The sequence below is a fragment of the Cajanus cajan genome, chromosome 4 (genome assembly GCF_000230855.2).
Source record: "Cajanus cajan strain Asha chromosome 4, NIPB_CcT2T_4, whole genome shotgun sequence".
NCBI lineage: Eukaryota > Viridiplantae > Streptophyta > Magnoliopsida > Fabales > Fabaceae > Cajanus > Cajanus cajan.
Genome location: NC_138520.1, coordinates 27,447,471 through 27,519,559, shown reverse-complemented (window position 1 = coordinate 27,519,559; position 72,089 = coordinate 27,447,471). Strand labels below are relative to the sequence as shown.

The following is a 72,089-nucleotide window of genomic DNA, read 5'->3' as shown; positions in this document are numbered from 1 at the left end:
CGGCAACGGACCATGCCTCTGACCTTGCCGAGGTGTTCGCCCAGATCAGAAAACACAACATGCGTCTCAACCCGGAGAAATGCGTCTTCGGTGTCCGGGGAGGAAGATTTCTTGGCTTCATGACCACCAGTAGAGGAATCGAAGCCAACCCCGAGAAGTGCGAGGCCATCATACACATGCAAAGCCCACAATCGGTAAAAGAGGTGCAACGCCTGGCCGGACGGCTGGTCTCACTGTCCCGGTTTATCCCTAAACTCGCGGAGAAGGCGCGACCAATTTTCACCCTGTTAAAGAAACCAAAAGGCTTCTCATGGACCGACCAGTGTGAAGCAGCGTTCCAAAGCTTCAAAAATTTTCTCACAACCCCGCCAATCTTGCAAAGGCCGGATCACAACACCGACCTCCTTCTTTACCTGGTAGTGGCAGAAGGCGCCATCAACGCCGTCATTGTACAAGAGCATCAGAAGGCTCAAACCCCAATCTACTTCATCAGTCGGGTCCTCCAAGATGCCGAAAGAAGGTACCAAATGGTCGAAAAGCTGGCGTTGGCACTGGTCACCGCAGCCCGGCGACTCCGACCCTACTTCTAAAGCCACCAGGTGGTAGTCAAAACTGACTACCCCATCAAACAAATCCTGCGGAAGCCTGAGCTTGCCGGGCGCATGATTGCCTGGTCAATAGAACTGTCAGAGTTCGGAATCCGGTACGAAAGCCGCGGACCTCTAAAAGCCCAATGTTTGGCCGACTTCGTAGCCGGGCTCACGCCGGCCACCACAGAAGAACCCCAAGCATGGACCCTCCATGTAGACGGATCCTCCAACTCCAAAGGAGGAGGTGCAGGCATCATCCTGGAAGGACCAAACCGAATCACCGTGGAACAATCCCTCAAGTTTGGATTTAAAGCAACTAATAACCAGGCGGAGTACGAAGCTCTCCTCGCCGGACTAAGATTAGCCTGGGACCTCGGAGCTCGAAGAGTAAGCTGCAACAGCGATTCCAAACTCATGGTAGAACAGCTTGGTGGAACGTACCAAGCAAAGGACGCCCTCCTACAGAGATACTTTCATACCGCAACCCAATAGATCTCGTCTTTCGATGAGTTCTCCATAAAACACGTACCGCGAGAGCAGAACACCAGAGCAGACCTACTATCAAAACTCGCCAGTACCAAAAAGCCCGGGCAACACCGAACCATTATCCAGGAAACCTTGCACTCACCCAGCCTGGATGATAAAACCGTCAATGTCAACGACAGCGAAGAGCTAGGATGGATGACAGACATATGGAACTACCTAAAAGATGGAGCCCTGCCTATAAATAAGGATGAGGCAAGGAAGGTGAGAATGTGATCAGCAAAATTCACCATCATCGACGGTGAATTATTCAAACGCGGAATTTCCATCCCACTGCTCAAATGTTTGACCATATCTCAAGCAGACTATGTTGTCAAGGAAATTCATCACGGAGTATGCGGAATGCACTCCGGAGCTCGCTCGATGCCAGCTAGGGTACTCCGGGCTGGGTACTACTAGCCCACCTTGAAGTCAGATTGCCAAAACTACATCCAGAAATACAAAGAGTGCCAGCAGTTTGGCAACGCGCATCGACAGCCCCCCGAGGCTCTTCACCACATGATGGCAGCATGACCTTTCTCCCAGTGGGGAATGGACATCCTTGGGCCTTTCCCCCCCGCGAAGGGTCAGTTAAAGTTCCTCCTGGTGGCAATCGACTACTTCACCAAGTGGATCGAGGCGTGCCCACTTGCCAAGATCACCACGGAAAACGTGCGAAAATTCACATGGAAAAACATCGTTTGCAGATTCAGAATTCCCCACACTATTGTCACTAACAACGGGCGGCAGTTCATCGCAGAAGAATTCGAAGTCTTCCTCCAAGAACTCGGAATTAAGCACTTGCCAACCTTGGTGGAGCACCCCCAAACCAACGGCCAGGCCGAAGCAGCCAATAAGGTCATCCTCCGGGAACTCAAGAAACGGCTAGGGAACGCAAAAGGGGAGTGGCCCGACATGCTTCCCGGCATCCTCTGGGCATACCACTGCACCCCACAGTCAACCACGCAAGAAACACCTTACCGACTAACTTATGGAGCCGACGCAATGATCCCGGTAGAGGTCGGACAAACATCCCACCGACGCCAAGTCTTCAACAATGAACAAAATAACCACGAGCTAGCAACAGACCTCGACCTGCTAGACGAGCTCCGAGACGAAGCCCAAATCCATGCAGAAGCTTGCAAACTCCGGGCCGCCCGGAGATATAACTCACGGGTGAAACCCCGGTCTTTCCGGGAAGGCGACCTGGTATGGCGGCTACTCGGAGAAGCACGAAAGGACACGTCGGATGGGAAGCTCGCACCCACTTGGGGTGGCCCATTCCGAGTCGCAGAAAACCTGGAAAACGGAGCCTACCGGCTAGAGGAACTCAGCGGGAAGCCTGTTCCACGAACTTGGAACGCTACCCACCTCAAATTTTACTTCAGTTAAACTTTGTACAAATACACGGTGCACTCTTTTTAACGAGGCACACGGCTTTCGTCAATAAAATGACTCGTTCCTTTTATATATTCAAAATCCCTTACGGTGCCGTTACCCGGTCATTCAAACAGAGGTCGAAAACGAACCTCACTTCATTCGAATAGAGGTCGAGAACGAACCTCACTTCATCCAAATAGAGGTCGAGAACGAACCTCATTTCATTCAAATCAAGGTCGAGAACGAACCTCATCTCATTCAAATAGAGGTCGAGAACGAACCTCATCTCATTCAAATAGAGGTCGAGAACGAACCTCATCTCATTCAAATAGAGGTCGAGAACGAACCTCATCTCATTCAAATAGAGGTCGAGAACTGTCGCCACCGGCCCGAAACGGGCTTTCGGCATTCGCGAAGGATGGTTGGACTCTCTTTTTTTTTCGTTTAAAAATATGGATTGCTAGAATGACTTATTCTCAAACTGAGACCTCGTCAAACGAGCAATTTTATTAAATGATTCACCAATCCATATTAATCCCAAGCGGGACCCTCCATGGATTAGTGGTTTTCGCAAAAGGAGGGTTCGTGGAGTCGCCACCAATGTTTTGCTCAAAACATTGGAAAAAGGGATAAGGCAATTGATTTTATAAATCAACTTTGGCCATTACAACCAGAGTTGGGTAAGGGAGTCGGTTACGTGTGGGGAAGGTGTTAGCACCCCACAACGCCCCTTTCGGGTTCCCTATGACAGATTATTTCTAAAATAATAGCGTAAAATTACTAAATTACCCCTATTTATTCTAAGCGATTATAAATTAACTATCTACATGATGACAGTTTAATATACACACAGAAAGCAGTAAAAGGAAGGACTTAAGAAGAAACCTTTGAAGCGTGCTTTTATATTCAAGTAAAACTGGGAAGCTTTTTGGCGTTCCCTCGCTCTACAAGCCTGCTCACTCCCTCCTATAAAATTTTAACTCTGGAAATCCGGAGGATTTCCCTTCGACTAGGTTCGAATCTCCAAGCTAAGTGCTCGGAATTCCAGAACTTCGTCGGATCGACTCCCAGAGAGATTTCTAGGGCAGAACACTGCTCAAAAACCCCAGAATACTCAAGGAGGGAGTCAAAACTGAGTGTAGAAGTGTCCTAGGACGTCCAAATGGCCCCATATTTATAGGAATGGAATTCAGTACGGCCCCCTGGGTTCAATACGGTCCGTATTGCAATTTTGCACTTCAGTACGGCCCGTATTGAATTCAGTACGGCCGTACTGAAGCGCCGACACTTGCCGACACTTCAATACGGCCGTATTGATTCAATACGGCCCGTATTGTAGTGCAAAACATGCAATACGGCCGTACTGAATGCAATACGGGCCGTATTGGTTGCAGTACAGGCCGTATTGGTTCAGTACGGGCCGTATTGGTTCAGTACGGGCCGTATTGTAGTACAAAATGTGCAGTACGGCCGTACTGAACTCCAAGGAGGCCGTATTGAGCTCTAAACCTCCCACTTTCTTATTTTTTGCTACTCTAAGACCTCTAAACCTACAAATAGTCATCCTATGGTCTTCTAGGAGTCCTTCTGGCTGACTTTCCTTTGATCTTTGAGAGTCTTCGAGTCTTATTTCCGTCCCGGACAATTTTAGGGGTCTACAGCTGCCCCCCCTTTACTTAGTCGGACGACCTTTTGGTATACCGGCTGACAAGTAAAGGAGTTGACCCAATTGTCCGGGTGATGTGCTAACCTTCTGACTTGTAATGTCTTCCGGTGAGAAATTGTTGAGTAGCCTCTCCAGGTGAGTGCATACCTCGGCGCTTCTGACATCCTCGGTAGCTGAGTTTACCCTCTCCAGGGTCAACTTCACTCGACGCCCGAGCCGGAAGTTGAACACTGACGTGCCTCTGGCGACGCTGGTGATTGAGTACTGTCTCTCCAGACCTAGCCTCACTCGACGCCCGAGCCGGAAGCTAGACACCAATGTGTTAACATCACACTGATGATTAAGTATTGCCTCTCCAGGCCCAACCTCACTCGCCGCCCGAGCCGGAAGTTGGACACCAACGCACTTCTGATGACGCTGATGGTTGAGTACCGTCTCTCCAGACTCTGAGTACCGTCTCTCCAGACTTTGCCACTCAACATGTGACAGGTGAGTACCGTCTCTCCAGACTTTGCCACTCAACATGTGGCAGGTGAGTACCGTCTCTCCAGACTTTGCCACTCAACATGTGGCAGGTGAGTACCGTCTCTCCAGACTTTGCCTCTCAACATGAGGCAGGTGAGTACCGTCTCTCCAGACTTTGCCACTCAACATGTGGCGGGTGAGTACCGTCTCTCCAGACTTTGCCTCTCAACATGAGGCTGCCTCTCAACATGAGGCGGTTGAGTTTACCCTCTCCAGGGTTGCCACTCATCATGTGGCTGCTTCTTAACATGAAGCGGTTGAATTGAGTTTGTCTTCACAGTCCACGATGCTGCGTCGACGGTTTGCTTTTCTGATTATGTGCCGCTGAGGGCTGGATAACGCAGGGATCCGTCTAGGGGATGTGCAGTCATTCATAGGTTCTTGTGCCCCAACTTGCTTTGCTTAGTTGGTACCCATGGGGAATTTCTGAATCCTTGGGGTGTAGACACAGATGCTCTCTCTTTGAGTTGAGCGATGCCTTATGTTTGGCTGACGTCCTTTGACGTTGGTGGAGTATCCCGGTTGTCCTTATTCGGGTAACTCTTTTTAATTTTTGGATTTTTTGCTGCCTCTGTGTAGGCTGTTATCCGCTGGGGATTCTGGATGTTGATTTTGTCTCCACATTCCACGATGCTGCTTTGACGATTGTTTTTTTGATTTTTGTGCCACTGAGGGCTGGATAACGCAGGGATCCGTCTAGGGGATGTGCAGTCATTCACAGGTTCCTGTGCCCCAACTTGCATTGCATTGTTGGTACCCTTGGGGAATTTCTGACTCCTTGGGGTATAGACACAGATGCTCTTTCTCTCCGAGTTGAGCGATGCCTTATGTTTGGCTGACGTCTTTTGACGTTGGTGGAGTATCCCGGTTTATCCTTATTCGGGTGACTCTTTTCAATTTTCTGATTTTGTAGCCTCTTTTCAATTTTCTGATTTTGTAGCCTCTTCTGTTAGGCATATCAGCTTGACGTTCAATGATTGGCTGAGAGCCAGATTCCACTTGGGGAATGATTATTGATTTTTTTTTTTTTTTTTTTTTTTTTTTTTTGATTTTTCTCCTTTTGCAGGGATGCCTCTTAAGTAGGCGACTGGGGATTTGGGGATCTTATGTATCCTAGAGTATTATTTAGGAAGCCTCTACAGGCTTAGCCTCACTCGACACTTGAGTTGGAGAGCTATCTTCACTGAGGAAGTTTAAGTCCTTTGACTTGGATATTCTGCTTGGGAGATCATACTTCCATTGGAGATTTTGACGATCTTGCTTGATAGCTCTTGCTGGGGATTTTGAATCCAAGAGCATGAGTTGAGGTTCCCTCTGGGGAGTATTATTTCTGCGAGCCTCTCCAGGCTCAATTATTCTATACAAACTGAGGAGTATTGTTTGTATCCTTTCCTTTTTTCATTTTCGGCTTTTGTTGACTGCTGTCATACACAAGCAATTTTCTATTTTTTTTTCTATTTTATGCAATTGCCTCATGATAAGGTCTTTGAATGTGCAACTAATGTGTGTGTGATGCACAAAAATGCAAGTTAGTTTTCAGAAAAAATGAATGGCTCTCCCTATCCTCCTCTTCTTGGAGGAACTTCTGTCATTGACGTGAGGGAATATTTTTTTGAGCCTTTTTACGCAGGAGATTACGGATTTTATAGGAATCCCTCCCATTTTCTTTTATTGACCGATTATTAAGGAATTTCATACAATTTTTTTTTAGAAATACCAATTTAGCGGCATAATCACATGGTCAAGAGAGAAAAGAAACAAATGGATATTTTATTGATATTCACAAATGTTTATACAGAAAGGTTTACAAAGGGATTTTCTGAAGAATGGCTGGCCAGGGTAGGCTGTACATTTTTGGCTTAAACAATTACATCTGTGATTGCTGCCCTTCCCGTTCCCTAGTTGCTTCGGGCGAGATGCCTGAACCAGGAGTGTAGATGCTGCAAGACGCTTGCTTCTAGAAGATTATCACTTGAAACGCCTTTTCGGTTTTCGATTCAAGTGATCGTTGCTTGCTTTACTTTTTGCATCTTATTCTTTTGCCCCTAATTTTTGCCTAGGACATGTCCTAGCGGGGATAATTTTGCCTTTGTTTTGCCTAGTACCCTTGTACTGGCGGGCTTTCCGTTTTGCCCTAACTTTTGCCTAGGATGCCCTTTTTGGGTTTTCATCCTAGCGGGCTGATGCAAGCAACGTCTTCAAGCATAATACTTCTTTACCACGTCAGCGTTGACCGGGTATCGAAGTTCTTCTCCGTCCATGTCTGTGAGAATCAATGCTCCTCCGGAGAAGGCTCGTTTCACTACGTATGGTCCTTCGTAATTTGGGGCCCACTTTCCGATTTTGTCCTTTTGAGCTGGTAGCAATTTCTTCATCACCAGCTCTCCCTCATGGTAGATTCGAGGATGGACTTTCTTGTCAAAAGCCTTTTTGATCTTCCTTTGGTAGGCTTGACCATGGCATATGGCGTTCAGTCGTTTTTCTTCGATAAGGTTCAATTGGTCGTATCGACTTTGAACCCATTCTGCCTCGGAAAGTTTTGCTTCCATGATTACTCTCAGAGAAGGTATCTCGACTTCAACCGGCAGAACTGCCTCCATTCCATAAACAAGGGAGAATGGAGTAGCTCCTGTGGATGTACGTACTGAAGTCCTATAACCATGGAGAGCGAAGGGTAGCATCTCATGCCAGTCTTTGAATGAGACAACCATCTTTTGTACTATCTTCTTGATATTCTTATTGGCTGCCTCGACTGCCCCATTCATCTTTGGTCGATATGGGGAAGAGTTATGGTGCTGAATTTTGAACTCTTTGCACAGTTCTTCCACCATCTTATTGTTCAGATTGGATCCATTATCAGTGATGATTTTGTCGGGAATACCGTATCTGCATATGATATTCTTTCTGATGAAGGATGTTACCACCTTTCGGGTCACATGAGCATACGATGCCGCTTCTACCCATTTGGTGAAATAGTCAATGGCCACAAGAATGAACCTATGTCCATTAGATGCCTTTGGCTCGATGGGTCCAATAACATCCATGCCCCACATTGCGAATGGCCATGGTGAAGCCAACACATTGAGTGGCGTTGGTGGGACATGAATGTTGTCGGCGTATGCTTGACACTTGTGGCATTTCCGGACATATTGGTAACAATCCTTTTCAATGGTCGACCAATAATATCCTGCTCTGAGGATTTTCTTAGCCATTGCAGGCCCGGGAATATGGGTACCGAAAACCCCCTCATGTATTTCTTTGATTACATTTTGAGCTTCGACTTGGTCTATGCACCTCAACAAGACCGAGTCATAATTTTTCTTGTAGAGGGTTTCGCCGACTAGCAAAAATCCCATGGCCCTTCTTCGGATATGCTTCTTGTCATTATCACTGGCCATATCAGGATATTCCCCTTTTGTCAAATATTGCTTGATGTCATGGAACCATGGATGATCATCAACTACTTCATCTATCAGAAGGCAAAACGCTTGCTTATCATGCCTCTGGATATTGATGATGGGCATTTCATGCTCATTATCCAAGGCGAACATTGATGATAGTGTAGCAAGAGCGTCGGCAAACTGATTTTCCTCCCTTGGAATGTATTCAAAGACGACACTTTGGAAGAATTGTATCAGGTCTTTGATATGCTCAACATATGGTATCAGCTTAGGATTTCGGACTTCCCATTCACCTCGCAGTTGGTGGATGACTAAAGCCGAATCTCCAAATACTTTGAGCTTTAGGATACCATTGTTGATTGCTGCTTGGATTCCTAACGCGCAAGCCTCGTATTCGGCCATGTTATTTGTACAGTCGAAGTTGAGTCTTGCCGTTAAGGGGATATGCTTTCCTTGTGGGGAAATTAACACTGTTCCGATCCCCTGTCCAAGCATGTTGGAGGCTCCATCAAAATACATGGTCCAAGTATCATCCTTAGGATCTTCATGTTGTAAATGCATTATATCCTCATCGGGGAAATTATCCTGAAGGGATTGATAGTCATTGGTCGGCCCGTGTGCTAGGTAATCAGCTAGGGTACTACCCTTGACGGCCTTTTGTGTGACATGTATGATGTCAAATTCTGATAATTGCACTTGCCATCGGGCAATCTTCCCAGTGATTATCGGTTTGTCGAACACGTACTTAATTGGGTCCATTTTGGAAACCAACCAAGTAGTATGCCTAATCATATACTGCCTGAGCCGTTGTGTTGCCCATGCTAACGCACAGCACGTCTTTTCTAGTGGCGTGTAGCGGGTTTCATAATCAAGGAACTTTTTGCTCAGGTAATAGATGGCTTGTTCTTTCTTCTTTGTTTCATCTTGTTGTCCTAGCACAGCTCCCATGGACTCATCAAGTACCGTTAGATAGAGGATTAATGGTCTTCCCTCGACAGGTGGTACCAACACTGGTGGATTGGCCAAGCACTGTTTGATCTTATCGAAAGCTTGTTGACAATTCTCATCCCAAGATTCGGAATGATTTTTGCGCAACAGCTTGAATATTGGCTTGCATGTGTCAGTCAACTGTGCAATGAACCTTGCGACATAATTCACCCTGCCAAGGAATCCTCTTATTTCTTTCTCAGTTTTAGGAGGAGGCATTTCCATTATTGCCTTTATTTTATCGGGGTCCACCTCTATGCCTTTTTTGCTGACAATGAACCCAAGAAGCTTACCCGACCGAACTCCGAAAGTACACTTAGCCGGATTTAGCTTAAGCTGATACTTGCGAAGCCGATTGAATAATTTTCTCAAATATTGAATATGGTTCATCTCGTCTTTCGACTTTGCGATCATGTCATCCACGTATACTTCAATTTCCTTGTGGATCATGTCGTGGAATAGTGTCACCATCGCTCGTTGGTAGGTGGCGCCCGCATTTTTAAGTCCAAAAGGCATTACCCTATAGCAAAAAGTGCCCCAGGGTGTGATGAAAGAAGTTTTCTCGCGGTCTTCCACATTCATCTTGATTTGATTATATCCCGAGTATCCATCCATAAAGGAATAGAGTGTGTTTGTAGCTGTATGGTCCACGAGCGTATCGATGTGTGGCAAGGGAAAATCGTCCTTTGGACTGGCACGATTTAAATCCCTATAGTCAACACAAACTCTAACCTTCCCATTCTTTTTGATGACTGGCACGATGTTAGCCAACCATTCGGGATACTGGGATACAACCAAGAATCCCGCGTCTAATTGTTTTTCTACCTCCTCCTTAATCTTTAAGGACCATTCGGGCTTGATTCGTCGAAGCTTTTGCTTAACGGGTCGAAACCCTTCTTTTAATGGCAACTTATGCTCGACGATGTTAGAGTCCAATCCGGGCATATCACGGTACGACCATGCAAATACGTCCTTGTATTCCCTTAATAATTGGATCAACTGTGTCCTTATTCCATCACTGATATGGGTCCCAATGTTGACCTCTTTCAATTCTTGACCCTGCCCCAAATTCACGGTCTCCAATTCTTCTTGATACGGTTGGAGTAGACGAGCTTCTTGATCTAGCAGTCTTTGCAGATCCGGAGAGATGGTCTCCTCATCACTGTCCAACTCAACCCATTCACCTTCGGCTTTCGGATCCCGATCGGAGCGAACAATCACAGACATAATTATTTATTGGTTCTGTTTAGGTTTAGAGTTTATTAATATTAATGAGAGAGAGAGAATAGAACAAAATGAGAGAATAATGTGTGAAAATGCCTCTTTATTGATATATAAAAAAAACTGTAAAACCCTTATTTGCATGAAAAAGTTCTCATGATCTCGGGTACTGATCATGAGTCCCAAAAAGAGAAAGAAAATTAAGGAGGGGTCCTATCGTGGCTTGCCCTTCTCTCTACTCCTGCTTTGGCATAGGGTTCTTGTTCACATCGGGCGCTGTCGAATCGAAAGTGACCCAACCAGCGTCAATAAGGCTTTGGACCTTGTGCTTGAGAGCTAGGCACCTTTCTGTTGAATGCCCTGGTGCTCCCGAATGGTATAGACATTTGTCTTGTGGTTTGTACCAATCGGGGTAAGGTGGGTCGATCTTTCTCGGTGGAACATAAGCTAGAAGTTTAGCTTCTACTAGCTTCGGCAGGAGATCGCTATAAGTGGTCGGAAGTTTGTCAAACTTCTTCACAGAGTTGTATTGCGATTTGCCAAACTTCGAAGTGGAAGAAGATGGAGAAATGGTTACAGCGTTGACTCCTCCCTCTTTCTTCTTCCCGAAGGCCTTCTTAGCTTCATATGGTTGGGAAGGCTGAGCCAGCTTCCCACTTTTGAGTCCTTGTTCCACTCTTTCCCCAATAGTGATGATGTCCGAGAAGAGTGTCGTTGTATTCCCTATCATTTTATCGTAATAGGGACCAGTCAACGAGTTGATGAATAAGGACACCGTCTCCTTATCCGACAGCGGGGGCTCTATCTGTGCCGCCAACTCCCTCCAACGTTGGGCGTACGCCTTGAAGGATTCATCGTTCTTTTTACTCAAGGCTTGAAGATCTGACCTATCAGGTGTTAGGTCGATGTTGTATTTGTAGCGCTTGAGAAAGGCGTCGGCCAACTGCCTCCATGTGTGTACCAGATTTCCATCTAGCTGCATATACCAGTTGAGCGCGGTATCAGCTAAGCTCTCTTGGAAGCAGTGGATCAAGAGCTTTTCATTTGTGGCATATGCAGCCATCTTGCGACAGTACATGGTGAGATGACTTTTAGGGCAAGTCGATCCCACGTATTTTGGGAAATCTGGCACTTTAAATTTGGGAGGGAATTGGATGTCCCTCACCAAGCACATGTCGGCGGCATCTTTGATGTCAAAATCATGCCCCTCCATAGCCCTTAGCCGATCCTCAAGAGCATGGAATTGTTCCTTTGAAACCTCGGGCTCTTTAATCATGATCCCCGCCCCAAGGGGTACAGTTCGTGGAGGTTCTTCTTCATGTTCCTCCTCCTCATGATGATGGGACTCATGGTCATTGTGGTGAGACCCATGTACATTATGATGACGCATGAGTTCCATCATTTGCGCCATTTGTTCTTTGAGCTGTGAGAGCTCGGTCGTGAGCTTCTTGTTTTGTTCCTCTAGCGCTTCCATTTTCTTGATTTTCTTTGCGCGTGTGAGGACAGAGAGATGACCAGCCACTTTCTAAAATGAATGTTTATTCTAATTAGCTTATTTATGATATGAATACACTCTTGATGTGAGCTTGATAATCTTTCATCTTTGAGGCGCTGCCTTTTTTAAGATGAAAGTTTATCACCCTCCTTAGGCTATTATCTCTCCACAACGGAGAATCCAATAGTGACGGGTCTCTTTCACTCACATCGAGAGAGTATTAGTGAACCTATAAATGATGATGAGGATGCATGAGATATTTTTGATAATGATGCCTATGCTCCTCACTTTTATTATATTTTCACACATTGGTTTTTCCTCTCATGTCATGACATTTTCATGCATGGGGATTATTTTTAGACCTTATCACGAGGTTATTTATTAATGCACAAACAATTGCACATAAGCATTTACACAAACAATTCACTCATCCACGAACAGTCACGAGCGAATCACGAGGTAGGGGTCTCCTGCAGAAAAGTGCATATTCAAGGAGGATCTAACTGTTCTCACTTGGTCAAAGGCCCCCAAGGTGCCCCCATTATAGGGACCCAATTCCTCTTGTCGTAAGTCGATGGAAAATTCCAACGCACTGTCGGACTTAAGTTCATGGTTATCACCTTGAGTGATGTTTTCCGACAACGGTCTGCGGGCACCTATAGACCCATTCGACAACCGGCCGTACTAACATCCACTCCCTATGGTTAATCACTCATGCCCCCGGGTATGGAGGGAACTGTTGTGTGCAAAGGTTTGTGTACAGTTTGTATTTCAAACAATTGCGAAAATTTAAACATACAACAGTTATTAAAAGCCAAATAGATAAAACATATTATCATACAAGCGAGGGGTAATGAAGTAATTTTAACTATTATTTGTTAAAAATAATCTGTCACTAAATGGGACTGACTCTCGAGGCTTCCCCAGTGGAGTCGCCATCTGTCGCCACCGGCCCGAAACGGGCTTTCGGCATTCGCGAAGGATGGTTGGACTCTCTTTTTTTTTCGTTTAAAAATATGGATTGCTAGAATGACTTATTCTCAAACTGAGACCTCGTCAAACGAGCAATTTTATTAAATGATTCACCAATCCATATTAATCCCAAGCGGGACCCTCCATGGATTAGTGGTTTTCGCAAAAGGAGGGTTCGTGGAGTCGCCACCAATGTTTTGCTCAAAACATTGGAAAAAGGGATAAGGCAATTGATTTTATAAATCAACTTTGGCCATTACAACCAGAGTTGGGTAAGGGAGTCGGTTACGTGTGGGGAAGGTGTTAGCACCCCACAACGCCCCTTTCGGGTTCCCTATGACAGATTATTTCTAAAATAATAGCGTAAAATTACTAAATTACCCCTATTTATTCTAAGCGATTATAAATTAACTATCTACATGATGACAGTTTAATATACACACAGAAAGCAGTAAAAGGAAGGACTTAAGAAGAAACCTTTGAAGCGTGCTTTTATATTCAAGTAAAACTGGGAAGCTTTTTGGCGTTCCCTCGCTCTACAAGCCTGCTCACTCCCTCCTATAAAATTTTAACTCTGGAAATCCGGAGGATTTCCCTTCGACTAGGTTCGAATCTCCAAGCTAAGTGCTCGGAATTCCAGAACTTCGTCGGATCGACTCCCAGAGAGATTTCTAGGGCAGAACACTGCTCAAAAACCCCAGAATACTCAAGGAGGGAGTCAAAACTGAGTGTAGAAGTGTCCTAGGACGTCCAAATGGCCCCATATTTATAGGAATGGAATTCAGTACGGCCCCCTGGGTTCAATACGGTCCGTATTGCAATTTTGCACTTCAGTACGGCCCGTATTGAATTCAGTACGGCCGTACTGAAGCGCCGACACTTGCCGACACTTCAATACGGCCGTATTGATTCAATACGGCCCGTATTGTAGTGCAAAACATGCAATACGGCCGTACTGAATGCAATACGGGCCGTATTGGTTGCAGTACAGGCCGTATTGGTTCAGTACGGGCCGTATTGGTTCAGTACGGGCCGTATTGTAGTACAAAATGTGCAGTACGGCCGTACTGAACTCCAAGGAGGCCGTATTGAGCTCTAAACCTCCCACTTTCTTATTTTTTGCTACTCTAAGACCTCTAAACCTACAAATAGTCATCCTATGGTCTTCTAGGAGTCCTTCTGGCTGACTTTCCTTTGATCTTTGAGAGTCTTCGAGTCTTATTTCCGTCCCGGACAATTTTAGGGGTCTACAAGAACGAACCTCATTTCATTCAAATAGAGGTCGAGAACAAACCTCATTTCATTCAAATAGAGGTCGAGAACGAACCTCACGGAGGTCGAACACGAACCTCACCTCACTCAAATAGAGGTCGCAAACGAACCCCATCTTACCCCGTCACGAGACCAAAAGAAACCTCATTGCTAACGGTTGCAAATAAACCTCACCACCAAAAACACAGGGCAAAAAGCCAGTCTGAACTTCGTCATAACAAAAATCAGGGTGGAAATAGCAACACCTAAACAAAACTTGCACAACTGAGAAGTATAATCCATAATCCATAAAGACAGTCAGAAACAGGAAATACAAAAATTATCCTATACAGAAGCATTGTCACTAGAACTCTCCTCGACGTCGTCCTCTCGGACCAACCGCCCGAAGCGGACAACCTTCTCTAAGTGCATCCCGGAAAGGTCGAACCCCGGCGCAAGGAGCCTAGCCTGCCGGGCCGCCTTAAGAAAGCCTCTCTTATGTTCCACCACGATTGAGTGCTCGGCTTCCTCGAGTCTCTTCCTCAAAGCGGCATTCTCGGCCTCTAGAGCCGAAAGACTCTCCCTCTGATGGACCACCTCCGCCTCCTTAGTACTGAGGACCACCTTGTCGCAAAGACGTTCCTCAGATACTGACGCCATTTCACCCTTCCAAAAGGATATCTCCTCCTCCAGAGAGCGAACCTGGCTAGCATAAGCCTCGTTAGAACGGAGGGCCGCCTCTAACGATCCCCGGGCCTCGGCAAGATCCCTCTGCGCCGCCTGAAGCTCGACCCCCTGCAGCTTCGCCTCGAGCAGAGTGGCGGCTAGAACTTTATTCTCCTCCATCAAGGGCTGCACCTGGCCCTTCAACCTTGATAACTCCTCCTGCTGCCGGGACCATTTGCGCTTCCAATAATCCACGATGGCCGTGCCCCTTTGCAAAAAGATCTGGGCAGCGTCAAAACTTGCCACGGGCCCGACGGATTCAAACATCGCCTGATCGGCCGCACTCAAGGAGCCCTGCGGAAAAAACTTCTCAGGCGTCAGCGAGGCGCTCCACCAAGAGTCGATCCCCTCTGACGCACTCAGGTGCTCCAACCGTGTTGGCGCACCCTCCTGCGCATAACGATACACAAGGTAGGGACGCTTGGGCGGCCCCCTCGTTGCAGGCGTAGGAGCCGGAGCCCCAGAACCAGAGCCCTCACCACGATGATCGGTTGAGGAGGAGGAGGCCACCGGCCCAACCGCTGGTCCAGTCGCCGGGACGTTACCCCCCACCACCGGTGACCTTTGACCATCAGAAACCCCTGCGGTGCTCCCCGCCTACAAAAAATATAGAAAAAATATATATATAAAAATTTCACCAACTGAACAAGAGACGCAACAATGTAGCAGATCACAGCCACACGCTGCCCACCTCAACAATAGGAGCGAGCCGCCCAACGGTCGGAATCTTCGCTTCAGAAGGCACACCAGCCTGGCCAACGACCCGGGAAGTCGACCCAACGACAGCCTCCACCTACGAGGAACGATCCCAACTCAGAAACACTAGGCAAAAGCATGCAAAGGAAAAACTAACAAGGTGACAAATAGTCCCTACCCCTCGACCAGCAGCCTGCACGGGCACTCCAGCAGAAGGGCAGAGGGGCTCGATATCCGGCTCCGCCACCCGAGCCCCCCCTCCAATAGAGAGGTCCCAGTTGAGCCCACCGCCTCGACAACGAAGGCCCCTGCAACGACCCCCTCCGCCTCGCGAAGGGCAGCGACTCCCCCGGTCTCCGCCGGGACCCTCTTCCTCTTCCGGTTTATCTTCAGGGGGGAGACCTCCTCCTCCCCCTGGCCCTCAGGACCCTCAAGCTCGGCCACATTGTAGCCATAGTGCTGCTTCCAGCCACACAACAGGTCCCTTCCCACAATACCTAAGTACAGAAATCAGAGCACATCAGCAGGCATTAAGCCCCAACAGCTAAACGAAAACAACAAGATACCCACCCTCCAAGTCTCTCTCCCTGTGCGCCGAACGCTCGAGCGACAGGATGAGCTTGCAGTCCAGCGGACGAGGTAGTGCCTTCAAAGCTTCAACAGCAGCCGTCTCCGACAGCGTTAACTTCGACGGTTCCACCCCATGAAACCCAACAGGGTCTTGGCACCAATAGAAAGGAAACCTTGGCAGCCCGCCAAAGTAGAATCCCCCGTCCTCCAAAGGGTTGACACCAGCAAGAGTAACCCGAAAAAACTCCTGCCTGTAATTTTTTTATGAAGGGGAATAGGGGGTAAACAGACCCCCCTCCTTACCTCCATTTAACGACAAGGTCCCGTACGTCGGACCACCCGCCTTCAACTGGTAAAAAGAAAGGAAGACCGGCAGGGATACCTCCATCCCTAGAACTCTACTCAAGATCTCGAACGCCCTCAAAAAGCCCCAGCTGTTGGGATGCAACTGACTGGGGGCCGCATTAATATAGTTCAAAAAATCACTTTCGAACTGCGTAAAGGGAAGGCAAACACCCAAATCTCTGAAAAAGCTCTCATATACATAAAATGAGGGGGGATCAGCATACCTTTTCATGTACACACCCTCGCCAGCCAAACAAGGCTCCAGTCGGACCATCCGAGAGACGGAGGGGTCACAAATCCTGTGCGTCTCCCACAGCGCATCGACCTCCGGTTGCGAATCAAAGACACTCGCAAACCTGGTCATTTCGTGTTTGACCCACTCATAACCAGGAATGCCCAGCTCTGAGTCTCCGGGCGGAGGCACCCCTTTTGCCTCGGCGGCGACCACCGCCTTGCCACGTACCCTACCCCTAGTGGAGGCAGAGGACTTGCCGCCATAACCGCCAGCCATCAAGAAAACACAAAGAAAACGGAAACGAGGAGCAACGCAAAGACGAGACGTGCGCAAGAAACCGATAGACAGAGAAAGAGTAAAGCGAAAAGGGCAAAGGCGCGAGAAAGGGAAAAGCCTCTCCCCGAAATTCAAAACCACCAGGCTACGTGTCGACCAAGGGGCACGCCTGACAAAACATTAAATGCAAGCCATCATCGCTTAACCGTCATTTCCTTTAGTGCGCCGACCGCACGTTCCAGAAATGAACAGCCGCGCCACGTGGCGAAGCTCCAGATAGCGTACGCACCAAGTCGCTCCCCCTCCAGCAAGCCCGGTCTTAACTCCTCAACCTACGGCTTTCGGAGCTCGGGGGCTAGTGTACTAATCGTACTTCGCACCCGGGCTCCTAACCCGGATTAGTGTTGCAAACAAGTAACCCCGGGCACGCGGTGCATGACGTCAGCCCGACATTTGAGCGAATCATACCTGACTCAGAGGATCTCGTCCCAGACCAGATCCGCCCTTCAATTATATCATATCATGATATATCTTATCTCAAGCCCAAAGGCCCAAGACAACCCTAACTGACACAACGGTATGTGCATTACATATATACGAGACTCATACTCATACAAACCCTAACTTTAGCATCGGAGTCTCTTTTGCAGGTACCTCCCCCATCTCGGAGCACCAATACACCCAGCGAAGGAGACTCATCAATCTTACCCGGCGGATCAGCTCTACAGCAGATTTCCGGTAAGAACAAATTTTAATAATTTAATTATTAAATTTAAAATTTTTAATTTATAAATTAAATTTATAAATTTTTAAAAAATTTAAAAATTATTTAATATTTTATTTTATTAATTTAAATCAATATATAAACTTAATTTATTAATTAAAAATTTTAAATTTAATGATTAAATATTAAAATTTGTGATATAATATGAATTATTAAACAAAATAAATTTTAATAAATTTATTCATAAAAAAAATTAATCTCTTTTCATATTTAATATAGATCTATTAATATATATATATATTAAAATAAAATTTTAACTCGGATCGAAAGATCGCATTAACTAAACCTAAAATATTATACCCAAGTTTTCTCTACGAATATTTACCGAGAAGATCCCCAAATTGAATGTTGAAGAAGACGACAAAAGGAGAATTAAAAGCATAGAAAAAGAAGAAACGTTGAAATGAAGAAATAGAGAAGTGAAGCAGAGTGTGAGAGAGAGAGAGAGAGATGGCAGGGCGAGGGAGGTATTGTTACAAGGATGTGCTTCCATTCACGGCGTTGGTCGCAGTAGAGTGCACCAACGTTGGTGTCAACGTTCTCTTCAAAGCAGCAACTGAGAAGGGGTTGAGTTATTATGCCTTCATCGCTTATTCATTTGCCTTCTCCACTCTCTTTCTCCTTTTGCCTCTGCCCTTCGTCTTCCGATGGTGCTCTCTCCTCTTTCACATTTACAACATTCAAATCAATTCTTCCATCATGTATCTCATTTTTCTTATTTATTCAGGTCAAGAGGGCTTCCTCCACTCAACCTCTCTCTCATCTTCGCAATTTTTCTCCTTGGAGTAATTGGGTAAGTAAGACCCAATATTGCAATCTATTCATTTCTATTGATGTTAATTTATTTTCCTTATCATTGATTGCATTGGGTGATTTGAGTTGACACAGGCTTGTGGCCCAGCTTTGTGGATATCGAGGACTTCAATACACTTCGCCCACTCTCGCCTCTGCTCTCAGCAACCTTATACCGGCTTTCACCTTCGTATTAGCTATCATTTTCAGGTGCCTACGATCCCCTTTCTTCATCTTGCAAAATGCAAAAATATCTTGCTTTAACAGATATCCATTCTTTTTACAAGTTAATTTAAGTTCCATATGCTTTTCAAGAAAAATGATAGATCTTTCAAAAATAATTCCGAATAAATATAATATTAATTTAAATTTTAACATATTAAATTAAATAATTATTTTATAATAAATTTGTTATAAAATATGATGATTCAGAGGCTGTTTTATATAGAGTTTAGGGTTTTCAAACATTACATTCATTTGCATGGCTTCTGTGTTTATCTAGATTTTGAATTATACAAGATTCACATGTTTCGAGGATATTCAAGTTTTGCACCTTTACTGGATAGTAGTGATTTAGACCAATCAAGTGTGACAACTAACCTGAAATTTTAAGATATGTTAAAAAAATAATTAAAGATGATGATGTTTTTAAGAAATATATTTAACTTATTCTCCAGTTTTATTAATTGTGTCTAATAAGATTTATTGATCTAACTTTAGAGTTATTTTTCTAATCTATATATGGGGGAATTGAACATAATTAAGCAACTATAATTGAGAATTATACATAAACACACGTGTGTATATATATATATTTGAATAATTCTAGTCATACTTTTTTTTTTTTTTTTAATGAATCTCACCTTTTATTTACAAGTAAAACTTATAATCTTTAATAATTTCCGGTAAGCAGAAAAACTTTTCTCTCTTTATTTTATATTGTTTGAATGTTAACTTTAACATATCAAATGCTCTTAGACCCAACTAATACATTAAACGCTAATATTTTGAACGAATAATACAGATTGTGTCTTTGTCAAGTCGTCATATAATTGCATATTCAAATTCGGATTTGGTAAGACAAACTAAAATAAAAGACTCATATCATTGATTGCATCAGTTTAGGCCCCACCAACAAGATACTTTTTTGATAAATTATTTCTATAATAAATTTTAGAGTAAAATATTTTTTTTCAGTTCAACTAAAATTTCAAAATTCACTTTTAAATTTTAAACAAAATATTTTTTTTACCAAAAAAGCAAACATATTATTTTAACTTTTCTAATTAAAATATGCTATTTTATTTTCAGAATGATTTAAATAACACTTAAAAATAGCTTTAAAAGCTCCGTACAAATTACTTTGATAACAAAAATAGTATTTTTTAATTTAGGAAAAATTAAAATAAGACAAAAATTAAAACTAAAATTCAATTTGATTTAAAAAAAATGGTTTATCCTAAAAATTAAATAAAAAGTGCCTTAAAATTTAATAACAATTTAAAAAAATTATCTTAAAATTTATAACAATTTTCAAATACTCAATTTTTTTAATTACAACACTTATTTGAGTTAATACTTTTTCTTTTCTTATTGCACACATTCTATTAAATTGATTATACTGGAAAGACAATTCACCATTACCGAGAAAGAAGGGTCGACTTCATACTCCATTGAGTGTACTATATTATTTATTAAATCATTTTACATTTATATACATAATTACATATTATGTAATAAAAATCAACGAACGTGTAGTAAAAATCATGAAATATGAAAAATTATAAACTCATAAAAATGAATTATTTTTAAAGTTTAATATTTATTTTACATTTTCAATGAAATATATAATATTTATTCTGATATGAACATAAAAGGAAAATAAAAAAGAGCATAGAAAAAGTAGTAAATAGTTTAATAGAATATTGAGGATTAAAAAATATATATCAGGGGAACTACATTACCAATCCATTATAGTGAAAAGTTTTGATAATTTACTTTTTGTTTTTTGTTTTTTTTATTAATTTGATAATTTACTTTTAAATGTCGTTATCAGCCAACAACTACATCATTACCCATGAGACAAGACACAACAATACTAGTGCATCATGAACACACCACTTCGCACACTGTCTTGTGGATTCTTTATTCATGTCCATCTATTTTTGCTTTAAATAAATAATAATGAATTCTTGTCCACTAGTTTTCATACCCATGTGATACATAAATTTGTCAGATCATTTTTTGTACATATGAAATTTTTAGATATGTTCAATTTTATTTTTATGATGTTAATCCTCGAGATTTTATTCATAATAATATTTAATAAGTTGATATTATTTAAATTAATATACTTTTTTTTTAATAAATAAAGCAATATAATTTACATATAATGAAGATTGAACAAAATTAGTGAGTGGAACATGAGCGAACATTTGAGAGAAAAAGTGACACAAAATTCATCTCCGTCCGCTGAGCCTTGATTGGGTTAGGATGATGGGAATGTTCAAGAGATTCCCTTTTGTTATGCTTTTAGGGTGAATCCACTAGCAAGAAACAAGTTTAAAATTCAGTTTGAAGAGGGTGATCGGTTGAGGCCAAAGTGCTACATTGATGAAACTATTCTTCAAGAATTATAGGGTGCCTCAGAGAGATGCCATGATCGTGAAATTGCATGGGAAAAGTCTAAGGTTTTACGGGATGTAGAATAGACTCGAGTTTGAAACAATTAAGTGTTATGGGTACGTATTATAGATATTTAACATGATTTTTACATGATAAAGTTTAATCTATTTGAGGATAGAGTTAAGTTCATTAGTGGAAAACCTTTCATGATATTTGGTCATTATTTGAAAGTGTAACTTTTGGTGTTATATTTTGTCTTTTCTCATATTAGTAGCACGATAGTGTGAAGAAATAAGAAACACACAAAAGGGATTGAATATGTGTGCATAAATTTTAAAACCTGTTTTGCAAACAAGTAATTATAAGTTCATAAACAAACTTTCGTCTAAAATAAGTGTAAGAAAGGAAGAGAGCCTTTGTTCAAGATTGTTTTGACTTTGGGATAAATGCATCTTGAATATAGTCATTTGGTCCATGAACTAGAAGGTTTAGAACATTAAAGTCTTCAGTTGAAATAAGGCATGAAGCAAAACAGACTTTGTTGAACGCTTTATTGTTGGGATTGAAACATTCTCTTTGTAGTTGACTTTCATTTTTGGATGTTGTGTTGGGACTACTATACCATTTTGTGTGGATACACAAAAGAGAAAATAAAATATATATACATTTTAATTAATACAAATAATCATAACTTTTATCAACAATTATTTTTGGATGTTTATAATCAATACACTATCAAATGCAAAAGATGGCCTAAATCATTAAATGTGGGACGTGAATGACATACACCTAAACAATAAAACTTAGCATTACACTTGTTAAATTTACATCTTTGATAGATGATATGTTATTTAATAAAACATTTTTGTCTTCGTTTCTTTTATCAAGATAATGATTTTGTTATCATCAAAATTGGAGTGTTAAATGTTCTCAATCATCTTTGGTTCAACAATATGGTGGTGTATTTGGTTGTTGCTATCAAAAAGGATAATAGTCACTTTGGGGACATTTGGATTCTTTATAGGCAAGAAGGCCAATATAAGTTCAATATCTTGTTTTTTATTTTTTTTTTATTTTTTTTATTTTTTATGTCAAATTGCATAATGTTATGCTACAAATATCTTTAGGAACATAGTTATAAGTTTGTTTTGGAGTGGCTGATATCATTATGCATACTGCTCGCTGCATGATGTGGGATCACTTAAGCCTTCTCAATAGTAACATCTCTATCCATTAGACATTTGTATGGGGTTTTAATGATATTCCCTTGTCAAAGTAACAAGGTGGAATTTTTTCAAGATGTAGAGCATATAAATTTGCAGTGGGTCTCCATAAATGTGACCTTAGTGATTTTATTTTGTCAACAAATTTTCTTGGCAAAGGACTTGTATAAGAGGTCCCTTGATCTCATGATGCTTAGATATTGGAATGGGTGACCTTCAATGATGGTTGAAATTTCAAAAAGCCACAATGGAACATTTGGTACAACAACATTCTAACCATACTCTTATTCTCTTGCATTGTATCAATTCTACGATAATAAGAAAATCTTGTCCCTTTAGATAATAGGCAACGTGGTGTATGAATGTGGAGTACCCCAGTTTGGTGAAAAGATCTTGGAGGCAAGGTAATAACAATTTAACATTAGCTCTCTAGAATGTTTCCCAAAAATTGCTTGCTTTTAATGAAGAGGTTTTGTCAATATCTTTTGTAAATGAAGAATATTTGTTGGAGATCCTATATTATTTAGGAATAATGCCATAATAGTGTATATAAATGAGAAATAATCCTCATCTTATAAAGTCGATTTTGTAGGGTTGAGTTAGGCTTTTAACTTTCATTCTAAGATGGTATCATAGCATATCAAAGCTTATATCCCAGTGATAAATTATTGTTAGTGAGCTTATCAGGCCACCTGCTATCAAGCTATAATCAGATCACCCACAAATGTCCATTCTTACAAACTTCACGCTCGAGATGTCTAGTCCTCGGTATGAGGGGTGTGTTGGAGATCCCACAATGTTTAGTGATAAGGCTAAATGTACATAAGTGGGAAACAATCCTCACATTACAATATTGGTTTTATAGGGTTGAATTATGCTTTTAACTCAAATTCTAAGAACATTGAAGCCAATATTTGCAATATTCATAGAACCCTAGAGAATGTGGATTATGCCGCTTTTATTTCACTTATAAAATGATCTTCTAAAAGAATTAAGGATATTATTTTTGGGAAGAAACTTTTTAGTTTCAAAAGTCTAAAAAGAAGTGAATTAGGTTAGGGAGTTGTACCAATATCAAGATATCTTGTCTTCACTTTCTTCGATGCCTTCTATTTTCTACACTCTCTAAGTCGATTGTCTTGCTAAGCTGAGAGGGATGTACAAAAGGCACTTTGATGCTCAAGTAAATAATTCACTTGGTGTAATAAACGCAAATATATTGTGAACAGTAACTTTATTTCGATATACAATACTATTTATACTAACCGTGATGAGCCTAAATTCTCATGGGCCTTACCTTAAGATTACCAATTACGTAATATGATAGTCACTTGCTTTATACAGTAATTAGGCTTTAATCACCGTAATTAATGTAAAATGGGAAATCACCTAACTCGTTCGACAACCCAGACAATCAACAACTGTGGTTGTCGAATGGGTTCTATCGAACGAAGCATAGGGTGTCAAACAAGTGCTCCTTAAAGACGGTTGCGGGTAGCCAAATGGCCTAATTCAATATACATGCACCCTAGCCTTGGAGAATTTCACTTGAAACAAGGGTAAGGTTGCGAGATGCAATGCATAATGGGAATATTATTTTGTAATCATTGCGTCAATTACACTTCTTGGGGAAGTTGTACTTAAGAGTCATGTGCAATGAATCGTCTTCTGCCTGTGAAACACTATAACTAAGAGGGAGTCGTGGAGTCCACTTTTTTGTTTCATTTGCTTCTTTTGAGTGCAAGTGGGTCAATATGCGTGGGGATTTGTTAAGCCAAGTGCATTGCTTCTGCCATCAACTGGTGAGTATTTCATTTCCTTTAAGGATGATCAAAATGCTTGATCGATCTTCAGTTGAAGAGTCCTTGGTAGGGTCGTCGATATTAGGGAGCCTTTCTAGCGATTCAATGGCATTATCATCATTTTCAAGTAGTTATGCTGCTCATGACAACCATGAAGTCAAAAAATGAGTTGAAGATGGTTATCATCGAAGATGACGTGGTGATTCGTCTAAGTAGGGGAATGCTATACAAGAGAAGCCAACAATGAGTGGCTTGACTAATGGACCAAATCAGAGATGTCTTCAAATCAGTTTATGAAAGATCGAAGAGATTCTTTTTTCTCTTGTTGTAGATTGGAAAGTGCAAGCGAAGTTACTTGATAAGGTTTTCTTGTGGCAAATTGTTATAGAGAACATGGTGGCTAAGTCATTGAAGGAATTTATCGAATCGATCAAAAGCCTAGTGAACCAACTCAAGGCTCCACCTTTCAGAGATGTTTGAAAATGCGACATAAGGTTGCATCTTCTTGCGTAGACAATGTTACCTAGGTGAGGTATACATCTAATTACTCATTTGGATCGGATGTCCCATTGTACTTCTCAAGAGGGAGACTTTTCCAATTATCTAATAATGGATGTTCCATGATTCTCTGTGTAAATGGATGCTGGTGAGGCCTTATTGACATATCTAAGGTTCAAGACCATGGAATTGAAGTAGTCCACACTGATGTGTGTGGGAACATGATGGGAGGATGCCTTTTAGTTAGTCTGTCTGAATAGGTACCACGTTCAATTTTGAATTTTGAGTTCTACGGTCTCCTGCCTGAGAGTCGATAGTTCCCCGACACCCACTCACGCATCTGTTGCATGGTTATCATCTCTTCTCGTAGTCGAACAACTTTTGAGAGATTAGTTTGGTCTTCTACCTCAACCTGATTTTCATCCATAGTAGGCTGAGTTGATTTGAGGTTTTTCCTAGTTAGCACGATAATCATCCTGTAGCTTGTAACATATAGTATTAATACAAGGCTTCAAATTATTCAACACCATACTGGACGCCATAGTGTACCAATATCAAGATACCTTGTCTTCTCTTTCTCCGATGTTTTTCTTCCTTTCATTCTCTGAGTAGGTTGCCTTACTAAGCCGGGGGGGATGTACCTGCAAAATGCACTTTGATGCTTAAGTAAGAAACTCACTTGATGTAATAATTGTGAATATATTGAGAACAACTTTATCTCAATATACAATATTATTTAACAAATCGTAAAGGGCCCAGATTCCCATGGGCATAAACCTAAGATTACCATTTAGGTAATACAATAGTCACCTGCTCCGTATAATGATTAGACTCGAACCACCTCAATTAATGCAAGATTGAAAATCACCTAACCCATTCAACAACCCACACGATAGATAGTTAAGGGTGCCAAATGGCTTCCACTGAATGGGGCATAGGGTTTTGAACTAGTACTCCTTGAAAGATGGTTGAGACCTTGTTCGATGATACAAGCCATCTGTGATGAAAACCATTGGAGAGATGGTTGGTGAGTCCCTTCACTAGTCTCCATGTTGTGCCTAACTTTATTCCATGGATGAATAGACTTTAGAACAAACCAAAAATGGCGGTAAAGGAGAGAATATGATATGCAACTTTCCATGGAGAAAGATAAGAAAAAAGTGTTGATCTTGCCACAAGGAAGAATTCTTTGATAAAAGATCTTAACGAGAGATTTCTCCAAGGAAGAGAATTAAGACTTTTACAGGAGAAACTCAAAGGTTTATTCTCATTTACATTCAAAAGTGATCATGTACAAAGAAAAGCTATATATAAAATTTGGTTGGATTATATTACAATTTAGACTAACCATGGTTAAATGTAACCAAGGTTAGCTATCTAGTACTTAAGCTAACCAACTCTAGTTAAATGTCTAGAAGCTTATGGATAAACTTAAGCTAATCTTAGTTTAAGAATAACCTAAGTTAGCTTGTGTTAACTCCAACTACCTAACCTATCATTACAATTACCACACTAATGATTACTTAAACAAGTTGTTGAGATGTCAATATCAAAAGTCAAGTGACTTAATTTGCAACTTGGCTAAGTAAGCTTGGTGTGGACTTTCAAACCACTTGCATTTGCAAGTGGACGTCCAACCCAATGGGCCAAGAAAAAATTTGGTTCATCCAAGCCCAATAAGCCTATCACGACTTTAGCTAGTTACATCTCTCCTAAACTACGAATTACACCTTCAAAGAAAACAATACATGTACAAAGTTTCCTATACTACTTGACCAAAATACAAGGTCAAGATAAAAGAAATATTTACTAGGAAAATAGACACATAGAAGAGAAAGTAAGCTACTAAAATTACCTAAAGCTTAATAAGAGCTTGGACCTTTTTCATTTAAGCCTAACCCACTATTCTTAGTTCCTTTTGGATTTAGGCCTTAGGCATGATGTCATCATCCCCTCCCTTTTCAAGAGGATTTGTTCTCAAATCACAAGTTTTTTTTTTCTTCTTTTGTTATACTTGCAAGAGAAAATAAATTGCAAGCATTAGAAACGTTATTTACTTGATGTTCAAAGAAACTTAGCCTATTGTTCCTCTCTAAATGTGGAATGGACCTATCTTTAAGGATTTATCTTTTCTTAGGGTCTTCTTGAACTCCTTTTGTTTTATTTATAATATCTATACTACAATTATATTTTCCTAAATAGGTGTACTTATACTAAAGTTTAAAAAGATTTGCCTTGGATGTCCTATATGGTCACTTAGACTCCAAGAATCTAAAATATTTACAATAGAAGTTCCTTGCCTTCCTAAAGATAGAGGTGATCTAGGGCCACCATGACTAAATAATTTCTTTGGAACAAAGTGTTGTTCCCATGATTGGAAGGCTTGGAAAAGAGTATTGAACACTTGTTTATAGATCGAGTAGTTGAGAGGGATACCAAAAGAAGGTATCTTTAAAAAAGTAATAGGGTGCCCACCCTTCAACAAAAACAACTCCTACACCTAATTCACATGCAAAAAAGTTTTAGATCAAAAGTTTTATAAATATTTGGAAGAACTAAAACATTTGCATGGGTGAGCTCATGTTGAGTGGATTGAAAAGCTTGCTCTAGCTTTCCATCCAAAAAGGAAGGAATGATGTTTTTCAACAATTCATTTCGTGGTGTAGTAATGAATTGCTTAAGATAGAGAGTTATTTTGATTTGTCTTCTTATAGAAGAATGACTCTCTTTCTTAGCTATCACTTGTGAAAAAATATTTTCCACCTTTTTACTCCTTTCATCATTTTTTTCTCTCTCATAATTTTCATTTGTATTTCAACCACTTCCACTTGGATAGGTGTAAGAGGTTGTAATATAAATTTCTTATCATTGTTAGTAAGGAATATTTCATTAGTAAGACTATTATTAATAATTTTTTTTTCTATCAAATTGTCATGTTCTTCCTAACAAACCTTGTACTACAACAATTTGAACTTGAGTCACTATCAACAATGAGAGATCAAGTTTATCTAAAATTTTCCATCTTGTATGAAATATGTTCTCTTTTTGTTAAGTACTAATTTCACTAGATTGGCTTCCAAGAAGCCTTCTAATCAATAAGAGCTCACCATCACAAGGATTTTTTTCCTCTCCACTAGAACTTACCCTTCTTCTTCACTACCACTAGAGGTGGAGGAAGAAGATGTAGCCTTCTCTTGACTACTATAGTGGTCCTTGTCCCTTAAGATCATAGGCTTTTTGATGGGACATTTAGAGGCAATATGACTTTTCCCAAGACACATAAAACATTTAATGCTACTATTCATAGAACTAGTGTTAGGGGTTTCTTCCTTTAAAGAAAATTTTCCTTTGTCCTCTTTTTCCTTAGGTAGCTCACTCTTGGAGTGACTTTTATATGAGTATTCCTTTTCTCCATGGTCTTTTCTATGATATGAAGATGATGATGAGGAATTCTTCTTGTGAGAAATTTTCCTTAATAATTTTTTTTCTACCTTGATGCATAATTGGACTAAGTCATTAAGGTTTCTATGTGGAAAAAGCTCAACTTTGTCTTTGATTTTAATGCTCAAGCCACTAAGAAACCTAGCAATGATGGTTCTTTCGTCCTCCCTTATACTTGCACACACAACTCCATCTTCTGTCTATACTCCTCTACACATGTTATTTTGATGAAGTCTTTGGAGCTTATCCATACATAATAGGAAGGTATGTGTCTTTTTCTCATGGAAATCCTATGTTCATTCCAATATTTGATCTCTGTCTCATTACGAAGCCTTCTTTCTCTTTCTAAGGCAGTCCACCAATACATGACATATTCTTGGAAGCTAAGGGTTTTCAAAGGAACTTTTCTCTATTATCTTACATTGTGGCAAGAAAATAGTTGTTCTAATTTCATCTCCCAATCTAGGTAATGCTTCCACATCATCCTTCTCATGGAAGTGAGGGAGATCCACCTTGGGTTCCCTAACCTTATGCTTTCTCGAAAGTTTGGGATTATTAATATCAGGTTGGAAGTAATCACTCATGTGAAGGCTATCTTCTTCAAGATGAGGTAAAGGTTGACTATGATGAAAACTACCTTCGTGAGAACTACTACTAGGACTCTTGTCAGTAAGCGAATGACCTATTTGGTATAGGAGTCAAAATATGTTATTCTTCCACACTAAATAGTTATTAAAAAGAAACATAATAAAATTCATGGCCTCACTCTTTGAGTATGGCATACAAACACTGATATTGTAAATTCGGAGGTGTTTAGGGCTCTTTTGTATGAAGGAGAGTTTAAGTGATGGAAGAACTTTGGAGGAGGCCGGATTGATGTAGCTTCCTTCAAGTCTTTCCCTAGATCTTTGTACTCCTAGAATCCTTCCAATGCTTGTGTAAGGCTCCAATGGAGGGAGGAACCTCACGGCCACCTTAAGATGGTGGGGGAAACCTCTCAAGAATGCGCCACTCTTGGTGAAGGGATAAGCACTCTTCAATCCGCCACACTTGTCTTTGGAGAAGTGATAAGAGATTGGTTTTGCACAAAGAGATTTAGGACCTTTGGGAGGAGAGAATTCTGATCTCTAATCTGAACACTCAATTCTCATTAATGCCAAAAGTGTTATACAAGTGAAAATTTGAGGCTATATAGGCGTGGCCACCTAGGGGTTAAGCTAGACTAGACCATGGTTCACTAGGAACCATGGTTGGGTCCGTCCAACTTAGGGAGCAAGAAAAGGCTAGACCATGGTTCACTAAGAACCATGGTTGAGCCTTCCTAAACCGCCCTTGTGTAGGAGAGAAAAGAGGTCCAAGCATTTGGCCAAGTGTGCACCAATGTGAACACAAGGTGTGAACACAAAGGTGTGGACGGTTTTGATTGGTTTCATTTAACTCCACTCGGTTTGAAAATGGTTCATTTGGTTTAGTTAGGTTCATTCAATGTGAATGGAACCTAGCTAAATCAAATCTATGAAAAATTAGGAGTTAAATGAGTCCAATATGTAAAACTTTTATCCTAAGACCACATTTGGCTAAAATGCTAGGAGCACACTTTAGTCTACTAATGCCACTCCTATGCCTACTTCTAGAAAACTAAGAAAGAGTGTATTTCTAGGTTAGGTTAAATGGAGTCAAAGTGCCCAAGTAACCTACCCTAGAAACAATATACAATAGCTACTAGAAAGGAAATAAAGTGCCTCAGAAATACAAAGGCAAAAATACACCTATACAAGTATCTACTATATACAAGGTACAAGAAAACAACTATACAAGTATGTACAATGGAAACTTAAGAGACTAATAAGAGGAACTATAATCAATGCTCATGATGAGCAAAGGTCTTTGAAGCACCTCCTCTTTAGAAGTCTTCTCTAGCTTCCTAACCATGGACCTAGTTAAAGGCCCAATGGTCTTCATGGGTGAGCCTCCTTGGATCAACCTTCACCTTTCTTGGTCTTACCTCTTCCAAATGGATCCTTGGGGATTAGATTTCCATCATTAAGCCCTATATCCCATGGTGAAAATGTGATGTATGAATAGAGCCTAAAGGAGTTCTGATTTTGCCAATCACAAAGTCTTCTAAGGCGTTTGGGCTCAATGGTTTCCAACGTATTTACTTTAAAAAAGTTGGAAGATGTGGGAGAAGACATGAAAGTTTGTGAAAGAAGCCTTTGAAACAAGAACTTTTGATACCTTGGTTACTAAAGCTTTTATAGTTCCAATTTTGAAGGTTATCACCCTACATCTTTCAATGATTTTAGGCCTGTTAATTAATTTGTGCAAGGTGGTATGCAAGATCATTTTAAAAATGATTGTTAATGGATTTTGATCCTTTTTTAGGAAATTATTACCCATTTAAAAATCAGTTTCATTCTTGCACTAGAGTCAGTGCTAATGTGCTACAAGAAATCATAAATCACATGCACCACTCCAAGAAGAAGACGACTGACTTAGTTTTTATATTGCTGCAAGAAAGCATAAATCACATGAACCATTCCTACAAGAAATCATAAATCAAAGTATGCTGCCTTTGGTTGGCTTTCAGAGGTTATTATTGTTCTTATTATGCATGATATATCGTCCATTTCTATCTTTATTCTTCGGAATGGAAGTAGAACTGAGAACATCACTTAGGTTCGGGAACCCCTCTTTCCCTGCCTTTTGTACTTTTCATGGAGAGGTTAGATTTATTAGAAATGTATTTTTGAATATAAAATATATAGTTAAAATTACGGATTGAAAAATTAACACGTGAAATCATCATGAACTACACACATATATAATAAACAATGAAATCGTTAAAATCTTAATAATTATCTTTTCAATTAATAGCTATGATTACACTTCATTTTCTAAATGTTATAACTATGAACTATGAAGGATGGAGAAGGTAGTTTGGGGAAGCTCAGGTACTCGGGCCAAAATCATGGGTTCATTGGTATCCATATTAGGTGCACTCGTAGTTGTCCTCTATAAGGGTCCCATAGTCTTATCAACTTCATCTACACAACCATCACTTACCGTTGATTCTCCAATGGCCTCAACATCACAAATGAATTGGATTGTTGGTGGATCTCTACTAGCCATTGAGTTTCTTTTGGTCCCAATCTGGTATATTATTCAGGTATTAAACTCATTTCAAAACTTTTTTCATTTCACTGTACTTTTTGTTTCTGAAGATTTATATAGAAAATAACTAAAATGTAAAATCTGATTTTCACTACTTATGTATAAATATTTGAAACATAAGAAATAAGGTAATATTTTAGTAATTATTTATAATAATAAATTCTAAAAGAATTTCTCAAATTAAATAATAGCTAAAGATACTAAATTAAATACAATTTTGTTGCTTGAAAACAGACCAAGATAATGAAACAATACCCAGCAGAATTTATTGTGGTCTTCTTGTACAACCTGAGTGGGACTCTCATATCTGCACCAGTATGCTTACTATTAGAAGCGAATCTGAGTGCTTGGAAGATAAATCCTGATATTACATTAATCGCCATCATATATTCGGTGAGAATCTTAACAAATTTAAATTTAGTAGATAAACGAGTCATGGAAATGAAATACAAATTGAAAATTTCAACTATTTCATGCAGGGGTTCTTTTGCACGGGCCTAAGTAGTTTGGTTCACACTTGGGGCCTTCATCTTAAAGGCCCAATGTATATATCAATCTTTAAGCCCTTGTCCATAGCCATTGCTGCCGCTTTAAGTGTCATATTCCTCGGTGATGCACTGTATTTTGGAACGTATGGAATTCATTCCCTTTTTTCGTTGTTGAATTTTAATTCTGAAAAATTGGAATCAATTGAAAGTATTCAGGATTGGTCTGGGTAAACTTCTTAGAAGTATTTCAAGGAGAAAAAAAAAAGAAGAAAAAAGGATATATATATATATATATATATATATATATATATATATTGCATGAGTTAAAATTAATTTGTACATAATTTAATACTTAGAGAAAAATAGGAAAGAGAAAAAAAAAATTACACACAAACTAAAATTAGTTTATGCATAAGTTAATATATAGAAACTTTCTCCAATTAGCTTCTCTTAAATATTACTTTTCATGCATAAGCTAATTTTAATTTATGGAAAAATTGATTTAAATTTTTCATTATATTTTTTTCTCTTAAAAGTGTTTATGAAAAAACTTATCCAAAAATACCTTTATGTATAAGTTAGTTTTAACTTATAAAAAAATTTAAGTACGTCTAAAAAAGTTTATCTAATGAAACCATGATTAATGAGATGAATATGTGATTCATTTTTGTAATGCACTTTTTGACATTTACATTGCTTGGTTCAAAATTTGTAGTGTTGTTGGAGCAGTGATACTCTCATTTGGGTTTTATGCTGTTGTATGGGGGAAAGCAAAAGAAGAAGAATTGAGTGAGGACTTAGACATACGTCCTCCATCGAGTAGTACGAATCCTTTGTTGCAGAGCTACAAAGTGAAAGATAACGAAGAGATCACGTATAATGATTCTTGATAAATTATCAACTTATGATTTGCAACATTGCTTTATGATTTACACCCAGAATTAGTTTCATAGTCAACTCAACAGACTAAAGTTTGTAGAAAAGTAAAAGCTCCTAATTAGCAGGAGAACAAAAAAAAAAAAATAGGGATGTTACAGAATCTTCATGTGGCTGGTTACAAGAGACAGGGAAGTTGCTCTCTTGTCATAATATAGTCGCCTTTGTGAATGTTTGACACCAACTTGCAGATTGGTTGCTCCTTAATCTAGAAAGTTTCGTTTATGTTTCTTAATTACTTGTCTTGGTTAAAGAAGACTTCTTATTTAGTTGAACTGTTTCTTACATATGCTGTCCTCTAGGAGTGGACTTGGGGGACAACAAAACCATCCTTTTGATCCACAAAGTTGTATTTGCTTTGCTTTGTGTGATTTTCTATGATCTTAAGTTTTATGAACAGTTTTATTTGTCTTTTATACACTTGCGTGCATTTTGTTTTCAGTTGAATCAGTTTTGTAGCTTTGCAAGAGAGGAACGTTCTCCGTGGTTGGTGATTGCTGGTCGGAGACATCTTTGTCCCCCTCTTCTGTCGCTTTGCCCCACATTACAGTATAAAATCCAATCGATATAATCGTGGCTCCCACTAGACTGCAAAATGATCAATGCAACACACTCAATCATTTCTCGATCCACGGGAAATAGTGATAAAGATAAGAGTAAAGATCGTAGCTGTTTAAAGTGCAAAGGGTGTTAAATCATCAAAACTATTATGATTATCGATATTTAAATAGAAAGGATCAATAGAAAATGACAGATGATAAAGGAATTGGGTACAACAGATTAGGAACATGTTTGTATACAAGTTTAGAAAAATTTTCGAGAGTTCCTCTATCAAAAAACGATCTTTATTTTTTGTAGGAAAACTCTCAAAAGCTCTTCTGAATTTATATTTGAACAGACTCTAGGTATCAAATATGGTATAAAAAAATTCAACATGGTACATGGCTTAAATTAAAATGATGTTTCGGATGGTTTTCAAATTAATGTTGCAGACATGTGGATAGACTTAGCTTAGCTGCTTTGGCAGAGAGAGTATGGAGGGTAGCAGTGATAAAAAATGTTTGAAGCAGAGAGATTTTCACAATAAAGGAAAAGGCAAGTTGAAAATTGAATAATCATAATTCAATTCATAAAAATACCTTCCAAGGTGGAGGGTATCGCCCAGGAACATGACTCCCAAGGCAACAGCTATGGCAATTGAGAGTGGCTTGAACATTGCCACATAGACAGGCCCCTTTATACGTAGTACCCACGTGTGAACTGCATTGTTCACAAATGATCCAAAAATTCCCTAATAATATCAAATGCAGGTTACTTTAGAATAATTATCATATACTATAGAGATAGTATAGAATAAAGATCTGTGGCAATTTTTGCGTGCATCTTACAGAGCAAACTATAGAAGCCAATGCTGTGTCTAGTCCTATTTTCCAAGCGCTTGCATTTGTCTCTGTAAATATACCTACGATTGCAGCCATGATGCTTACACTTAAATTGTAAAAGAAGATCACAGTTAGTTCATTTGGGTACACCTTCATGATTTGCACCTGTAGAGTCAACAACTTCGGAATTAAAAAACGTTTTAACAATTCGCTTGTCGAAACTTTCTTTATCAAAAACAATTTATACCTGTACAATGTACCATAATGGAACCAGTATATATTCTGCTGTCAGAAGAAGACCACCAATTATCCAACTTCGATCAACCGAATTGATACTGTTGATTAGTTGATGAAGTGACAAGGAATGTTTATGAACAATGTTGATTGGAGGTCCTTTGTAGAGAGTCACTACAAATGCTCCTGTTATTGATACTATGGTACCCAACACCTTGGCTTGACTACTTGCATTTCTTACAACCACCTTTTCCATCCTAAAATAGAACAAGAGAAAATAAGACTGCATGATAAAATAACACAACTTGTGAGTAGTTTAATCCCACTTCCACTTTAAGGTCATAAATGGAACCAAGATTGTGTTATATCCTTCATCATTTAAGTTATAATCTAGAAATAGAAGGGTGGGGTGACTAGGCCATCGATTTGTCAATTTGATTGATTTGAGTGCAATTATTACAACCTCCATGCAGGCATAGTCGTAGCTGAAACCTTTTGGAACCAAAACAAAAACTGCTTGCAGTAATTAGTTTAATCATTGTTTATTCAATTGGTAATTAAAGACTGAACGATATTAATTCAAAAAGTTTTAAAATCAGGTAAAATATATAGAAATTAATAGTTAAAACAATGCATTTGTATATGTAAAATTATCCACAACGATCAATGTCAAAATTCTGTAGCGCTTCTTAGTTCTCTTAGAGTAAAATTGTAGCCCAGTGCAAAGTGGAAAACAAGAAAAGTAAGTAAAATACATAAAAGGGTCGTGTTTTTGGGAAAAATATGAAAAATACCAGTGGATAAAATAGAAAAACACTATCATGACATTGGTTCTTAAGATAACAATAATCTATACCTGGTTAATTGAATTGGCTATTGTTATATGCAAAAAAAAAAAAAAAAAACAGAAAAAAACTTATAAAAGGACAAAGAAAACGCAATTGTCCACTTTAAATTCTAAGCGGAGTAAAATAAATTAATTTGAGTCGCGCTATAAAATATAACTAGTCATATACAAAACACTTCCACTATTATTTGGTTCTGTTCAAAAGGGTGAAAATTAATGTGGTATATTTTCTCCAACATAGTAACACCAAACATATGCTGATGTGTATAATCTGAATCCATGGGATTGGTCCAATGATGGAGGGTTAGAATAGTATCATTATATTTTCGACTGATAAAAAAATGGGGATGTATTCTATATGAAAGGGGAAGAACCTGAAAATGATGGCAAGCAAAAAAGTAAAAGCGGGCACCAAGTTGCTAATCGCCGAGGAGAGAGTGGGGGAACTGAAACTGATTCCTGTGTATCCCATGATCTGAGATGCACACCTGCAAATTGCAAGACCCATATCGATTGGATCAAAATATGTGGGAATTTCGGGTTAAATTAATCAGGCTCTGGCAGTCAAATCATGTACCCTATTAGCCCAAGAAGACCAATTTTGCGTAGTATGGGAAAACTGAGTGGAGGAAGCACTCTTGATCTGCACAAGGACACAGAAAAGAAAAACATGCATCAATTGTAGCAGCCCAAATGATTTTTTTTTTTTTTTTTGTCATAGTTAAGGTAATTGTTATATGTGAACTGAACCTTTTGGAGATAAAGGGTGCAGGAAGGAGAACAATAGCAGCAACAGCATAGGCATAAACAACAAAGACATGGTAACTCATCCCTCTCAAGGTGGCTGCTTTGAAGAGAGTGTTCAAGGCAACGTTGAGGCACTCCATGAGGACCATGGCCCCAAAAGGAAGCAAATCCCTGAAGCAGAAGACCCCTTTTGCCATCCCCTTCTTACAGAAAGCAAAGCATGCACCTCAAGAGTAAAGTTCAGTGATGTTAAAAGGCAACTAACTGAAGCTGATCTTAAAGTACACTTTGGGCCAAACAGGGAACTTGGATGCTAAATAATTAATGCTCACAACTCGACAACGAGTGCTAGCAGTGGAGTGTGGTATGAGAATGTCCATTTTGGACGCATCGCTTTCAACACAGTGCAAATTGAAGTCATTTTGCATTGTTATTGGTGCTTTATTTATGCGTGACGTACAACGCAAGGAGAGTAGAGTTAATATAATAGTACCGGCTACTTCTTGGAACAAAATTCCTTCATGAAATATTAAATCACTAGAAAAATTAAGCCAACATAAATTGATGATCATCAAGCGTAGTTTAGAATTAATCAGTTTACTCTTTCAGATCTACATGTAGTTTCTTCAGACAACTTTTAAATTTTCCTCTGCCTCCTTCTGAAATTCACAAAAATAAAATTGATACATATAAGTTATGACTCATAACCTATTTTATAAACAATTATAGTGTTATCCATGTATTTCTATTTTTAGCTGATCACAAGAATAAGAATATAATTAAAATATTAGTAAGTTTAGTTTTTATATAATTTTTTGTTTTTGTATTAATGTTATAAGACTTCGTCTTAAACCAGTATAATTTAATCGAATGAAAAATAAAATTTGATTAAAAATTATTTTTATCGATGATTAAATTCGAATTCTGGACTAACAATTTGACTTTGGGTTTTAGTTTCCATACATCGAAAACTGTTATTATATATTTTAAATCCCAAATTTCATGCATAAGAACAATAATATTTAATTATGGATCCACTGAGATGATGTATCTCGCTTAACAATTATTATTAGAAAGGGAAATATAAAATTGTTGGAGGATAAGGAAATGATGTGAAACGAATCTTGAGAGCAATAATTAACGAATGCGAGAGTGAGACGAGTTATTGAACGTGTGACTGTAGTGGTCAAGCAATTTTCGTTTTATCTTTCAAATTATCCATGGTCAGCCCGTGCAATAAATTTATGACGAAGCAACTTTGTTTAGAATTTAAAAACAAATGCCACTTAAATAATATATATTTTTTATTCAACTCTGTAATTGTTAACTATGAAGTCCAGCTTATCTTTGTTGTATTTTTCTTATTATATTCTTGGATTATAATTAATAATTATGTATATAATTTTTTTCTCGCTATTATCATTAATAGTGTTTTAGACTAGCTCAAAGATAGGGATGGTGTGTCTCGTAGTCTTGTTATGCGGTGGTCCTCCAATGAGAGTCCCATGATGTAGCTAATGGTAAAGTGACATACATAGATTCTATTGCTCAACTTAATAGGTTAGAGCGGAGAGGAGAGAATTATAGAGATTACATACTTTATATGTGTTATTACAAGTTATTTATTCTTGAGAATTAACATATCTAGTTTTCACTTTTATGCGAAAGTATGTGCATAACCCGAGTCATATGGTGGAGCAGGACTCAGTTCAGTTGAAGGAGAATCAGACCTTTGAGCAGTTGCCTAGTTCAGTGGTTGACCGCAAAGAGAAGCAGTTGAGAGGCAATACCATCAATCTTGTTAAAGTTGTTTGGGACGTGGTTACCAGTGAAGCCACATGGGAGCTGGAGAACGAGATAAGAGATGCTTATCCCTTTTTATTCCTCTAGTAGGTCGATTTTCGAGGACGAAAATTTGTTGTTGGGAAGATTGTAAGACCCGAGCTTCTTTCATTTTTAGCCTTTTCCTCGAAGGTTGGAACATCCTCGTTTCCTCTGGTTTCTCTCCTTCTTCGCAAGGTTCTTCTTTCTCGGGCATGGTGGAGCTAGAGTTGTGGAGTTGAAACTCATTCTCCTTCCTCGTTCTTTTAGTGGTAGCTTGGAGTCCTTCCCCAAAACTTTCGTCTAGCTCAAAACCTTGGAGTTTGTGGATTCAAGGTTAGGGAAGCTCCATTTTCTAGTTTTCTTTAAAAAGGATTTTGACGATTTTGATGCACTAGGTGTGTGCATGTAGGATCTGTGTGCGTTTTTAGATTGTTTGATACTTGGATATCATGTGGTATGGATTGCATGTTGTGGATCCTTCCGATTTTCAGGATTTTAGACGAAAATTCTAAGTTTTGAAAGTTGCTGTTCGAACTTGCGCCGGGTGTAGTTCTTGGCACCGGGCATGTCTTCATCAGGGATCACCATTGTTAAATCACGCTGGGCACGAGGCTAGTTGCGCCGGGTGCGATTTGTAATGGGAGCTCTCTGGATGAATTGCGTCGGGCGTGTGTGAACCACGTCGAGCGCGATATCAGATAAGTGGTCTTGTGGGGTGTTTTATTGATGTGGCATCGGGCATAGGGTTGACGCGCCGGGCGTGGAGACCCTTAGCGATCTCTGTCTGACGTGCGCAAGGCGTGGAAGACTCTTTTGTGTCTCTGACTTGAGAACGCCGGGCGCGAGATGATTGCGCCGGGCGTGGATGAGCCTTGTAGCTCTCGGGTTGTAGGTCATGCCGGCCGTGAGATGGTTAAGCCAGGCGTGAGTATGCTCATTGAATTGGGTTTAGTTGTTAAGTTGTATGATGAAGATGAATTGAGTAGTTGTTTGCTTAAGTTGGTTATATGTTGTAAGTTGAGATGTTGATGACTATAGTAGTTCAAGTTGTTTATTCAAGATGTTATTATGTTGCTTATTGTTGTAAAGATGATTATTGTTGTAAAGTTGTTAAGATGCTTGTTGTTGCAATGTTGTAAAGTTGCCTATTGTTGTAAAGTTGAAAAGTTAGGGACATATGGTGAAGATATATGTCCTATGTTGAGATACATAATACTAAGGTGATAAATTGAAACTTGTTTTAAAGTTGAATCCCTTAGTACTGTGGGCGATGTGGAAGTAGTCGATCCATGTCATGGTTGAATGACCAAATTGAGTAAGGTATCTAGTTAGAGATGTAGTCTTTGGCTAGGTACTGGAGGGTACGTGGTACTTGGAGAGCAGTGGGTGGAATAACCCCATATATGGATTGGTTATGCAGACCAAGGCCGTGGTAGGTTCATACCCATACCCTTCTACCCTGACAATAGTACTGGACCTCCGAGTCTAAGTGGCACACCCGAGTAAGCACCTATTGTTGTCTATACCTAGTACTCTTCGGAGTTCCTAACGATGCCCTATACCTGACCTGGTTGAGATAGGTCAAACGTTGGATTTGGTAGGGTTTATGCCACCTAGACTGCTCAACCTTAGTTGTTGGAGATCTCCTAGTTGTATATGTGTGACGATGCATTAGTTGATCATATATGTATATATGTATATCTCTTGTTGACTGTGCTGTGATTTGGAATTTGAAAGATGTAAAGCTGAATATCATATTCTATTGTTGTTCTTTTTATATTGATGTTATTTTATGATGATTATTTCTCTGAGCTTACCCTAGCAAGTTTTTCCCTTGTGGATTTGGGACTGCCGTGACCATACATTGTATGCGAGCATATCAGGATTAAGAGGTATTGTGAAGGGTAGCAGACCTTGATGAGATTCAGTGGGAGAGCTGAGACTTTTGTTAAGAATATCTTATTGTAGTCCGCCAGTCATTTTGGATAGAGTATTACATTATATTATCAAGTTATATATATATATACATGGGACATCAGTTGTTGTTTCCTATTATGTATATAACTGCCTAATTATGATGTGTTATTTTATGCATTATGTATGGTAAGGGAATGACATGTTGTTGCTTTCCCCTGACGCTATAGATTGTGTGAGACCTGCCAGGTTGTTATTTATGACATTTTGATTTATTCAAGAACCCCGAAGGAGCATGGAGAACACTTGCAATTGGTGTTAGAGATTTTGAGAGAGAAGCAGTTATATGCCAAACTGGCAAAGTGTGAGTTTTGGTTGAGTGAGGTGAATTTTTTAGGGCATGTTATTTCTGTCGAAGGGATTATAGTGGATCCGGCTAAGATAGAGTCGGTACTTCAGTGGGAACGTCCAAGGACAATCTCAGATATTAGAAGTTTTGTGGGCTTAGCGAGCTACTATAGGAGATTCATTGAGGGATTCTCCAAGATAGTAATGCCGTTGACCCAGTTGACTAGGAAGGATCAACTTTTCATATGGACAAATGAGTGTGAGCAGAGTTTTGAAGAATTAAAGAAGAGGTTGACTACTTTTCCTATGCTGGTGTTGCCTGATTCCAATGAGTCTTTTGAGGTGTATTGTGATGCTTATCACTAGGGATTGGGGTGTGCGTTGATGCAAAACAGGAGGGTAGTGGCATATGCTTCAAGGAAATTGAAGAACCATGAGAGGAATTATCCTACTCATGACTTGGAGTTGGCTGCAGTTATTTTTGCCTTGAAGATATGGGGGCACTATCTTTATGGTGCTAGGTTCAACGTCTTCAGTGAACACAAGAGTTTGAAGTATTTGTTTGATCAGAAGGAGCTGAACATGAGGCAGAGGTGATGGATAGAGTTTTTGAAGGATTATGATTTCCAGCTGATGTATCACCCAGGGAAAGCCAATGTTATGGCGGACGCCCTAAGTAGAAAATCCATATATGTCTCTATGTTGATGGTGAAGGTATTGGAGCTTTTGGAACAGTTTAGAGATTTGAGCATTTGTGCAGAGATAGCTCAAGATCACATTAGTTGTGGGGCAGTATCCATAACTTATGAGTTCTTGAGGAAGGTTGGACTGAAATAGTTACAAGATCCAGAATTGGTAAAAGTTTTGGTATTATTGGGGACTAAGAAAGCCATTGGCTTTGAATTAGGATTAGATGGGATTTTGAGGTTCAAGGGTAGAATTTGTCTACCTCAAGATTCAGAGTTGAGAAATACTGTGTTAGAAGAGACTCACAAGAGCAGACTTAGCATACACCTCGGTATGACTAAGATGTACCAGGATGTTAAGCAATTTTATTGGTTGTTGGGTATGAAGAGAGATGTGGTAGAATATGTGGCGGCCATCTGACTTGTTAGAAGGAAAAGGTGGATCACCAGAAGCTTGGTGGGTTGGTTCAGATGATGAAGATTCCAGAGTGGAAGTGGGATAACATTGCCATGGATTTTGTGGTTGGGTTGTCTAGGTCGACTAGGAACTATGATCCTATCTGGGTGATAGTTGAACGGTTGACTAAATGGGCTCATTTTTTTCCTATCAACAAGAAATGGTCCTTGGAAAAGTTGACACAGGTGTACATTCGAGAGACAATGCATTTACATGGAGTTCCTTCTAGCATTATCTTAGATCGGGACCCAAGGTTCACTTCTAGGTTCTGGCAAAGTCTGCAACAGGCTCTAGGAGCTAGGCTGAGGCTGAGTTTTGCCTATCACCCACAAACTAATGGATGGTCTGAGGACGATCCAGTCACTGGAGGATTTGTTGAGGGCTTGTGTACTAGATCATCTTGGGAGTTAGGAAGATGTATTACTGTTGGTTGAGTTCACATACAACAATAGTTTTTACATGAGTATTGGTATGGCTCCATTTGAGGCGTTGAATGGAAGGAAGTGTCGAACCCCTTTATGTTGGTATAAGGAAGGTGATACCATGGCTGTTGGACTTGAGTTAATTAGTTCTTCAAACCACAGAGAAAGTGAAACAAATACAAGAGAGGATGAAGACTACTCAGAGTAGACAGAAGTCGTATGCAGACCAAAGGAGGAAGCCTCTAGAGTCTAATGAGGGGAAGCATGTGTTCCTCAAGGTGACACCCACTACTAGGGTGGTGTCGCAACCCGAAAATTTCCAATCTCGCGACCTATGGTTTAGACATCCTTTTAACAGTCTCATTAATTAAGGAATGCCTGGACACCAGACTAATCCTTAATTAATGGTTTTGAAAATAGGATCATGGAGTCGCCACCAATATTTTACTCAAAACATTGGAAAAATAAAAGGTTTTTAAAGATCCAATAATGGCCTTGATTACCAGAATTGGGTTCGGGGGTCGGTACGTGTAGGGAAGGTATTAAGCACCCCTACAATGCCCTCAATCGGTACCCTATGATGAAGTTAACATGATAAGAATTAATAAATTAAATATTGAATCCCCTTTATTAATATTAATTTTACATATTTAAAATTTAAATTATATGACTAACCCTAAAATATCTACATGATTACGTTTGTTATAAATAAAAGATAGAGATAAAGATGAGAAATAAAAGATATAGAAGAAGATTGATTGAAATACCTCTTGAACGAGCTCTATTGAATCTTCAAATATGGAGAAGGTGCTTTATGGAAACCTTTCACACAAAAATATGCCTAACAAATCCCAAGAAATACAATAGGAGGGAGAGAGAGAGAAATTTTGAGCACTAAGGAGTCTTGGACGAAATTTTGTGGCCCTGAGAACTGTGCCCGAGCTGTCTATTTATAAGCATCAGAAGGGTGCCAGAACGGCCCATTCCAAAATCGAAACGGCCCGTTTTGGATCTGGCTGTTATGTGTTAATTTCGTATATTGGAACGACCCGTTCTGAAATCGGAACGACCCGTTCTAGAGGTGTGTTTAACACGCAATTGCTATGCTGGAACGGCCTGTTCCAAATTAAGATTTGAGGCCTTTTTTTGTCACTTGGAACGGCCCATTCCAATTTGGGAACGACCCGTTCCAAATGTAGGTTTTAGCCTTTTTTTAAGAGCTTGGAACGACCCGTTCCAATTTTGGAATGGCCCGTTCCAAACTAGGGTTTTAGGCTCTTTTTGTAAATTGGAACAGCCTGTTCCAATTTTGGAACAGCCCGTTCCAGGCTACTAAAACCAGGTTATTTAGGCTTTTAGCCTTCTGATGTCATGTCCTGTTATTTCCATGCTTTGGGAGTTTCTTTCCTTGATAATAGACGTCTATTTCTTTGTTTGTATGCCCCCAGATGAAATTGGGTGTCTACAACTGCCCCTCTTTACTTGTCCTTTGGAATATCTATGTGTTGCTTTTCCAAAGGAAAGTAAAGACGTAGACATTTCGTCCGAGTCTTCTCTTTGTCTCTTTGTGTGACGCTTCTACGTTGCTTACCTTGGATAGGTGTATTTGCTCGTATCATTACCTTTTAGAGCAGTTAAACATTGGTTGCGTACTCTATTGGGTAACAAGGTTGACAAACTGTACACCTGATCTTCAATCTTTGAGTAAAAGATCCATTGTTTCTCTTGTGAAGATGTGTGCCTTTATTTGTAGCTTGTTTAAGTGGGAGTATTATTATGGCTGGCCTCTCCAGGCTGCCTGCTGAACGATGAGTATTATTATGCCTGGCCTCTCCAGGCTGCCTGATGGAAGGTGGCTTAGTTCCATGCACGCCCTTGATCTTGGTTCAACAAGGGAGACTCCAAAAGATGATGAAAAATGAAGGAGATGGTGGCGGAAGCTCAAAGGTGAAGGTGAAGAGGGTTTGCTCAAGGTTGTTTCATCCAAGTGTAGGATGAAACCTATTTAGGGTTTTGCTTTTATGGTGGAGATGGGAGGAGGTTAGCCAAAGGCAACCTAGTGCTAAGGAAAAGGTTGGTGTTTAGGGTGATGGAGGTGGCGCACAAGGTGTATGGGAGGTGTTTGGTGGGGTGTTGCTCCTTTTGGCTAGCTCACTTCACTAAGGTTGGTGAAGGCCACCCAAGGTAGGCCAAACTCACTCACTCACGGTGGTGGAAGGAGGAGGAGAAGGGGAGGAGGCCGTGGAGTTCCTAGAGACTAAGGAGAATGACAATGAGGCAAAATGCACACTCAATATCATTAATATCCAAAGTGTCTACAAGGAGCTAGACTAGGGGAATATATAGGAAGACTTGCATTTAGGGTTGCATTTAGGGTGAGTGGCCGAATTTCACTAGGGAGAAATGCACCCTAAATGAAATGCCAAATGCAACCCTAGATGCTACTTGGTGGCCAAGTTTGGCATCTTTAAGGGTTTAGGTTGGCTACAACAAGGTGCATGATAAGTCCATGCATCCTTGGCCCTCCAATTGGGCCTAAGCCTACCTAACACCAAAAAAATGACCAAACAACACCACTAAGTGTGCGTCACCTCCTTAATGGATGCACCCTAGCCCAATTAAAATCCTAAGCATCTAAATTACCCCAAAATACAAGGGCAAAAATGGGAAATACAAAGAAATAAATCCTAGGACTAAAATACCCCAAAATACAAGGGTAAAAATGGAATAAAGCAATAAATTCTATACTACTCAAATTAGCCATAGTCATGAACCATGTGATGGGTCTCACATGAAGTGAAGTACCAAGGATGGTCCTCCATCATACCCTCCTTCTTGAGAAGGATTTGACCTCAAATCTTTAAGCTCTTCCATTCCATTGAACCTTCAAAAGAAGTGAAACCACAATTAGGGGAGTAAAAATTAAAACTTAACTATGCAATCCTTAGTACATAATTTGTTGAATGAAAGTGCTTAGGGCAAAGGGGAGAGCCAAAGAGGCATCACCAATTAAAATTTTATTGACCCATGCAATTCATTCACCAAATCATCTAACTTAGGATTGGGTGCCTTTTATGCAATGATGGCTTTTAAAAAGGTGCTCATCCTCCATTGCCATCTTTCTTTGGCACCAAAAGAAGGAGGATGGCACAAGGGTTAAGGTTCACTTGAACCTAGCCCTTTTTCTTCAAAGGAAAAATTCTTTTTTTCTTTTCTTTTTTTGTTTTTGTTTTTGCTTTTCTCTTCATCATCTTTCTTAGCCTTTAGTTTGAGTTGGTCCTCATTCACTTGAGAGGGTGATAGAGGACACCACACAAACTTCTTACCTAAGTGTTGGAAACTTATTTTATTGGTGAGGCCATCATGGATTATGTGCTTGTCAAATTGCCATGGCCTCCCAAGCAAGACATGACTAACCTCTAATGGTACTATGTCACACAAAACATTTTCTTTATAGTTGCCAATAGAGATTGGTATGCTTGCTTGTTGGTTGACTACAACACCTCTTTCCTCATTGATCCATTGCATTTTGTAAGGTTTAGGATGAGGTTTTGTAGTTAAGGCTAGCTTATCAACCAATCTAGTACTACAACAATTAGAAGTAGACCCACTATCGACAATGAGAGAACAAGTACTTTCTAAGACCTTGCATTTTGTTTGAAACAAGTTCTCTCGTTGTGATTGGTCAATTTCACTAGATTGATTGTTAAGGAGCCTTCTAACCAACAATAAGTCTCCTTCACAAGGTAAAATTTCTTCCTCGGAGTCTATGGCTTCTTCTCCACTAGAGGAAGATGAAGTAGCTTCATCAAGGCTACTATAGTGATCTTGGGATTTTAAAACCATGGTTTTCTTTGTAGGACATTGAGAAGCAATATGTCCTCTTCCAAGACACTTAAAGCACTTGATTTCACTTGACTTAGACTCTTTGGAAGGTGCTTTAAAAGATGAGTTTTCTTTTTCTTTTTCTTCTTTGGGATAAGGTAGGGAAGAGTGGCCCTCCTTCTTAAAATTCTTGGAATAAGATGGAGTGGAGTTTTTTTGAAAAGATTTTCTTTTTAGTTGATGCTCCACTCTTGAACAAAGTTGGACTAATTCATTCAAATCCCTATAAGGCAAAAGTTCAACTTTGTCCCTTATTTCAAGGTTTAAACCACTTTGAAATCTAGAAATTGTGGTCCTTTCTTCTTCCCTTATCCCAGCTCTCATCATGAGTAGCTCCATAGATTGCCTATATTCTTCCACACTTGATGACCCTTGTTTCAATCTTTGGAGCTTATCCATAAGCTCACGGTCATAGTATGGAGGAATATGCCTCCTTCTCAAGGCACTACGAAGCTCATTCCAATATTGAATTGGAGGCTCATGGTTTATTCTTCTTTCCTTTTCTAGGGAAGTCCACCAATACATGGCATGCCCTTGGAAGCTAAGGGTAGCCAAAGAAACTTTTCTCTCTTCTTTCACTCCATGGCAAGAGAATAATTGTTCTACTTTCATTTCCCAATCAAGATAATTTTCAACATTATCTTTGCCATGAAATAGAGGAAGAGTGATGTTGGTTTCTTTGGTGGAAGACTCCCTATGCCTATGGTGCCTAGGTGGTCTTTGATAGTAACCATCATTGTGATGACTACTATAAAAGACATCACTTGGAGGGGAGGTATGGTGCCCCTCCTCTTCGTGAATAGTTGAAGGGACCAAAGCCCCTTTGCCTTTTGAAGACTTAGGAGAAGTGACTCTTGGTTTAGAACCACTAGCCTCTCCTCCCACAACTAACCTAGTTAGCAACCTTCTTATTTCTTCATTATTTCTTTCTTGCTCTTTTTCTTTTCTTCTAATTTCTTCCTCTCTTTTTATGTGTTCTTCCTCTTTTCTTCTTAGGTAATCTTTCAATTGCCTAAGCTCATCCCTAACACTAGACCTAGTACTATGAGAATTATGACCATGTACACTAGAATGCTCACTCATCTTTGATCAAAAGGTTTTCACAAAATTTTCACAAAGAGTTAAAAAGGGTTTCACAAAGATTGAGTGATAAAAAGGTTTTCACAAAAAGTTTTGAAGGTGCAAGATAAGTAGAAAAGGCCTAAGTATACAAATTGAACCTTCAAGGGGAGGTGGACTACAAAGAATCACTTAATAACCAAGCCCTTTTCAAGTAAAAATCACTAAGCCCTTTTTACCTTTCTTACAAAAACAATTTTGACACTACCAAGTGTGTGTGTGCACGCACCCCTAGTAGGCAAAAGAATTAAGCCTTCTAAACGTTTTGGAAGCAAAAGTAAAAATCCTAGACAATTATACTAGTAAAACTATAAAGCATGCAATGGAAAGCAATTTAGAACATACACTAGTCGAGGTCCTAGTGAAGGTTTTCAAAACACCTTCTCTACACGCTCTAAAACCCAAGTTGAAGAGGTTTAAAATGGCCAAAATTACAAACCAAAGGGAAGAAATGAATGGCCTAAAACAAAGTTGGCCGAAAACAAAAAAGCAAAGTAAAAGATGAAAGCAAGAAATTGAAGTCTTCAAAACTCCTTCTCTTTGGCTCCTTCACAAATAGCAAACATGTTAGCACCTCTCCAAAGTGTTTACTCTCCTTTTGGTTTAATGAAAACCCTTCCAAAGGCTAGGTTGGGTTTTGGTTCACTCCTCCACTCAATCCACCAAAGGATTGCTACTTTGCTAGATAGGTGCTTCACCTACAATCAATGAAAACCAACCAAGAGCAAGAGTTCCAAAAAGATAAAACTGAAAAGGCACAATTAGGAAAGCTAAACTCAAAGAGAATTTATGGAGACAAACAAAAGAGGCCAAAAGAAAGACAAGCAAAAATTAAGACTCAATCAATAAAAGATAGCACTCAAAAGAATAAACCTAGAATGGCACTAGAATGGGTTTGTGTTTAAGTTTCACTTGCTTAAATCTTTTAATGTTTTCGGTCCAGCCAAGGTATAGTCCCAAAAATATGTCCAAATTGTCAAATGTCCAACTCCAAATGCAAAGGGAATGGTCCAAGTCCACAAGTCTAGCAACAAGTCCTTTTTGTCCAATATTTTTTTTTTTTGTTCTTGTTCTTTTTGGGTTCACGGCCTTTTGCTTTTTAATGTCCTTGGGTCCAATTTTTTTTTTTAAAATTTCAACCCAATTTGTTGCTTAGGTTTTGCACTTGTGGTGGCACAAAAATTAGGTCAAAAATATGTAGCATAGGAGCAAGACAAGTGGCGCATCCTTAAAGGTTCTTTAAGGAAATTTTGAGTGGAATTGGTTTTGTACTATTTAGGTCAAGTTGTTTTAGCACAAAATATCCAGCACCTCTTAGATTCTTTTAGGGTTCTTGGAAAACAAGAAAGCAACTTAGACAAGTGAAAATGCAAGGGTAAAGATGGGCGGTTTTTCTAGCATGTGCAAGAAGGTTCACACATGGAAAATCATGGCAACATAGAACATGCTAGAAGCTATTAGCATGCATGAATGACCTAGATAGGAATTCTATATGACACGCCCACTTAAGATGTATGCATCATGGTATTTTTCATGTTTTCATGCAAGGTGTTTGGGCACATACATGGAAAATATGTAAGACAAAATATAGGAAGTAAAAATGACAAAACAATAGGTAGATTCAAAAAGAAAAATGCATGAACATGTAATACTCAACCTAGCATAGAAATATGACAACCTAACAATGGAACCTAAAACATGGAAGGTTCAAGGAAAACAAGTATGAACCACACAAAAATATTCGATCAAGAGAGGAGAAGAAAAGAAATGACCGAATACCAAAAAATAGAGAACAAAGAAGACTCAAAGGGAAATAAGGAAGGAAAACATTTACCCTTGAAGAACCATGGCTCTAGATACCACTTGATGGAAGGTGGCTTAGTTCCATGCACGCCCTTGATCTTGGTTCAACAAGGGAGACTCCAAAAGATGATGAAAAATGAAGGAGATGGTGGCGGAAGCTCAAAGGTGAAGGTGAAGAGGGTTTGCTCAAGGTTGTTTCATCCAAGTGTAGGATGAAACCTATTTAGGGTTTTGCTTTTATGGTGGAGATGGGAGGAGGTTAGCCAAAGGCAACCTAGTGCTAAGGAAAAGGTTGGTGTTTAGGGTGATGGAGGTGGCGCACAAGGTGTATGGGAGGTGTTTGGTGGGGTGTTGCTCCTTTTGGCTAGCTCACTTCACTAAGGTTGGTGAAGGCCACCCAAGGTAGGCCAAACTCACTCACTCACGGTGGTGGAAGGAGGAGGAGAAGGGGAGGAGGCCGTGGAGTTCCTAGAGACTAAGGAGAATGACAATGAGGCAAAATGCACACTCAATATCATTAATATCCAAAGTGTCTACAAGGAGCTAGACTAGGGGAATATATAGGAAGGCTTGCATTTAGGGTGAGTGGCCGAATTTCACTAGGGAGAAATGCACCCTAAATGAAATGCCAAATGCAACCCTAGATGCTACTTGGTGGCCAAGTTTGGCATCTTTAAGGGTTTAGGTTGGCTACAACAAGGTGCATGATAAGTCCATGCATCCTTGGCCCTCCAATTGGGCCTAAGCCTACCTAACACCAAAAAAATGACCAAACAACACCACTAAGTGTGCGTCACCTCCTTAATGGATGCACCCTAGCCCAATTAAAATCCTAAGCATCTAAATTACCCCAAAATACAAGGGCAAAAATGGGAAATACAAAGAAATAAATCCTAGGACTAAAATACCCCAAAATACAAGGGTAAAAATGGAATAAAGCAATAAATTCTATACTACTCAAATTAGCCATAGTCATGAACCATGTGATGGGTCTCACATGAAGTGAAGTACCAAGGATGGTCCTCCATCACTGCCTGCTGAATGGTGAGTATTATTATGCCTGGCCTCTCCAGGGTACCTGCTAAATGGTGAGTATTATTATGCTTGGCCTCTCTAAGCTGCCTGCTGAATGATGAGTATTATTATGCCTGGCCTCTCCAGGCTGCCTGCTGAACGGTGAGTATTATTATGCTTGGCCTCTCCAGGCTGCATGCTAAACGGTGAGTATTATTATGCCTGGCCTCTCCAAGCTGCTTGCTGATGCTGAGTATTATTATGCCTGGCCTCTCCAGGTTGCCTGCTGATGCTGAGTATTATTATGCCTAGCCTCTCCAGGCTGCCTGCTGATGCTGAGTATTATTATGCCTAGCCTCTCCAGGCTACCTGTTGAATGCTGAGTATTATTATGCCTGGCCTCTCCAGGCTGCTTGCTGATGCTGATGATGTGATTGCCCTTTTTCTATGGGAGGACGTCTGATGAAGATGAGGATTGTTGGTAGGTGGTGCCCTTGTGATGGTGGGAAAAAGAGTAAATGCTGAGTATTATTATGCCTGGCCTCTATAGACTGCCTACTGATGATGATGATGTGATAGCCCCTTTTCTTTGGGAGGACGTTTGATGAAGATGAGGATCGCTGGTAGGTGGTGCCCTTGTGATGGTGGGCTAAAGAGTTGATGGGTGACAGGGATTCTAGTGTTGCCCCTTCCATGTGAGTATTGTGATGCCTCTCTAGGCACTGTTTGTGGTAGTTTTTTTTTTCTAAATTTCATTTTTTGTATAGCTTCGGCTCTTTCATGTTTGAAGCTTGCCTTTTTCTGCTATTTTTCTAAATTGCTTCGACTTTTTCAACATTTATGAAGCTTTCCTTTTTTCATGTTGTTGCTTTTTCTCTTTATTGTCATCATTGGTGAGGGATCTCATCCCATGATGATGTTATTCCCTGAATCTTTATTGGTACGTATTATTTGGGAAGCCACTCCTGGCTTCGGTAGGAAAACATTCCTGGTCTTGACATTTTCATGGATCTTCCATCATTCGGTTGAGAAGTGAGGCGCAATGGTGGAATAAGGCTTGGTAGTTTCTTCATGCTTGTGGACTTGATTATTCTTCCTCGCCCAGTTCTTTCCCGTCTTGCTGCTGACATGTCTTTTATCTTGGTGGCTGTATGAAACCACTTGTATGGAATGCCCTTATTGGGGCTAGGTTTTTTTTTACATGATCTTGGCTTTTAAGGCATTGTCTACCTGTTGATCTTTTTTACGAGTGCTTCGGCCTCTTGATTCCTCCAAGAAGTGATGGATAGACACACACAAAGAATGCAAGAATGCAAAAGACAATGCAAAGCAGGAATGGATTGGATTTTTTTTAAATGAACTTATACCCTTTTGTGCACGCTTGTGCTATATGCATGTTATGCAATGATGCTTCTATGCTAATGCTTAAAATGCAAATTTATTTTTACTTTCAAGAAATTAATCTATGTGCATTGATCAAAGACATGGACTGTTAGCCTTTAGCCCTGTTGAATTTAGTGTTGCTTCTTGAGCCTAAGGTTTGTGTAGTTTCGCCCTCTCGCTTGTATCGGATGTGATATGTTAGCCCTTAGATCAGGTGTGCCTAGACTCTATTCTTGTACACCTCCATCTTTTCCTTGTGAGTGTTCACTGTGCATATTCCGTGTATCTCTCAAATTTATCTTAATGCCATATAGGTCAAGAGGAAAGAGAGGAAGAGGATATATACATATATTTTTTTTGCAGAAGTTTTGTTAGAAAGGATTTTTTCAAAAATGACTTTAGAAGAATGGCTGGTCGAGGGAGGCTAGTGGTTTAGGCTGATGAACAAGCACATTCAAAGTGACGAAATGCTACGTTAGCTTAATATTTCCTTCAAAGTTAAGCGATGACATGAGATTGCATATTGATTAAATGATCTTCCCGAGCCGCCTTTCGGTTTTCAGCTCGGGATGTTGCTTTGTCCTAACTCGTGCCTAGGCTACCCTTTTTTGTTTGTGGGTCTCCTAGCGAACCTTTTTTTTTGTTTTGATCCTCATTTTTGCCTAGGCTACCCTTTTTGTTTGTGGGTCTCCTAGCGGACCTTGCCCTAATCTTGGCGTTGCCCTCTCAGTGGGTTTCTTGCAGGGCTTTTGTTTTTGCAGCATTTGTGATCATCTTTCACTCCTTCATTAAAGGGGGATGCCCCTTGCACTGATTTTGTTTGGAATTTTATCCACAAGTCATGCCAAGTTTGATTGATCTTTGTGTGTTTCTTTTGTTGCGTATTAAGCCATTGTTTCTGATGACGTCCTTATTTCAAATGTACTTGTTCATTTAAGGTTTGTTGACGAGGCTTAGAGTAGATAAAAGGGATAAGAGAAATGAAGTAGAAAAGTGTATGGCATTAAAATAGAATTTTCAATTTACACGTGCCCATTTAATGTAGCTTGAGGGCCCGGGCATGCCCCAAGTTCGTGATTTGTACACAAAGAAAAAGAAGGAGGTTGCCCCTTAGAGAGGCCTAAGTCATCTAACCGTAGAGCTAGTCCTCCACTTGCATGGATGTGGTTTCAGAGGATCTCGTGTAGAGGGAGGGCGCTTCAGAAGATCTCGTGTAAAGGGAGGTCATTTGGCTTCTTCTCTCGTAAAGGTATTTTCAACCCATATCCTGAGCCTTTCCTAAGAAGTAGGAATGGGTAGAAGCGATGATAGAGCTTTCCATGGAGTCTTGCTTCTCAAGAGAAACATTCAAGCGGTCTCTTGATTTTCAGCTCGAACAAACATTGCTTCTCGATTTTTTTTTGCCTAGAATGCCCCTTGCGATTTTTCATTCTAGCGACTTCTTAACAAGCAATGCTTCTCTCTCGTTGAAATCATCTTTCAAGAAATCATCTTTCAAGAAATCTCTATTCACTTTGCCTTAGTATTTGAGGGATTCGTCCTCCTCAGGTTCTCTTTATTAGCTTGCTAGTCGTTAGGAATGTGGATCCATCCATTTATAGTCGTTTCTCCTATTCCGCTTGGATTTCACAGTTGCACGACACGACTTTATCCTTTTGGGGCAAGAGTTGGCGTCTTAATGATTGTGGAGTTCTTTACCTTAAACTCTTTATGCATGGCTTACTTTCCATTATTTTCAACTAACGCACATAGGTTAATTTCCCTTTTTATTCTCATTTATTCTTTTACAAGGAGGGAGAAATATGTTCTAAATGAATGTAATGCAGAATGTAGAGAAAGTTGAGAATAATAAATATCAGTCTCATTGATTTGTTTATCTGTGAATGCTGAAATAAATTTTGATAGTATTAAGCGAGAATTAGATTCTAAGAAAACTTACTTTAACAAACATATCAAGGTAAAAGCCCAACCATAGTATTTTTAAAAAAATTAATTTGTGCTTTTCTTTAAAGCGCAGATACTGTTGCATATTAGAGCATTCACTTTTCTTAACTTTCTATACGTACTGCAACCTAATCCTCCTTAGCTAATAAAATAAAATGAATCAAATTAATGAGCTAATCTAGAATGCATGTCATATTTTTTTGCCTAATCTTTATCATGTTTCTATTATCTAAAAAAGAATGATGCATGCTAAAGAAAAGATTTCTTTTATTGATTTTTTTTACAAAAAGGAAACTACCTATATGATGTTAATGGAATGCTGACCTAAGAATGTACGAAGGGGTATAAAATTTTTACTATTATTTTTTATTATCAGTTTCCTTGTTTTAAAAAATTAATCCACTCTTATTAGAACAAATAATGCAAACAAATGCACACACACATGCTCAATCAACATATACCCGCGAACAACCACGTTTAAATCCTTGGTCTGTGGTTCTTGCAAGAAAAGTGCATTGTATAGGACAGTTCTAATCTCACTGGTCTTAAGGCCCCCAAGGTGCCCCCATTATAGGGACCCAGTATCTCTATCATCGTCACCTGGAAAACTCTAAGGTCTGTCGTAGTATTTTAGGCTAGAGTAACCGGTTATCACCTTGAGTGTGATTTTCGACAAGGCTCGCAGGCTCCAAGGTCAAACTTGGGCCAGTCGTACGTTAACCACTCCCTATGTTTAATACTCTCATGCCCCTGGGTGTAGGGGAAACTGTTGCGTGCAAAGGTTTGTGTGCAATTGTTATTTCAAACATGTGGAATTTAAACAAGAAAATAGATATAAAAGTCAAACAAAGAAAACAAACAAAGTATGGGAAAAATATTTAAATTATTTATTCTTATTTTATTAACTTCATCATTTATTTCGGCCTGACCCTCTTTAAACTTCCCCAGTGGAGTCGCCATCTGTCGCACCCCGAAAATTTCCGATCTCGCGACCTATGGTTTAGACATCCTTTTAAAAGTCTCATTAATTAAGGAATGCTTGGACACCAGACTAATCCTTAATTAATGGTTTTGAAAATAGGTTCATGGAGTCGCCACCAATATTTTTCTCAAAACATTGGAAAAAGAAAAGGTTTTTAAAGATCCAATAATGGCCTTGATAACCAGAATTGGGTTCAGGGGTCGGTTACGTGTAGGGAAGGTATTAAACACCCTACAACGCCCTCAATCGGTACTGATGATGTTAACATGATAAGAATTAATAAATTAAATATTGAATCCCCTTTATTAATATTTATTTTACATATTTAAAATTTAAATTATACGACTAACCCTAAAATATCTACATGATTACGTTTGTTATACATAAAAGATAGAGATAAAGATGAGAAATAAAAGATATAGAAGAAGATTGATTGAAATACCTCTTGAACGAGCTCTATTGAATTTTCAAATATGGAGAAGGTGCTTTATGGCAACCTTTCACATTACAATATGCCTCACAAATCTCAAGACATACAATAGGAGGGAGAGAGAGAGAAATTTCGAGCTCTAAGGAGTCTTGGACGAAATTTTGTGGCCCTGAGAACTGTGCCCGAGCTATCTATTTATAGGCATTAGAAGGGTGGCAGAACGGCCCGTTCCAAAATCGGAACGGCCCGTTCTGGATCCGGCCGTTATGTGTTAATTTCGTATATTGGAACGACCCATTCTGAAATCGGAACGGCCTGTTCTAGAGGTGCGTTTAACACATAATTGCTATGCTGGAACGGCCCATTACAAATTAATATTTGAGGCCATTTTTGTCACTTGGAACGACCCGTTCCAATTTGGGAACGACCCGTTCCAAATGTAGGTTTTAGCCTTTTTTTAAGAGCTTGGAACGACCCGTTCCAATTTAGGAACGGGCCGTTCCAAACTAGGGTTTTAGGCCCTTTTTTTGTAAATTGGAGCGGCCCGTTCCAGTTTTGGAATAGCTCATTCCGGGCTACTAAAACCAGCTTATTTAGGCTTTTAGCCTTCTGATGTCATGTCTTGTTATTTCCATGCTTTGGGAGTTCCTTTCCTTGATAATAGACGTCCATTTCTTTGTTTGTATGCCCCCCGGACGAAATTGGGTGTCTACAGGTGGGAAGGGCAATGAAGTCTAAGAAGCTACCACATAGGTTTGTTGGTCCTTATCAAATCCTTCGGCGTGTTGGCCTTGTGGCTTACTAGTTGGTTTACCACCTTCTTTTGAAAACCTACACAACATGTTTCATGTGTCTTAGTTGCAAAAGTATATGCATGAACCGAGTCATGTGGTGGAGCAAGATTCAGTTCAATTGAGGGAGAATCTGACCTTTTGAGTAGTTCGTACTTAAGTGGTTGACCGGAAAGAGAAGCAGTTGAGAGGCAAGATCATCAATCTTGTTAAAGTTGTTTGGGATGTGGTTACCCGTGAAGCCACATGGGAGTTGGAGAATGAGATGAGAGATGCTTATCCCTTTTTATTCCTCTAGTAGGTTAATTTTCGAGGATGAAAATTTTGTTGGTGGGGAGATTGTAAGACCCGAGCTTCTTTCATTTTCAACCTTTCCCTCGAAGGTTGGAACATCCTTGTTTCCTCTGGTTTCTCTCCTTCTCTGCAAGGTTCTTCTTTCTCGGGTGTGGTGGAGCTAGAGTTGTGGAGTCGAAACTCATTCTCCTTCCTTTTTCTTTAAGTGGTAGCTTTGAGTCCTTCCCCAAAACTTTCGTCTAGCTCGAAACCTTGGAGTTTGCGGATTCGAGGTTAGGGAAGCTCCATTTTCTAGTTTTCTTTAAAAAATATTTTGACAATTTTGACGTGCTTGGTGTGTTCATGTAAGATCTGTGTGTGTTTTTAGATTGTTTGATACTTGGATATCATGTGATATGGATTGCATGTTGTGGATCCTTATGATATTCAGGTTTTTAAACAAAAATTTTGAGTTTTGAAAGTTGTTGTTTGAACTTGCGCCAAGCGTAGTTCTTGGCACCGGGCATGTCTTCATTAGGGATCACCATTGTTAAATTATGCTGGGCACGAGGCTAGTCGCGCCGGGCATGATTTGAAATTGGAACTCTCTAGATGAATTGCGCTGGGCGTGTGTGAACTACGCCAGGGACAATATCAGATTAGTGGTCTTGTGGGGTGTTTTACTAATGTGGTGCCGAGCGTAGGGTTGACACGGCGGGCATGGAGACGCTTATTTTGAGATTCATGGAGTAGTGAATCAACTCAGATTTGGAGTATGAGAGTTTTGATGATAACAAAGGAGTTGAAGCTAGCCAAGGACACAAACAAGTCAAGAAGAAGATATGACTATCATGATGTGTAATAGGAATAGTTTATAAGTTCTTATGAGTTGTATTGATTTGATTAGCTTATTTTGCATGTGTGTGCTTTGTGCATGAGTTAATTTTAATCTAAATTGACTAAGAGTGAGTATGATGATGATTTACAATACTTGGAAATATTTTTTGAAGTATAAAATTGAGTTTTTGAAAACTAACTCAAAATAATCGATTATCATTAAATGTAATCGATTATTCCAGCAACAGGTGAAAGGAGCCTTGCTGTAATAATCGATTATATGTGAAATAATCGATTACTCCAGGAAGCACTCTCTGGAATAATCAATTATCCTACAAAATAATCGATTATTCGGTTCTTGGGAGGTTTCCAGAAATCATGAAGAACAAAATAATCGATTATCCTTTAAAATAATCGATTATCTGGTTATGAAAATTTTATAAATAGCTTTCAAACTTTGAAACTTCAGAACAGAGAATGAGTTTAGAATTAACAAGAGAAAAACTATATTGTGAAGTCTTTGTGACCTTCTTGGAGTGTTTTCTTTGTGAAACCAACAAGTAAAACATTTTGAAATGCTTAGATAGAGATCATCATCTTCTCTATATTCTTGGGATAGAAAGATTAAGATTTTCTTTTGGAATTCACAGTCTGATTTGTTCAGCTTCCAGGTGAATTCATATCTTTAATTCTTTGTGTAAAGTGTAAGAGAAATCTTGAGTAGGTGTCTCAAGTGGTAAGGAGTTCTTGTAGTGGGTTTCTATAAGAAGTGCTTTCTTGGGGGCAAGAAAGTGGTTATCTTGAATGTAGGAGTATATGCATGTGTTGTATGCTTGTAAAACTTCTTCATTAAGATAGTGGAACAAATCTTGATCAGGTTATGATTGAGTACTGGATGTAGGTCACATGTGGAGTGGCTGAACCAGGATAAAATAATTGTGCATTCTTCTATCTCACTCTTATCTTTTACATTGAGCAAAATCTTGGTTGATTGTTAAATTGGATGATCTTGATTAATATGTTTGTATGCATAACATTGTTTTAAACTGAACCAAAGTATTGCATGTTAAGTGTTCTTAACATTGGAGTTAATCAAGATTAATCAAGAAAACATATAGGACTCATTCCCATTAGCAAGACCTTCAATGATGGCATCCTAGCTTTCATGAACTTGAGATGATGAGCAAGGGAGAGGACTCCTACTCCAAGGATCAAGTCCTCCAAGGGTGATGCGTGATTTAGAGAAGGAATAAGGTGGAATGGACGAAAATGGAGAGTGTGGGTGAAGTGTTTGATGAAAGGTTTGAGAGGGAACTCTAGGGTTTGGCTCACTTCAAGGTAGATGAAGGCCACTTCTAGGGTTTCGCTTTCAAGGTGGAGATAGGATGGGTGGTGGCAGGATTTAGCCAAGGGTGACTAAGGATGATATAAAGTTAAAAATGCTCTCTTTATATTCAATTTCTAAAGTATTTACATGATGCATAGCCTAGGGTATTTATAGGAGTGGGAGGCATTTAGGGTTGCATTTGGAAAGTGCATGGCCGAAATTCACAAGCCAAATGCACACTAAATTAAATCTAAATTAACCATGGATGTAGCTTGGTGGCCAAGGATGGAATCTTTGGGTTTAGCTAGGCTACATCTAGGTGCATGATAAGACCATGAAACCTTTGCCCTCCACTTGGGCCTAAGCCTTTCTAACACCAAAAATAGGTCCAATAGCCATAAAAATACGTCTAGGTTTTTGTTTCCATCCTAATCAAATACCTTAGCCCAAAAATAAAACCCTATGATCTAAAGTACCCCATAATACAAGGGGAAAATGGGAAATACAAAAGAAAATAAATCCTATGACTAAAATACCCCAAAATACAAGGGTAAAATTGGCAATTAAAATAAACCCTATACTAATGAGGCTTAGGAGAGAATTAATACTCTATGATCATGAAAAGAGTGTCCCTTGGTGTGTGAGCTCCCTCCTCCTCTACCACTCTCCTAGCCATGGACCTAGTGATGGGGCCCACATGTGTTCTCAAGGATGGTCCTCCATCATCCCCTCCTTCTTGAGAAGCATCTGTCCTCAGATTAGAATCTTCATCCATATCCTCAGCTCCTAAAAATGGCGTGAGATCACATACATTAAAAGATGAGCTAATGCCATACTCAAAAGGAAGGTCTAATTTATATGCATTGTCATTTATTTTGTGAAGGACTTGGAATGGTCCATCTCCCCTAGGGTTTAGTTTTGACATCCTTTGAGTGGGAAATCTATCCTTCCTCAAATGAAGCCAAACCTAATCCCCAACCTCAAAAGTGATTTTCTTTCTTCCTTTGTTGTTGTATTTGGCATATTTTTGTGTTTTCTTTTCAATTTAGTTCTTGATCTTCTCATGATTTTTCTTAATAAAATCTGCCCTAGATACTCCTTCTTTGTGAAACAAGGAAGGGGTATTAGGAAGGGCTAATAGATCAAGATGAGTTATTGGATTAAAGCCATATACAACTTCAAAGGGTGAAAGATTAGTAGTCTTATGGACTACTCTATTGTATGAAAATTCTAGGTGGGGGAGACAATCATCCCAAGTTTTCTTATTCCTTTTTAGGAGTACCCTTAACAAAGTGGATAAGGATCTATTTACTACTTCGGTTTGGCCATCGGTTTGAGGATGACAAGTAGTAGAATAGAGAAGCTTTGTTCCTAGTTTTTCCCATAGTACTTTCCAAAAGTGACTAAGGAACTTAGCATCCCTATCGGACACAATTGTCTTGGGTAGACCATGCAAGTGGACCACTTCCCTAAAGAAAAGTTTAGCTATATAGCTAGCATCATCCACTTTGTGGCATGGTATAAAATGAGCCATTTTGCTAAAACGATCCACTACCACAAAGATGGAGTCAAATCCCCTTTGAGTCCTTGGAAGTCCAGGCACAAAGTCCATACTAATATCTACCCAAGGGGAGCTAGCTATAGGAAAGGGGGTATAGAGTCCATGAGACATTACTCTTGATTTAGCTTTGAGACAAGTAATGCACTTGGAGCAATGCCTTTGGACATCTATTCTCATGTGTGGCCAATAAAATTTAGCCTTTAAGAAACTTAGGGTTTTGTCAACCCCAAAATGGCCCATGAGACCTCCTTCATGACTTTCCTTGACCAAAAACTTTCTAATGGATCATTGGCGTATGCAAAGTTTGCCCATTCTAAAATGATACCCCTCAAGAAGATAGAATCCATTAAAAGGTTTGGTCGAAGTTTGGGAGAGCTAGAATGGGTGCATTGATGAGTTTCTCTTTTAGGGTTTTGAAAGCTTTTTCTTAGGCTTCACCCCAAAGGAATGGTACATCCTTCTTAAAAAGCTCATTAAGAGGGGATGCAAGTGTGGAGAAGTCTCTTACAAACCTTCTATAGAAGCAAGCTAAGCCATGAAAACTTCTAACTTCTCCAACACTCTTTGGGGTGGGCCTTTCTTGGATAGCCTTTATTTTCTCGAAGTTAACTTGTACTCCCTCTTTGCCAACTATGAAGCCCAAAAAATTTACTTGTTCTTGGCAAAAAGTGCATTTTTCAAGGTTGGCATAGAGGTGATTGACTCTAAGAATTATTAGGACTTGCCTTAGATGTCCAAGATGTTCATCTAAGGTTTTGCTATATACAAGAATGTCATCAAAGTAGAACACCACAAATTTTCCTATGAAATCCCTAAGAATATGATTCATTAGGCGTTTGAAAGTACTAGGGGCATTAGTGAGGCCAAAAGGCATCACTAACCACTCATATAAACCAAATTTGGTCTTAAAATTGGTTTTCCACTCATCACCCTCTTTGATTCAAATTTGGTGATAACCACTTTTAAGGTAAATCATGGAAAATATGATGGCCCCATGGAATTCGTCTAACATATCATCTAGCCTAGAGATTGGGTGCCTATATTTTATTGTTATGTTATTGATGGCTCTACAATCAGTGCACATCTTCGATTTTCCATCTTTCTTAGGCACCAAGAGAACGGGGACGGCACAAGGGCTAAGGCTCTTTTGAACCCAACCCTTCTTCAACAAGTCATCAACCTGAGCTTCTATGGCTTTGGTTTCTTGAGGGTTAGTCCTATAGGCGGGCCTATTAGGAAGACTAGAACCCGGTATGAGGTCTATTTGATGTTCTATTCCTCTTAAAGGTGGAAGTCCACTTGGGAATTCTTGAGGAAATAGGTCATCAAACTCTTTTAAAAGTTTTTGAACCTCATGAGGTAGAGACTCAAGCTCATGACTAGTGGCAGCAAGTGTCTCTTTGAAATAGAGAAGGTACAAAGGTTGTTCAATCAAAAATGTTTGTTTAATGTCATTTTTAAGGGATAAATGACTTTTGTGAACAACTTCTTTAGAGGGGACACTTGCCTCTAAACTTGGCACCTTCCCTTCCCCTTCTTTATTCTTTACGGGAAGGTCTTTTTTTTTTCTTTCCTTTGTTTTCTCCTTTTTTTTTCTTCTCCCTTTCTTTTGACTTTCATTTTGAGTTGGTCCTCACAAACTTGAGAAGGTGATAGAGGATACAACACAATCTTCTTTCCTAAGTGATGGAAACTTATTTTGTTGGTTAGGCCATCATGAATAGTTTTTTTGTCAAATTGCCAAGGCCTTCCAAGTAGAATATGACTAGCATTCAATGGCACTATATCACATAAAACTTCATCTTGGTATTTGCCAATGGAGATAGGTATATTCACTTGTTGATTAATTACAATACCTCCCTCTTCATTGATCCATTGTAATTTGTAAGGTTTTGGATGAGGTATAGTAGTTAAGGCTAACTTAATCACTAATCTAGTGCTACAAAAATTCTAACTAGATCCACTATCCACAATGAGAGAACAAGTGTTTTCTAAAACCTTGCACCTTGTATGAAACAAGTTCTCTCTTTGGGATTGATCTAGATCACTAGATTGGTTTCCAAGAAACCTTCTAACCATTAACAAGTCTCCCTCGCAAGGGTAGGTTTCTTCCTCGGATTCTAAGATTTCTTCTTCATCACTTGAAAAAGAAGAAGTAGCTTCATCAAGGCTATTATAATGGTCTTGGCCCTTTAAAATCATGGTTTTCTTTGTTGGGCATTGAGAGGCAATGTGCCCTCGACCAAGACACTTAAAGCACTTGATGTCACTTGTCTTAGTTTCTTTGGAAGATGTCCTTTGAGAGGTTTTATTTTCTTTTTCTTTTTCATTAGAAAAAGGTTTGGAAGAGGGCCTCTCCTTCTTGAAACTCTTGGAATAAGATGGAGTGGAGTCTTTTCTAAAAGTTTTTCTTTTGAGTTGATGTTCCACTCTAGAACAAAGTTGAACAAGTTCATTCAAAACTCTATATGGTAAGAGTTCAACTTTGTCTCTTATTTCAAGGTTAAGACCACTTTGGAATCTTGAGATGGTGGTCCTCTCTTCTTCCCTTATCCCAGCCCTCATCATGAGTAACTCCATAGATTACCTATATTCTTCCACACTAGATGAACCTTGTTTCAATCTTTGTAGCTTATCTATAAGCTCGCGGTCATAGTATGGAGGAATATGCCTCCTTCTCAAGGCACTACGGAGCTCATTTCAATATTGAATTGGAGACTCATGGTTTATTCTTCTTTCTTTTTCTAAGGAAGTCCACCAATACATGGCATGCCCTTGGAAGCTAAGGGTTGCCAAAGAAACCTTTCTCTCTTCATTCACTCGATGGCAAGAAAATAATTATTCTAATTTAATTTCCCAATCCAAATAAGTTTCAACATTGTCTTTGCCATGGAATGGGGGAAGAGTGATGTTGGGTTCCCTATTTGAAGGCTCCCTATGTCTATGTTGCCTTGGGGGTCTTTGATAGTAATCATCATTGTGATGACTACTATAGAAGATATCACTTGGAGGTGGGGTATGATGCCCCTCCTCCTCATGAACAATTGAAGGTATCATATGCCCCTTGCCTTTTGAGGATTTAGGGGAAGTGACTCTTGGTTTTGAACCACTAGCCTCCCCCCACAACTAACCTAGCAAGCAACCTTTTTATCCCTTCATTCTTTTTTTCATTTCTCTTTTTCTTCTTCTTAACTCTTCCTCTCTTTTTATATTTTCCTCTTCTTTTTTTCTTAGGTACTCTTTTAGTTTCCTAAGTTCATCCCTAACACTAGACCTAGAACTACAAGAGTTATGGCCATGTACACTAGAATGATCACTCATCTTTGATCAAAAAGGTTTTCACAAAGTTGTTTTCAAAAAGGTTGCAAAAAAGGTTTTCACAAAGAATGAGTGATAAAAAAGTTTTCACAAAATATTTTCAAGGTGCAAGTTAAGTAGGAAAAGGCTAAGTGTACAAAGTGAACTATCAAAGGGAGGTGGACTACAAGGAATTACTTAAAAACCAAGCCTTATCAAGTAGGAATCACTAAGCCCTTTCACACTTTTCTTACAAAACAATTTTTTTTGCACTAAAGTTAGGTGTGTGTGTGCACGGCCCCCTAGTAGGCAAATTGAAGTCTTCTAAAACGAAAACAATTAAAGTAAAAGACCTAAACAATTATACTACCAAAGCACTAAAGCATGGAAAGAAAGCAACTAAAGCATGTGCTAGTCGGATTCCCTAGGGTGGGAGCTTGAAGTGAACTTGGTGGTATTCAAGCCACTCCCACAAGCACTACTCGAATTACCCTAAAACTACTTGGTTTAAAGAGGCCACTTACAAACCAAAATCAATGAAAACAAAGGCCAAAAACACAAGTGGCCGAAAATTGCACAAGAGAAACAATTTTTAGAAGAAAAAATTTAAGTCTTCAAGTCTCCAACTTTCTTTCCTTCACAATGAACACCCAAGTTAGTCATACCCTTGGTGTTTGCTCTCTTATTGATTTTTGATCCTCCAAAGCACCTTGAACACCAATTCGGACAGCCCCTCCACTCAATCCACCAAGAGAATGTGTGGTGTTTAGAAGCTTTCCTCACCTAAGCCAAGAATAAACCAAACCAAGAGTACAAGAGGCTAAGGAATAAAAACTAAAAAGGCACAATTAAAAAGGCTAAACTCAAGTGGAGATTGTTGAGACAAACTTAAGAATAGAAGAAAGACTCAAAAACTAAGATTAAGGCACATTAAAGAAAGGTAAGCACACAAGAGAATAATTCCTAGAATGGCACTAGAATAGAATTTAGCAAATAGGATTAAAATGAATGATGCACTTAATATGTTTGATTTAATGTTTCATACAACCATACACTAGTTTGTTCAAAGGTCCAAGAATAACTCCATTGCTAAGGTAGGAAAATTTTTGTCCCAAAATCCACAAGTCTAGCAAGGTTCCCTTTTTCTTGTTTTATTTCTTTTGTTCTTTTTGTGCTTGTTCAAGTCTCGGTTTTGATGTTCAAAGTCCAGCCACTTTTTTTTTTTTTTTTTTTTTATACTATAACCCTTCCTTTGCTTGGGTTTTACACTTGTGTCCAACAAATAGTTTAGCAATAATTTTAGGAGTATTCTTTATAATATTTTGTGATGGCTTAATGAGACAACAACTTGAGTAAATTTTAAAACTTTTAGTGTGCAAATGTCCAGCAGTAAAATGTGCGCATAAAATTCACTCTCATGCTCAAACCATCAAACAATATATAGGCATACAAGTGCACTAGGAGATACTTCAAATTTGGCCAAATATTTGAAGGTAAAGATGTGCAAAGAATGCAATCTCACATGATATTTTAGGAATGTAGAACATGCTAGAACTAATTAGCATGCATGATTGACTTCTCTAAAGCATATATAAGTCACGGCCAATTCATCAAACATATGGCATGCATGTCTTATTTTTCTCATTTCAATGGTTAAGCATAAAAACTTGGAACTTTTTTTCAAGGTAGTTCAAAGAGACAAGCTCATGACAAAACCGGATGGATTAAAAAAATAAAAACATTAATGTATAACATGCATCCCAAAATTTCCAGCAACTAAAAAATTTAAAGAAAAAGGCAAGAACCTAAATAAGGAAGCCTAAAATGCTAAGATGATTCACAAAGAACATATGGTATGAATCAACACATGAGAAGAGATTTATGGATCATCAAAATATGGCAATTATGATGATTCATTTAGGCACACTTAGAAGACATGTAAGGAAGACATGACATGACTGAATATTTTTAGAGAGAAAGAAAGTGTTACCCTTGAAGAACCAAGGCTCTAGATACCACTTGATGGCATCCTAGCTTGCATGAACTTGAGATAATGAGTAAGGGAGAGGACGCCTACTCCAAGGATCAAGTCCTCCAAGGGTGATGCGTGATTTAAAGAAGGAATAAGGTGGAATAGACAAAAATGGAGAGTGTGGGTGAAGTGTTTGATGAAAGGTTTGAGAGGGCACTCTAGGGTTTGGCTCACTTCAATGTAGATGAAGGCCACTTCTAGGGTTTTTTTCTCAAGGTGGAGATAGGATGGGTGGTGGCCGGATTTAGCCAAGGGTGACTAAGGATGATATAAAGGTAAAAATGTTCTCTTTATATTCAGCTTCCAAAGTATTTACATGATGCATAGCCTAGGGTATTTATAGGAGTGAGAGGCTTCTAGGGTTGCATTTGGAGAGTGCATGGCCAAAATTTACAAGCCAAATGCACACCAAATTAAATCCAAATTAACCCTAGATGCAACTTGGTGGCCAAGGATGGAACCTTTGGGCCTATGATCATGAAGAGAGTGTCCCTTGGTGTGTGAGCTCCCTCCTTCTTTTCCACTCTCCTAGCCATGGACCTAGTGATGGGGCCCACATGTGTCCTCAAGGATGGTCCTCCATCATTCAAGGAACTTCTTTGAGAATTCATATTAGAAAATTTTAAGTTGAAATAAAGATCCTTAGAACTCTGAAAACTTTTTAAGTGTCATAGAATCCAATTCACCCCCCTTTTGGATTGAGCTATTCTTTTCTAACAATTGGTATCTAGAGCAAGGTTCTTGAGTGTTAATCAAGATTTCAAAAATGGCCAACAGCAACCTACCTTATGGTGAGGGTGTGTCTATTCATAGACCTCCTGTTTTCAATGGTGAAAACTATGTCTATTGAAAAATTAGGATGAGAATTTTCATTGAAGCAATTGACATTGCTTTGTGGGATGCAATTGAAAATGGACCCTATATCCCTATGACCAAAGATGGTGATGGAAAGAAAGAAAAACATTGGAGTGAGTGGAATGATGATGAGAAAAAGAGAGCTCAATATGACTATAGAGCAAAGAACATTATTACATCTGCATTGTCTATAGATGAGTTTTTTAGAATTTCTCAATGCAAATCTGCTAAAGAAATGTGGGAAACTTTACAAGTTACTCATGAAGGAACAAGTGATGTAAAAAGATCTAGAAAACATACTCTTATAAGAGAATATGAATTGTTGAGAATGAATCATGGTGAATCAATTTCTGATTTTCAAAAACGGTTTACACACTTGATAAATCACCTTGTTGATCTTGGCAGGAAATTTAAAAAGGAAGAACTAAATTTGAAAGTTCTACAATGCTTGGATAGATCTTGGCAAGCAAAGGTTATTGCAATAAAAGAATCAAAGGACTTGAACTTATTTACCCTTGCAACTCTCTTTGGAAAGCTAAGAGAGCATGAGCAAAAGCTGCACATTTTTGAGGAAAATGAACAGCAAGACAAAAAGGGAAAATAAGTGTCTCTAAGAGCCTTGAAATCTGTCAAAGGCAAAGAAATATGTGAAGACTCAAGCTTTGAAGATTCTGATTCAGAGAACTTCAACTTGCTAGTGAAGAAGTTTAGAAAATTCTTAAGAAAGAAGAGGAGTTCCCCCTACAAGTTCAACAAGAAGGCCAACAAGAAAGAGGAATGAAACACATCCTCTTACAATTATTTTGAGTGTGGAAAGCATGGCCACATAAAAGATGAATGTACAAACCTTATAAAGAAGAAACAAGAAGAAAAGAAAGGGAAGAAAAACAACAAAGGAAAAAGAGCCTACATAGCTTGGGAAGACAATGACTCAAGCACAACAAGTGATGAATCTGAATTTGAGGAAAACAACTTATGTTTGATGGCTGGAGCTGATCAAGATACAATAGTAAGTGATTCTGATCTTGAATCTAATTCGGATTATGATCAACTTCAAGAAGCTTTCATTCAAATTCACAAAGAGGCTGTGAAATTAGATGTTTTAAATTCAAAGCTTAAAAACAAGATGTCATGGTATGAAAATGCTTTAATTAGAGTTGAACAAAAGCTTGAAAATTTGAAAAATGAACATGAAAATCTTCAAACAATTTTAAACTTCAATGAAGCTCATTGTGAAACCTCCCCTTCTTCAAAAGTTTATTGTGAAAATTGCAAGGTTTCGGAAAAAAGAAAATGCTGATTTGAAAAACTCTCTTGCAAAGTTCACAAATGGAAATGCAAATTTGAATATCATTTTGGGAAAGAAAAGACATGATTTTGATAAAAGTGGACTTGGTTTTAATCAAAGCATGAACATGCCATTAAAATCAAAGGAAAAAGTTTTTAATAGGAATCAATCTTTTAGAAAATACAAAGGCAATTTCATTAAACAAACTACTTGCTTTTATTGTTGTAAGAAAGGACATACAATAAGGAATTGCTATTCTAGGAAATATGGTGTTCCAAATAGAGAAATGATTTGAGTTAAAAAGAGCCAAAGGCTAAGAACTAACCATCAAGGATCCTTCACATGGGTACCTAAATCAATTTTCTGATTTTGTTGTAGGAATGCTTGAGAGCCAAAAGCTTACTATGGTATCTTGATAGTGGCTGCTCATGGCATATGACTGGAGATCCTTCAAAATTCTCAAGTCTGAAATTAAAGAATGAAGGATTTGTTACATATGGTGACAACAACAAAGGGAAGATTCTTGTTCATGGAAATATTGGTAACTCTTCCTCCTCAATATTTATTGAAAATGTATTGCTTGTTGAAGGGCTGAAACATAACTTGCTTAGTATAAGCCAACTTAGTGACAAAGGATTTAAAATTGAATTTGATAATACTTGTTGTTTAATCTGTGATAAATTGACAAAAGAAATTAGATTCATTGGAAAAAGAATTGACAACATTTACATGCTAGACTTAGAACACTCAATTACAATTTCTAACACCAAGTGTTTGATAACCCAAGAAGACAATATTTGGCTTTGGCATAGAAGAACTGCACATATACACATGGATCACTTAAACAAACTTTGTAGAAAGGAGTTAGTAATTGGATTACCTAAAACTCAAGTTCAGCAAGGACAAACTATGTGATGCTTGTCAAAAAGGCAAGCAAGTGAAGGCTAACTTTAAGAGCAAAAATCAGATTTCAACTTCTAGACCTTTACAATTAATTCACATGGATTTGTTTGGTCCTTCAAGAACCATGAGTCTAGGAGGGAATTACTATGGGCTGGTTATGGTAGATGATTATTCAAGATTCACTTGGGTTATGTTTCTTGCAAATAAAATTGAAACTTTCAATGCTTTTAAGAAATTTGCTAAGCTTGTTCAAAATGAGAAAAACACAAATATCACCTCAATTAGAAGTGATCATGGAGGTGAATTCCAAAATGTTTTTTTCCAAAAATTCTGTGAGGAGTATGGCATTAATCATAATTTTTCAGCACCTAGGACACCTCAACAAAATGGGGTTGTAGAAAGGAAAAATAGGTCTCTTGAGGAATTAGCTAGGACTATGTTAAATGAGACTAATCTACCTAAATACTTTTGGGCTGATGCAATTAACATAGCATGCCATGTGTTAAATAAGGTTCTAATTAGGCCTATTCTAAAAAGAACACCCTATGAGGTTTATAATGGAAGGAAGGCTAATATCTCATACTTCTGAGTATTTGGGTGTAAATGTTTTGTGCTGAATAATGATAAGGAACAACTTGGTAAATTTGATGCTAAAGCTGATGAAGAAATTTTCTTGGGTTATTCTACAAATAGCAAAGCATATAGAGTATATAACAAGAGAACTCTAATAGTTGAAGAATCAGTACATGTTTTGCTTGATGAGACTAACAAGCAAGAAAAAAAGCAAACTGAAATAGAGGACTTGACTGATTTGCTTGATCAACCACCATTAGAAAGTGAACCAAGTGAAATGCCTAAAGAGAGTGAATCAATTGAAACCACTAAAAAGACAAGTGAACAATTGCCTAAGGAATGGAAAACTTCTAAGGACTTATCAATGGAAAACATAATTGGAAACATTGGTAAATGAGTGTCAACTAGAAGATCCATCAAGAATATTTGTAACACTATGGCTTTTGTTTCACAAGTTGAACCCAAGACAATAGATGAAGCACTACACGATGAACATTGGTTAATGTCTATGCAAGAGGAACTAAATCAATTTGAAAGAAATAAAGTTTGGGATTTAGTGCCATTACCAAGTGATTATCCAATTATTGGAACTAAATGGGTTTTTAGGAATAAGCTTGATGAATCTGGAATCATTATAAGAAATAAGGCAAGGTTAGTGGTTAAAGGGTATAATCAAGAAGAGAGAATTGATTATGATGAGACTTTTGACCCTGTAGCAAGGATAGAAGCCATTAGATTACTTCTTGCTTATGCTTCAATAATGAATTTCAAGTTTTACCAAATGGATGTGAAAAGTGTTTTTCTAAATGGTTTGATACAAGAAGAAGTGTATGTGGAGAAACCACCTAGTTTTGTTGATTTTAAATATCCTAATCATGTGTAAAAACTTAAAAAGGCATTCTATGGCTTGAAACAAGCTCCAAGATCATGGTATGATAGGCTGAGCAAATTTTTGATTGAGAATGACTATGTTAGAGGTAAAGTAGATAATACATTGTTTGTGAAGAAATTTAAAAATGATACAATGTATGTTCAAATCTATGTGGATGACATTATTTTTGGATCTACTAATTCCTCTCTATGCAAAGAATTTGCTAAGACCATGCAAGGTGAATTTGAGATGTCAACGATGGGAGAACTTACATTTTTCTTGGGGTTGCAAATCAAACAAATGAGTGATGGAATCTTTATAAGTCAAAGCAAGTATTGCAATGAATTGTTGAAAAAGTTTGGTATGGAAGGGTGTAAGGAGGCTGCAACACCAATATCAAACTCATGCAATCTTGACTTGGATGAAAAAGGGATAGCTGTTGATAACTCAAAATATAGAGGTATCATTGGATCACTTTTATATTTAACAGCTAGTAGACTTGATATAATGTTTGATGTGTGCTTGTGTGCAAGATTTTACGCAAATCCAAAATAGTCTCACATGAAATCTGTCAAAAGAATCCTTAAATATCTAAGAGGAACAACAAATGTAGGTCTATGGTATCCAAAAGGAGTCTCACTAAGTCTGATAGGTTATTCGGATTCAGACTATGCTGGGTGTAGACTTGATAGGAAGAGCACAAGTGGTACTTGTCACCTACTTGGAAGTGCACTTGTCTCATGGCATAACAAAAAGCAAGCATGTGTTGCTTTAAGTACAATTGAGGTTGAATACATAGCTGCTGGTAGCTGTTGTGCACAAATCCTCTGGGATGAAAAAACAATTAAAAGATTATGGAATTGAGTTGAACAAAATTCCTTTAAGATGTGAAAACACAAGTGCAATAAATCTAACCAAAAATCCAATCTTGCACTTGTAGACCCCTAAAATTGTCCGGGTCAGAAATAAAGCTTGAAGACTCTCGAAGACTAAAGGAAAGTCAGCCGGAAGGACTCCTGGAAGACCCTGGAAGACCCTAGGATGATTATCTGTAGGTTTAGAGGTCTTAGAGTAGCAAAAAAATAAGAAAGTGGAGGGAATGAAGCCCAATACGGCCTCCCAAGAGTTCAGTACGGCCGTATTGAACATTTTAAACTACAATACGGCCGCACTGAACTCAATACGGCCGTATTGAAGTTCAATACGGCTGCATTGAACTCAATACGGCTGCACTAAACTTCAATACAGCCGTATTGAGGTTTTTGAACTTCAATACGGCCGTATTGAATTCAATACGGCCGTATTGTAGTTCAAAACTTCAATACGGACCGTATTGACCCCCAGAAACCGTATTGAGCCTCTTCCCTATAAATATGACGTCAATGGGACGTCATTTCACACTTTCACACACAGTTTTAACCCTCTTCTTGAGTATTCTGGGTTTTTTTGAGCAGTGCTCTGCCTAGAAATCACTCGGAGAGTTGATCCGACGAAGTTCTTGAGTCACGAGCCATTTGCTTGAGTCTCGAACCTAGTCGAAGGGAAATCCTCCGGATTTCCATAGTTAAAATTTTATAGGAGGGAGCGAGCGGTCTTGTAGAGGGAGGGAACGCCAAAACGCTTCCCAATTTCTGTCAAGATATATAAGAAAGCACGCTTCAAAGGTTTATCTCTTTAAAGTCCCTTCTTTTACCGCTTTCTGTGTGTACATATTTAAACTGTCATCATGTAGATAGTTAATTTATAATTGCTTAGAATAAATAGGGGTAATTTAGTAATTTTGCACTATTATTTTTAAATAATCTGTCATAGGGAACCCGAAAGGGGCGCTGTGGGGTGCTAACACCTTCCCCACGCGTAACCGACTCCCTTACCCGACTTTGGTTGTAATGACCGAAGTCGATTTTTGAATCGATTGCCTTAAACCTCTTTTTCCAATGTTTTGAGTAAAACATTGGTGGCGACTCCATGAACCCTTCTTTTTACGAAAACCACTAATCCATAGAGGGTCCCGCTTGGGATTAACATGGATTGGTGAGCCTTTTTATAAAATTGCTCGTTTGACAAGGTCTCAGTTTGAGAATAAGTCATTCTAGCAATCCATATTTTTAAACAAATAAAAGAGTCCAACCATCCATCGCGAATGCCGAAAGCCCGTTTCGGGCCGGTGGCGATAGATGGCGACTCCACTGGGGAAGCCTCGAGAGTCAGTCCCATTTAGTGACAGATTATTTTTAACAAATAATAGTTAAAATTACTTCATTACCCCTCGCGTGTATGATAACATGCTTTATTTATTTGGCTTTAATAACTGTTGTTTGTTTAATTTTCGCAAATGTTTGAAATAAAAACTGCACACAAACCTTTGCACACAACAGTTCCCTCTATACCCGGGGGCATGAGTGGTAAGCCATAGGGAGTGGATGTTAGTACGGCCGGTTGTCGAATGGGTCTATAGGTGCCCGTAGACCGTTGTCGGAAAGCATCACTCAAGGTGATAACCATGAACTCGAGTCCGACAGTGCGTTGGAGCTTTCCATCGGCTTACGACGAGAGGAATTGGGTCCCTATAATGGGGGCACCTTGGGGGCCTCAGACCGGTGAGAACAGTTAGAACCACCTTGAATATGCACTTTTCTGCAGGATACCCCTACCTCGTGATTCGCTCGTGACTGTTCGTGGATGAGTGAATTGTTTGTGCATTGCTTATGTGAAATTGTTTGAGCATACATTGCATTTCTTTAAACATACAACATTCCTTTTTAAATAAGAATAAATAGGAATAAGAATCTTCCATTGCATGGTGTTAACATCTACCTTCATCACATTCATGTAGGTAGTTTCCCTTTTCACCCAAAAAAATACAAAAAACAAAATACCCAAAAAAAGGAAAAAAAAGGGTTATTTATCCAAACCAAGCAATATCATGCATCATCTTAGGGACATCCTAAAAACATGATAATGCTTAGTTGAATAAACACAAATGCATGCATATTCATCGCCATCATCTCATATCATGCATTCTTATCAAAGATCATGGAGGGATCTAGGTTTGCATTTCATACATCCCTCCCAATAAATCATTAATAAACATTAATAAAAAGAAAGAATTAAGCGATGCGTATGTTCAAAAGATGGATCGCACGCCGTTCGTTATTAAATGCAAGCCAACAACCGCGCCAAGCGAACACACGTCAACTCCGTTGTTGGTAATCAAGACAAACAAAGGGGAAGGTCCAATGCCGTTAAGGATCATCGCTCCAAGGCCTTTTCCCTACGAATCAAATAAGGCTGTGCCATGGATAAACGACATCCATTCTTCTGCCGACAGCGATATTTCCAACATCGCTGGACTTGGGGGCATGACTAGGAGTGGCAGGATCTACACTCCCGAAGATCTTCATGATAAAGCCCCCAAGAATAAAGAAAAAGAAGAAAA

General features: G+C 39.1%; 3 protein-coding genes across 4 annotated transcripts; 2 read left to right on the top strand and 1 right to left on the bottom strand.

The window, feature by feature from the left end:
• Positions 1-17,983: 17,983 nt before the first annotated feature.
• On the top strand, positions 17,984-32,856 carry LOC109818454 (WAT1-related protein At4g15540). The gene is made up of 7 exons (XM_020383931.3): positions 17,984-18,292; positions 18,370-18,435; positions 18,531-18,644; positions 30,949-31,192; positions 31,432-31,590; positions 31,677-31,828; positions 32,401-32,856. The coding sequence occupies exons 1-7, from the start codon at positions 18,093-18,095 to the stop codon at positions 32,573-32,575; spliced, it is 1,110 nt and encodes a 369-aa protein (XP_020239520.1). The 5' UTR covers positions 17,984-18,092; the 3' UTR covers positions 32,576-32,856.
• LOC109818455 (WAT1-related protein At3g28050) lies at positions 31,734-36,437 on the bottom strand. Of its 2 annotated transcripts, none has more exons than XM_083072443.1 (7): positions 35,835-36,437; positions 35,662-35,727; positions 35,459-35,572; positions 34,251-34,494; positions 34,010-34,168; positions 33,761-33,912; positions 31,734-31,869 (listed from the first exon to the last, which is right to left on the bottom strand). In XM_083072443.1, the coding sequence occupies exons 1-7, from the start codon at positions 36,026-36,028 to the stop codon at positions 31,788-31,790; spliced, it is 1,011 nt and encodes a 336-aa protein (XP_082928569.1). In that variant the 5' UTR covers positions 36,029-36,437; the 3' UTR covers positions 31,734-31,787. The 2 variants fall into 2 exon arrangements, with proteins under 2 accessions (XP_082928569.1, XP_020239521.1); XM_020383932.3 differs by lacking the exon at positions 31,734-31,869 and adding an exon at positions 32,569-33,209 and having other exon boundaries at positions 35,835-36,416.
• Positions 36,438-40,577: 4,140 nt separating this feature from the next.
• On the top strand, positions 40,578-41,024 carry LOC145957268 (uncharacterized). Its single transcript, XM_083073492.1, has 2 exons — positions 40,578-40,709; positions 40,755-41,024. Exons 1-2 carry the CDS (start codon positions 40,578-40,580, stop codon positions 41,022-41,024), a joined length of 402 nt encoding a protein of 133 aa, XP_082929618.1.
• The last annotated feature ends 31,065 nt before the right edge of the window (positions 41,025-72,089 follow it).

What these genes read in the sequence shown, in the direction of transcription:
- LOC109818454 (XM_020383931.3), top strand. Translation starts at nt 18,093, where the DNA reads ATGGCAGGGCGAGGGAGGTATTGTTACAAGGATGTGCTTCCATTCACG. An exon ending in TTTCTCCTTGGAGTAATTGG is followed by an intron (nt 18,436 to 18,530) that starts GTAAGTAAGACC and finishes GAGTTGACACAG; the next exon opens with GCTTGTGGCCCAGCTTTGTG. An exon ending in TAATCGCCATCATATATTCG is followed by an intron (nt 31,591 to 31,676) that starts GTGAGAATCTTA and finishes TATTTCATGCAG; the next exon opens with GGGTTCTTTTGCACGGGCCT.
- LOC109818455 (XM_020383932.3), bottom strand. Translation starts at nt 36,028, where the DNA reads ATGGCAAAAGGGGTCTTCTGCTTCAGGGATTTGCTTCCTTTTGGGGCC. An exon ending in TTGCTTGCCATCATTTTCAG is followed by an intron (nt 34,495 to 35,458) that starts GTTCTTCCCCTT and finishes GTTCTATTTTAG; the next exon opens with GATGGAAAAGGTGGTTGTAA. An exon ending in GATACCCTCCACCTTGGAAG is followed by an intron (nt 33,210 to 33,760) that starts GTATTTTTATGA and finishes ATCATTTTGCAG; the next exon opens with TCTAGTGGGAGCCACGATTA.
- LOC145957268 (XM_083073492.1), top strand. Translation starts at nt 40,578, where the DNA reads ATGGCGGACGCCCTAAGTAGAAAATCCATATATGTCTCTATGTTGATG. An exon ending in ATCACATTAGTTGTGGGGCA is followed by an intron (nt 40,710 to 40,754) that starts GTATCCATAACT and finishes GGACTGAAATAG; the next exon opens with TTACAAGATCCAGAATTGGT.